We start from the raw sequence: 72,089 nt of genomic DNA, 5'->3' as shown, positions 1-72,089 counted from the left end.
CAACACTATCATTGATGCAAGTAATTAGTGAATGAAAGAGGATTTTTATTAGGATTAAGCTAGGTAGATTCACACACGTTAATGTAGTCTAATGACCTCTTAGTCTATAGTCTAATCATCCACGTCAATTAGTGGCACAAGGGACTTTCACCAATGTACGTAACTACACTTGGGGATTACGATAGAGATTAGAAATTCTAATAACCAAATAGCCTATCAGACCAATCCTCATAAGGCTCTGATACCACTTGATGGAGTATAGAGCTATTTTGTAGAAAGCTTTTGCATTAGGGACACCCTAGTAGCAGTTTTCCAACAACTGCCTAGAGTATGTGAGTGTCGGAGGTGTCAGGCATCAATAGATATGCCGAGTCTGGTAAGAACACAGTTTTGTCCTCTGATGAAGAGGCCACATTTGCAAATTGTCTGGGAGCACTTGGAGCCCATATTACCATATGTGTGTGTGTGTGTGTGTGTGTGTGTGCGTGCGCGTGTTTATGATTGAATACCTAACAATAGTTTGATTTCACAAACTGTTAAACTATACAATGGGACTCGACATCGGATATAACATACATACTTAGAGATAACTCAAATTTTACAAGAGAATACTGCTAGAGTCATAGAAAAGCCTGTACATATGGAAAAGTTTAATATTTACAACTGAATCAAATTATATAAGACTCATACAAAGAGCTAATTGGCTCATGCAAGAGGTCAAATGTCACATGCAAAGGTCCCTAGAAAGAGTGGGCTTGCCCTTGATTGTAGGAGATGCTTTTGGTACTACATGCAAAATGCATGAGCTCAAAGGTGCACGTCATTTCATTTAATGTGGTGTTATCTCATGTAATTTGAAAATGCAGGGAGTAAGGGGATGTTCATAGACTAAAACCCATACACAACACACCCCTCAAGCTTAAACACATCTCAAGGAGGCACTCTCCATGGGAACTGCCTCTCATCACCAACACATGATAATATAGAGAATTGTTCTATCATCTTAGTGCCAAATTTAGATCATTCGATCCAAGAAAGGTCAACCTCACCACCAAACACCATTTTTATGCCAAGTTTACAAACCATAAAATTCAACGTATGGGGGAGGGGCTAATAATGAGACCAAAGATGGAGCTACCAACAAAAAACAAGAGAAGATAGAGGAAAGCAAGGAACCTAGATAATAAATCACATAGATGCAAGAAGATCCCAAGAAAGAATCAAACAACATCATAAAAGGATAAAGGCAAAGCTATTCTAGCTTCTGATCTGGAAGACTAGGCAAGACTTAAGGCCAAAATGGATAAAGAGCTGAAAAAGCTACTAGAAAAAGTCATCAAAATGCAACATTAGGTACAAGAAAAGCAAGTGCAGGTTTTCATTGCTGAGTTTTTGGCTCAATTCACAGGAGCCTGACCTTCCATAGCCATCATAAGTAGTGTGGCTGAACAAAGGAAGCTCTCCTCAATGCAAGAATGCACGAGTCCTTAAAAGAAGATCAATAAGAAAAGTTGCGGACCTATGGGGGCAAAGGTAGCCAAAATATTGACAAACCAAATCATACACAAGAGCCAAAGATAATTGCTATAAGTCCAACCCCATCAGCCTCTCAACCGAAACCTCAAAAAACTACGCAATAAATGAAAGACTCTTTAAGCCACAACTCTTGCAAACAAAGAACCAACCAAAGCAAGATGAGCCTCCAAATTTATAACCAAGCCTCAACAACCAAGAATTAGTTGAGGATGCCCATTAAAGCTACAACAAAGAAATGTGGTGTAAAATAAAAAGGTAACATGAAGGGGGCAAGAAGATGGAGCGAGAGCAATAAAAAAGGAGGTACCTTTAATCCTAAGGAGTGACCTAATGGCCAAAAATATGTTTCTACATTGTATTGATTGCTTATGTAGAGAACTCATATGCTAAGCCAATGGGCTCATGTACTTGTGATGAACACAATATAGTCTGTACCGTCTCATAGTATTCATCTTCTTACTTTGTTTGTTATTTGTTGTGAAGTACTTTATGACTCCTTTTATCCTTTGTCCTTGTCTTTGAGTGCTTTACATTCTCATTTGACTATTGAGGAGTAAGGCACATATTGAATTTGCTAGCTATATTGTTAAAGTTTTTTAGGTTGAAGAATAGGGAAATGGAAGACTAAGAAAATGAAAGGGACTTAAGCAGGTAGACACAAGAGTAGGTTAGAGGCATTCAAGAAGTGTGGCCATATACATGTGGTAGTGATGTGTGTGAACACAACTTAGGATCGCCGGGGCATTTTAGTGCATTGTACATACGTCCATCATTCTAGGGCTATTTATCTTTCCATTGCACACTAAGTAAAACACTCTCTGTTGTGTGCCTTGAGCTTCCTTCGTCTTCTCCAAGCTGTGTGTGTTTTTCTGTAACCCTAATTCCAACAATTAGTATCAAAGCAACTTGCGTCCTCTCTGGCTTAATCGCCAACAACTCCAACACACGCCTGCTCACTTTCTCCGATTTCAGTGAACTTTGGCGAGCATTCACAGGTGGAAAAATATTTTGAGAGAACTCGAAGAGCTTAGTCTACTTAGATTTCAGATTCGGGCTCATTTCGGCCTCTGTTTCCTCTACAGCACGTGTTGTTTCCGCTTCGTTTCTCCTCTTTTCAGGCAGTTTTCACATCAGGTGCATGCATTCGCCATGGCTGACAATAAGAAAAGTTGAGGACCTATGGGGGCAAAGGTAGCCAAAATCTTGACAAACCAAATCATACACAAGAGCCAAAGATAATTTCTATAAGTCCAACCCCATCAGCCTCTCAACCGAAACCTCAAAAAACTACGCAATAAATGAAAGACTCTTTAACCCACAACTATTGCAAACAAAGAACCAACCAAAGCAAGATGAGCCTCCAAATGTATAACCAAGCCTCAACAACCAAGAATTAGTTGAAGATGCCTATTAAAGCTACAACAAAGAAATGTGGTGTAAAGTAAAAAGGTAACATGTAGGGGGCAAGAAGATGGAGCGAGAGCAATAAAAAAGGAGGTACCCTTAATCCTAAGGAGTGACCTAATGGCCAAAAATATGTTTCTCCATTGTATGGATTGCTTATGTAGAGAACTCATATGCTAAGCCAAGCCAATGGGCTCATGTACTTGTGATGAACACAATATAGTCTGTACCGTCGCATAGTATTCATCTTCTTACTTTCTTTGTTATTTGTTTTGAAGTACTTTATGACTCCTTTTATCCTTTGTCCTTGTCTTTGAGTGCTTTACATTCTCATTTGACTATGGATTAATTGTGTACACTTGGCATGAATCGCTGAAGTCTTTCTCGTTTCTTTCTTGTACACAACTAGCTGTCAATATTTGGTGATCCTATTGAGGAGTAAGGTACATATTGAATTTGCTAGCTATATTCTTAAAGTTTTTTAGGTTGAAGACTAGGGAAATGGTAGACTAAGAAAATGAAAGGGACTTAAGCAGGTAGAGACACAAGAGTAGGTTAGAGGCATTCAAGAAGTGTGGCCATATACATGTGGTAGTGATGTGTGTGAACACAACTTAGGATCGCCGGGACATTTTAGTGCATTGTACATACGTCCATCATTCTAGGGCTATCTATCTTTCCATTGCACACTAAGTAAAACACTCTCTGTTGTGTGCCTTGAGATTCCTTCATCTTCTCCAAGCTGTGTGCGTTTTCCTGTAACCCTAATTCCAACAATTGGTATCAGAGCAAGTTGCGTCCTCTCTGGCTTAATCGCCAAACAACTCCAGCACACACCTGCTCACTTTGTCCGATTTCAGTGAGCTTTGGTGAGCATTCACAGGTGGAAAAATATTTTGAGAGAACTCGAAGAGCTTAGTCTACTCAGATTTCAGTTTCGGGCTCATTTTGCCCTCCGTTTCCACTATAGCACGTGCTGTTCCCGCTTCGTTTCTCCTCTTTCCAGGCAGTTTTCACATCAGGTGCATGCATTCGCCATGGCTGACAACAACACATGTGTTCAAGATGTTTGTTGTTGAGGACAAGTTATTTGTTGCAAGATGTTTGCTATTGAGGACAAGTTGGATGGGGACAATTACCCTTTGTGGGCTTACATGATGCAAAATGTTTTTGTGTCAAAAGGTGTCTAGAATATTATTGTGCTTACTACTGTAAATGGTAGTTCTTTTACACTTGTTGATGCACTTTATGTACCTGGGATCAAGAAGAATCTTTTGTCTATATTTGCACTTGCTAGACTTGGACTTGTAGTCAAGTTTGTGGATGACGGATGTACATTACATGATCTCAGTTTTGGTGATAAAATTGTTGCATCTGGCATTTTATGTCGTGGGTTGTATAATCTCACTTTGTGACAAATGTGGGCAAAATTTTGCAAATGCAGTTGTGGATTCAAAGGCTATTTCAAATGCAAAACTTTGGCATGCACATTTTGGACATCTGAATTTTTCCAATTTGCTGCGTTTGCAAAAATCTGATATGGTTGCTTCTTTGTCGCCTCTTGAAGCCCATGTCAAACATGTTTGTAAAGGCATTATTTTGGGTAAGATGTAGTGGTCAAAGTTTCCAAAGGATGGTTCAATTAGAACCACATGCACGTTGCAGCTTGTGCATAGTGATGTTTGTGGGCCCATGCAAACTCTGTCCTTGGGCAATTACCTTTACTTTGTGACTTTCATTGATGATTACTCCAAGCATGCATGGCTAAAAATATTTATGTGCTTCAAACAATTTTTGTGAAGTTCAAAGTATTTATGTGCTTCAAACAATTTTTGGCTATGGCTAAAAATGTCTCGATATGTACTATGGGCACCCTCCATTCTGATGGAGGGGGGGAGTATATGTCTCATGAATTTAATGCATTTTTAGCTAGTCGTGGGATAAAATACCAATGTACAGTGCCTTATACGCCTCAGCAAAATGGTGTTGCTGAGAGGAAAAATAGGTCACTTACGGAAATGGCACGATGTATGGTCAAAAGTCAAGCTTTGCCCCATTCGTTTTGGCTTGAGGCCATCATGTGTGCCACTTATGTACTTGACAGGTGTCCTACAAAAGGTTTGCAGTCTATTACAAGGTCTTTTATGTATGCAACACAAGGTCGGATATTCAGTTTGCAGTCTCATAGGTAAGCAGATTTATGCATAGCCTAGGGTCTAAGCATTGGCAAGCTGTCAAGAGGATTTTTCCCTACTTGAGTGGCAATTTACATCTTGGCTTATTTTATCCCAAGGGGGGATCATTGCCACCAGACTTACATGCTTTTTTGGACTCAAATTGGGTTGATTGTTTTGACACGCGAGTGTCCACGAGTGGTTTTTGTTTCATGCTTGGCAGTTTATGTATATCATGGTTGAGCAAGAAGCAATCTACTATGGCCACTTCTAGTTGTGAGGCTGAGTACATGACAGTCTTCATAGCTACGAATGAGTGTGTATGGCTCAGACGCCTTATGGTTGATTTGGCTGTTGGACAGGACACTGCCAACACTATCTACACTGACAGTCAGAGTGCATTGGTAGTTGCGAGGAACCCAATTTTTCATGCCGCACAAAGCATGTGCATTACCACTATGTGCCAACACATGACAACCTTGCAGATCTTTTCATAAAGGCATTGTCTCATGAGAAGTTCAAAGCTTTTTGCAAAGCTTTGGGCTCACCCCCCTTTGTGGATTGATCATGTCCTCAGGGCATGGCACTTCCCTTTACTCTATGTGCTAGCTCTAGTTCACCGCATCACTCCCACAGGGGATTTTTTACCATATACATGTGGTAGTGATGTGTGTGAAGACACTTAGGACCACAGGGCATTTTTTCCCTCTCTAGGAGGTTTTTCCCCGTGAATTGTATATACGTCCATCATTCTAGGGCTATCTATCTTTCCATTGCACACTAAGTAAAACTCTCTCTGTTGTGTGCCTTGAGCTTCCTTTGTCTTCTCCAAGATATGTGTGTTTTCTTGTAACCCTAATTCCAACAAGAAGCACATCCTGGAGACTATCAAAGGAGGAGGAAGAGCCACATCATGTACAAAAACTAGAGGGGGGAAGTGGGGAGGCAAAATCCTCAAATTTTGGGTTTCATGACATATTGACAAGGAGACAAGGAAGATGAATGGACTTAAAGGTACAGATTCTAGAGTTGGAGGGTCAAATAATTGTGATGCCAAGGTACATGTTCAGTTCTTTGAACATTGGCAAGGTTGAGGAACATCGACAAAGAAGACTCTCATGATCTTCTGCAAATTTTGTTGGGAAAATCTCAAAGGTGGTATTATAGGCACCCACCTCAAAACCTAGCTACATATAAGAGTTTGTTAAAAGCTCTCCTCATTAGTTTTAAGGATAAGAAAACTAAAGAAGATCTATTAATTGAGCTGGGCAACATAAAACAGAAGAAACAAAAAGTCAAAAAAAACTAATTGAAAGATGTGGAAGGACAAATGGCAACACCACCAAACGACAATATCCTGAGGAATTTTCTTTTGAACAAAACTTCAGTCAAGGGGTTATAGAAGCAAAATTTTTGAACCCCACAAAGAGTTTTGAATTTTTTCTAAAAAGGGCTCTCATATTACAAAACAGAGGAAAGAAGAGTGGCTTAGACACCTCATATAGTTAAAGAAAGTAGCTCATGGCTGAAAGCATGGCTTGGTGGTATAAAAAGGACTGTCCTTGACACAACATAGGCTTGGTGGTTCATGTGTAAAAATAGATGACCGTTTAGTTGAATTGGGGAGGGTTTCTTTGTTTTTCAAGGCGTTCCTATAGGCCACTCTCGAGAACAGGTGGGGGTGATGGCGGGACCAGAGGGGGTTATGGTTCTAACACCTCTCTCTCTCTCTCTCTCTCTCTCTCTCTCTCTCTCTCTCTCTCTCTCTCTCACACACACACACACACACACACACACACACACACACACACACACACATAGATTTTTGCATCTTGCACCTTGACTTCTCCATAGCCATCAAAGTTGTTGTGTTCTCTCTCTCTCTCTCTCTCTCTCTCTCTCTCTCTCTCTCTTCGTGGCGTAAGATAGCCACATTGAGCAAGTAGCAAGGTCTAGGAAGCTTTATAGCCATGGCAAGCAAGCTCCATAGCCATTTTCAGCTCTCTCTCTCTCTCTCTCTCTCTCTCTCTCTCTCTCTCTCTCTCTCTCTCTCTCTCTCTCTCTCTCTCTCTCGCTCCTTGCCAATGGACAATACTGCATGAGATTACTACTTGGGTGATCCATAGCTACTCCCTTTTGATGATCTGGAAGGTAGTCTAAGCACGGATGAAAAAATACAAAGCCATCTCATTAGCACTTCCATTCAAAGAGGTCTCTCTAATCAAGATTTTCTTTGTAACTATTGGGCTACAAAGGAACGCAAACAGAGAAGCAAAGAAATACATCCTTCTTTAGCTCTTGGATTACCAAAGGGGCTGAGACAAGGAAGAATATTTGCACAATGGTGGGACGATGTTGGTGTAAGAAAACATTAGGACTATCAAGGAATGAACAGAAGGAAATATTCTAGTAACTCTTTAGCAATGTTAAAGAGACCATTTTATTGGGTGTGTGCAACACTTTGACTCAAATTAATGTCTCACACTCATCAAGTGAGGTTATTGTCAAGAGAACCTCTTTGACAATGATCTTGAACGATAGTACATGTGTCACCTTAGTAAAACAATCTATAATTGCTAGTGTCTTGGGTATTCATCGAAGAAATATGGTTGCTTCAAGTTCAAAGCTGGAGACTAAAGATGAGGGTGAAGTGTTTCCATTGAGTACATGTAAGAGACAATTTCCTCGAGGAACCATTATCACCAATGAAACAAGGGATTTGGTGTATTCCTTTTGGACATCAGAGACCAGAGTTTCACCTAACAAGAAGGACATATGCAAAAAGAGAATTGGAAGGAAAAGTTCCTTCAAACATCTTGTGCATCTACTCGATGACTCTTAGGTACCAACAACTCTTAGCAATTGTAATTTGTTTGGTAATACTTAAGGCTAATTTGGTTAAGAAAATACCAAATTTGGTAGTTTTCTATATGGTAGTTGGTGTGTACAATACCTTACAAGGGTTATATATAGTACCAATGCATTCCTATGTAGTTCCAAAGATATCCTATGTAGAAGCAAAGTCCCTGTGCAGTACCAAATTTGGTGTTTAAATGTATACTAGTAATTCCAAAGCCTATGTATAGGCTTTGGAATTACTATTCCAAAGCCTATATATAGCCTATCTATCTATAGAGAACCAAAGCCTCTGTATAGTACCTTTTCCTTCCCTAGAGGTGCCAAAGCCAATCTATAGAGTACCAAAGCCTCACTCTATTTTACCAAAGCCGAATTTTGTAGTACCAAAGTCTTTGTGCAGTACCAAACCTACTCCCTTTATAGGACCAAAGCATTCTTGTTTATCAGCAAAGCATTTGCAAAGTACCCATATGGATAATCTTTTGCATGGAGTTCTACTATGAGTCAAAAGCAGACAGACATTACCAAATCTGAATTTCTATTATATGGCATTGGTCCTCCACAGCACCAAAGGTCTTTGTATAGTATCCAAGCCACTATAAACCACAAGATTTGGTGCTCTCCTGCATGCCAATGGTTGTACATAGTACCAAAGCCTAAAGACAGTACCAAAAACTATCCAATTTGGTACTCTCTTGCATGCCGATGGTTGTACATAGTACCAAAAGACTAAAGATAGTACCAAATATGAAAATAGTCTCATATAGTGCCAAAGGTTGCAATAGTACACAAGCATCTTTGAACTACCCAATTTGGTACTCTCTTGCATGCCTATGGTTGTACATAGTGCCAAAAGCCTAAAGATAGTACCAAAAACAATCCAATTTGGTACTCTCTTGCATGCTAATGATTGAACATAGTACTAAAAGCATAAAGACATTACCAAATATGGAAGTAGTTTGTTATAGTACCAAAGGTTGCATGAATAGTATCCAAGCATATTTGAACTACCCAATTTGGTACTCTCTTGCATGCCAATGGTTGTACATAGTATCAAAAGTCTAAAGACAATACCAAATATGGAAGAACCCACTCTGTTGTATATTGGTTGTATATTGTACCAAATAAGGTAGAAATGAATCATTTTGGTTACCCAACATGACATTTTGGTACTCTGGATTTTTAAAGTTTGGTAGACTACCAAATATGGTTCTACAGTATCATATTTGGTACTATCTAGAGCCAGTTTTGGCACTACTACATGAGTGGCATTTTACCATATGCATAAAGTTGGAATTTTCTAACCCTTCTTTGTTTTGGTGCCATAGGTTGAGCTATACTAAAGATTCAAGAAGGTTCACCCTACAGTGGGAGTGTCTCTTAGATGCTTTGAGGCATTAAAGCCATACTTTGTTCGGAAGCTGAAAGAGAAGTATAATTGTTGTGTGTATCCCATGTGCAGATGCTCTATTTCAAAGAGGCTTTTTAATCAGATCGACAAAACAAGTTTTGGCATCACGGTAAAATTCACCTTTGCACTTGCTACATATGTTGTAGAAGTGATGATAGAGGAGAGTGTTTTGCAAACCAAGCAGTATGTCAGCACATCACTGGTATGTGGGAATCCTAGGTGTTTACTATTAATCCACACATCCAAGTCTTGAATGGGGTTCTCATCATAATCATCCATGTTATGATTTAGAGGGACCAATTGGCCACCCACATGATGCCACCAAGGGTAAATGATGATTAGATGAAGTTTTGGGTATGGCCATATATTTATAAGTAATGGAGCCAGTTTGCACTTTGATCACAATTTTCTATGTGCAAAGGAAGATTGGAGCTCTTGGTATAAAGGTGAAGTTCCTTGTGCATATGAACATGTTGGACTAATTCTAGAAAGGCTAAAATCCTTCCCTCTTCCTTCCCAGCATGACAAGAATTGATTGTTTAAAGAAGCCCTCCTTCTCTTGCTTAACTGCATGATTATCCAAATGCACTTGGATATTGGATAATGGGATCCACCTATTGTGTTTTTTTGGTGTGCTATAAGTGGTGATGGATTCAATAAAACTGCTAGGCCATTTCAACTAGGTGGATTCCATTGTTTGAAGACTACGACACACAATTAAGAGAGGAAAAGAGGATAGCAAGAAGGGGAGGAAAGATAAGGGAGATTGGAATATGAGAGAAAAGAAGGCTGTTGAAGGTGCCACAGGAAGCGTGCACGAGTGCAAGTGCAAGATCAGAAGAGAGAGAGAGAGAGAGAGAGAGAGAGAGAGAGAGAGAGAGAGACCTATTGTTGGGTGGAGCGCACATCAATGTTATCCTGTTGTTTGCAGATCCTTATTCATTTTGTATTAAAGAATAATTGTATATGTGGTTAAGTTAGTAGATGAGTTAATAGTAAGTGGGATGTCCGGCCAGTTGGCCTGAATCCCAACAAACTCCCACTTGAAGGCCAACGCAACCCAAGTGACCTGGTATGTACAACCGTGAAGCAATCTAGTGGCTTCAACCTATACCCATCAACTCACTACAATGTGTAAACAGCTCTAAAGCTACGCCTTTTGTCAAAGCATCTGCTGGGTTGTCGTTGTCAGTGTGTACCTTGACCAAATCAGTGAGATTTTTGGCCAGAAATCTCTCACGAGATGATACCTAACTTCAATGTGTTTTGATTTGGAGTGAAACATGGGATTCCTTGCCAGTGCAAGAGCACTCTGACTATCATAATATATCACTGGAGTCTCATCGATGCCAAGATTTCTGACCAAGCAAGATAACCATACAGCCTCTTTACTTGCATCCGACAACGCAACGTACTCTGCTTCCGTAGTGGAAGACGACGTACAATCTTGAATACATGACCTCCAAGATATTGTTGCTCCAACAAATATGAAGACATATCTAGATGTCCATCTCCTATTGTTGACACAACCCGTATAGTCTGCATCCGCATAACCCACGATGGATGCATCACTGTTCTTGAAGCGTAAACAACTGTCGATCGTACCTTTGAGGTACCTAAGAATGTGCTTCACTTCTTTCCAATGCTTGCTGCCAGGATTTGCCATATATTGGCTCATCACTCCCACTACAAAAGAAATGTCTGGCCTTGTGGCCCCATAGCATACATGAGACTGCCCATTGCCGAAGAATATGGTACCTTAGCCATTTTTGCTCGCTCAGCATCAAATTTGGGTGCATCTTCCTTGCTGAGTTTCAAGAATGCCTACATTGGGGTACTCAATGCTTTCCCCCCTGCATATTGAAACGCTACAAAACTTTCTCAATGTATGTTTCCTGAGATAACTCAAGAATACGACGTTTGTGATCTCTTTTGATTCGCATGCCAAGAAAGTGTATAGCAACCCCCAAATCTTGCATTGCAAAATTGTTGCTAAGTGTTTTCTTCAAGTTGGAAATCTACGCAATGGATTTCCTAGCTATGATTATGTCATCAACATACAAAACTAGAATGATCATTGAGCCATCATCTAACTTTCTCGTGTACAAGTAGTGATCCTGTTCGCTCCTTTTATACCCTTGAGACCTCATACATACATCAAATTTATGATACCACTGCCTTGAACCCTGCTTTAAGCCATAAAGTGCCTTTTTGAGCTTACATACTAGCTCCTCATGAGATGCAGTCTCCTAAACAAACCCTTCAAGCTGCTACATGTAAACATCCTCATCTAGATCCCCGTGAAGAAATGTTGTCTTCACATCCATTTGGACAAGTTCCATGTCTTCAATTGCTACAAGACCAAGTATGGTTCTAAGCGTTGTCATCTTGAACACAGGCGAGAAGATTTCATCAAAATCGACTCGCTTTCGCTGTTTGAACCCTTTGGCTACAAGTCTAGCCTTGTACTTTGGATTTGGATCACCTGAGGTAAACTTCTTTTTCTAAACCCATTTTCAAGGTAAAGCTTTCGCATCATTTGATAGTTCTACCAAGTCCCAAGTGTCATTAGCCAGAATTGAGTTATACTCAGATTCCATAGCCTACTCCCACTTTACCACCTCATCCATCATTATGGCTTCTTGGTAGTAGCTTGGCTCACCGCAATCGGTCAACATGATGTAATGAAGATCTGGCTCGAAACGCGCAGGTGGGCAAGAGACTCTAGTAGACCATCTCACTCCTTGACCATTGCTATCCGCTCCCTCTGGAACATTGCTAGTGGAAGGTGCATCACTAGCCCGCTGAGTTGATTTCATTGTCTCTGAGGAAACATCCTCAAAAGTGATTTTCCGAACCTCTATTTCCTTGATAGGTTGTTTATGCATCTTTGACTCATTGAAGATCACATCTAAACTACAGATGACTCGACGAGATTTCGGGTGCCATAGACGATATCCCATCTCTCCATTTGCACATATCCAATGAAAATACATTTGTGTGACTTTGTGTCAGGACAAGGGCAAGGCCGGACTAGACAAGGGCAAGTCCGGGCTAGGCAGTGTGGAAAGGGAGTCCAACTAGGGCAAAGGGATAGGAGCCATGCTATATAGTGGGTGGTTGGGAGGTGGACTCCTAGGTTCTAGTTCCCCTTGTCTAACATTAGTATCAAGAGCAAGGTTCCTATTTTTGGGAAGGGACACGGGTGGTGTTGGAGATCCACACAAAGCTTTGCATGTTTTTTGCATGTCGGGGTCAAGAAGACTGTGGAGCTCACCCCCTCTGAAGAGGACGACGAGGAGGATTGGGTGGGCAACCCCTCTTGCAAGGAGAAGCGGCCACAACCCGACCTGCACCGAATCTCGCCCTCTTGGGCTTGACGGCATCGCGCGACCCCTCTGAGCATTTCACGTGCCTGTGGTAGGCGCTCTCGACCACCACACAAGGCGTGGTGAGAAAAAGCTCCCCCCTCGTGCTACCTGCGGGCCGCCATCGTTGTGTTGAGCTTTGTTTTTCACACCCGGTGGGCGCCCAACCCTTTGGGGTTAGTGTCTACACGATTTTTTTCCCAACCAAGGGACGGTACCCACAGCAGGGTACCCCCCCTCCCTCTTGTGAAGCTTCGGGCAAGGCTTGCCATACCGACAGAGCCAAGCAAGGGCAAGGTCGAGAAAATACCAATCAAAATTTCATGTTCTTCTGCGTATACTGCATGTAATTTTTTCAAAACTTCATTCAAGTCGTCTTCAAGTTATCCAAAATACAAAGATCAGTGCAGTACGGGTGCACTCAAGGCAAGCACACCTACACTATTGGATTGTTTTCTTGGAACCGGGAGCAAGATTACATCCTCAGTAGCAATTGGAGCACGAACGAAATGAGCAAGGCTAATTACCAGTATCAACGGGATTCTTTATCGGTATTTATCGGTTGCGGTACATCGGGTATTTTTCTTGCTATTCCTTGCACTGCACTGTGCCGCCATGGATTCAGATATCAATATGACTTTTGATTTCGAGAAAAATATGCCTGATCCTGCCCATGATGGCTCGCGGACGGATGCTCTCATGGAGAGTGCCCGCGATGCTACGGCAGGTGACGACACTCATGAATTGCTCGACATTCGGAAATTTCGTGCACTTCAGACACGCATATCAGTCATGGAAGGAAATTTTGAATCTTTAATGAAAACGTCACCAAATTATCCACATTAGTAATCCAATTAATGCAATAGCAGTCCAAGGGTCCTGCTGACACGCACATGCATGAGCAAGTTGCTACACAGGGGCAAGGCCCTTCTAATCAGGGACAAGGTCCATCTGCTGATACTTTGCACACTCTCACTGCAAAATACGTGGATGAGTTGTTGAAAAACAACAAACCACCGACCTTTAAGGGAGAAGACCGAGACCGCAATAAGGATGCAATGAATATCTTTCTCAGCAAGTGGGATGGAATTCGCGCATTACGGCGTACCCCGGATGCAATCAGAGCACTGCAAACGAGCTTAACTCTGGAAGGCAAGGCCTACAAATGGTGGATGTCTCTCAAGGAGAAGAATATCATACCACAGAGTTGGGCAGCTTTTGAAGCTATGTTTTGCAAAGAATTTTTGCCTACAAATGAGGCAGATTGGAATTGGACGTCTTGGGACACGTATTCCATGTGCCAATACCCATCATTACTTGAATATATATCTCACTATCGGGATGTTATCCTCAAGTTGGAAGGACTCGATAACTTTCAGCAAGTACGGGGGTTTATACGTGGTCTGACACCAGAGCTTAAGAAGCACGTCAAGACCCAAGACCCTAAAACACTTGAGGAAGCCAGAGTGAAAGCACATATTCACGATGATCTAGATGAAAAAAAATCACATCATAATCACGTGCCTGCTAATACACATGGTAATACATGCACACCGTATGGGCACAATAAAAGGAAATTTATAGTAGCCAATTCAGAAGCATCTAAAAAACCCAAGGGGTCCAGAGGTCCTCTTTCTCCTGAGGACTTTGATAAAGCTAAGAAAGAGAAATTATGTTTTCAATGTTTAGGAAGCGGTCATGGCAAAAAGGATTGTCCCAAGGGGAAATCTACTGCTCATGGCAAGGAGAAAGCAGTGCACACGGTGCAGCTGCTGCCTCTTGAGTCTTCCTCACGATTCTCTACAGTGGAAGTAGCACACACCGAGGTGGTGCATGAATGCTCCCACAGCTTCCATGTGGCAACAGACCTTTAGACCACATGAGTTGGTACGTATGCACGGATCTCTGCAAGGGCACAAGGTGCACATCTTGGTAGATGACGGTGCTACTCACAATTTTATCAATTACGGATCGGTGAAAAAACTCAAATTGCCTCAAACTCTGATTACCCACCACTACAAGGTAGCAATGATGAATGGACATGATACCGAAATCTGGGATACTCAAGTCTGAGCTGTTCCGTTGGAAGTACAAGGCTACTCCACATCCTTGGATTTTCAAGTTATGAATATGGAGAGGACAGACGTGGTCCTTGGTAGGGAATGGCTGCATAGCCTAGGACCATCACTAAAGTGTAGCTATGAGCACAACAGCTTGATGTTCGAATCCCATGGCGCACAAGTGTTGTTGTTAGGAGAGAAGGATGTATCTTATTCACCATTGATATGTACAGCTGAGCTTATGCATCTCATTTCTGATAATGAAATAGATCAAGTTTTCTTGTGTTACTCATTGTCTCATTTTTTCTCTAACATTGAATCTGTTGAACATTCCTCAATGCCGCATACTCTTCTCCCATCTCTTTCACCAATGGCTACTTCCAAACAAGCAAAAGTTGCTATTAAGTTACAAAAATGATTAAAGGAATTTCAAGATGTTTTTCCTAATGATTTGCCACCAGGATTACCCCCGACACGATTGGTGCAACATAGCATCGATGTGGTTGCAGTTAGTAAACCTGTCAGTAAACCGCCCTACCGTATGAGTTACTCTGAAGCTGCTGAGGTGGAATGCTTGCTGACTACCTTAGCAGAGGGTTTATCCAACCCAGTTCTTCACCATGGGCTTCTCCTATCCTATTAGTGAAGAAAAAAGACGGCAGTATGCGCATGTGCGTAGACTACCGTGGCTTAAATGCGATTACTGTTAAGAACAAGTACCCATTACCACGCGTGGATGAGTTGTTCGACAAATTCACTCATGCTCGTATTTTTACAAAAATAGACTTGCGGTCAGGTTATCACCAAGTCCGTATTCGACTTGCTAATATACCCAAAACTGCATTCCGAACAAGGTTCGGAAACTACGAGTTTTTGCTGATGCCCTTTGGGTTAACCACTACGCCCGCAACATTCATGACACTTATGGATAGTGTCTTGAAGCCGTTTGGGCAAATTTATCATTGTTTTTCTCAATGACACTCTAGTGTGCAGTGCTTCTGAAGAAAAACACTTACAACATCTAAGACAGGTGCTCGAATTGTTACGAACAAATAAATTATATGCCAAGGAATCTAAGTGTGATTTTTTGAAAGAAGAAATTCACTATCTTGGGCATGTTATTTCAGCTAATGGGCTATATATGGATCAATCCAAAGTGAATAAAAAATTAGCTACAGCACCCATATTAGCTATTGTAGATCCTTTAAAACCATTCGTTTTGGAAACGGATGCCAGTGACCGTGCTATTGGAGTAGTCCTGTTACAAGACGGACGGCCAATTGTATTTCAAAGCAAGAAGCTTGATGCAGCTCATCAGAACTACTCTACTTATGAGCGCGAACTCTATGCAATAGTGTCTGCCTTAAAAACATGGCAGCATTATTTGTATGGTGCTCAGTTTGAGATCATGTTTGACCATGAAAGCATTAAATCGTTTACACAACAAATGGATTTGAAGGGTCGAAAAGAGGTGGGCCAAGATTCTTTAGGAATATGACGCCAAGCTCCGGTATCGTAAAGGACGATACAATGTGGTGGCTGACGCTCTAAGTCGTATGCCGGAGATCAATTCTCTCTTGTTCACGGACTTCGTAGTGAATTGGTAGTGTAACGTTAACCTCCACACATAGTTCTCCTCTATCGAGTGATGAACTACAGCGATGGAAGCATTTCACCATCAACAATGGGTATGTTGGAATTAGGGTTGCAGAGAAACACACACAGCTTGGAGAAGACAAAGGAAGCTCAAGGCACACAATAGAGAGTGTGTTACTTAGTGTGCAATGGAAAGATAGATAGCCCTAGAGTGATGGGTGTATATAAAATGCACGGGGGAAAAAACCTCCTAAACAAGGAAAAATGCCCCGGCGGTCCTAGTGTGTTCACACACATCACTCCACATGTATATGGTAACAAATCCCCCCTGGAGTGATGCGGTGAACGAGAGCTGGCACATGAGTAAAGGGAAGTGCCATGCCCTGAGGACAGGATCAGTCCACAAAGGGGAGTAAGCCCAAAGCTTTGCGGAAAGCTTCAAGCTTCTCACGAGACAATGCCTTTGTGAAAAGATCTGCAAGGTTGTCCTGTGTTGGCACATAATCCAAGCTGATCTCTCCTGCTGAGAGCCTCTCCCTGACATAGTGGTAATGCACCTCAATGTGCTTTGTGCGAGCATGAAAAACTGGGTTCCTCGCAACTGCCAATGCGCTCTGACTGTCAGTGTAGATAGGCAATGTCCTGTCCAACACCCAAATCAGCCACCATAAGGCGTCTGAGCCATACACACTCAACCGTAGCTGTGAAGACTGCCATGTACTCAGCCTCACAACTCGAAGTGGCCACAGTAGGTTGCTTCTTGCTCAACCATGATATACATGAACTGCCAAGCATGAAACAAAAACCACTCATGGACACTCGCGTGTCAAAACAACCAGCCCAATCTGAGTCCGAAAAAGCATGTAAGTCTGGCGGCAATGATCCCCCCTTGGGATAAAACAAGCCAAGATGTAAAGTGCCACTAAGGTAGCGGAAAATCCTCTTGACAGCCTGCCAATGCTTAGACCCTGGGCTATGCATAAATCTGCTGACCTGTGAGACTGCAAACTGAATATCCGGCCTCGTGTTGCATACATAAATGAGGCAGCCAACCGCAGTTTGGTAAAGAGTGACATCAGCAGGATCACTAGCATCATGTAGACTCAACTTCAAACCTGTTTCCATAGGAGTGGCAATAGGTTTGCAATCTTCAAGTCCAAACTTACATAGCAATCTCTCTATGTAACTTTTCTGACACAAGGCAATACCACCATCACACTGCTTAAACTGTATACCCAAATAATGATGCAATAGCCCCAAATCTTTCATCTTGAAAGTAGCATTCAAATCAGCCTTAAATTCAGCAATATGTCTCTCATTTGGTCCAGTGATCAGCAAATCATCAACATAAAGAACCACAATGAGAAGTACATCACCCTCACACTTTACATACAATGTGCTTTCTGTTGGACTGTTACGAAAGCCTTGTTTGACCAAATGAGTGTCAGCTTTCTCATACCAAGCACGAGAAGATTGCTTCAACCCATACAAAGCCTTGTTACATTTGCACACTTTGTCCTCTTGTCCTTTTATGACAAAACCGCGAGGCTACGTTACATAAACTTCCTCAAATATGTCACCATTCAAGAAAGCAGTAACAATGTCTGATTGATGTACATCCCGACCAAAATGAGCTGCCAATGCACATAGAAAACTCAATGTAGTCATACGACAAGTGGGAGCAAAAGTCTCTTCATAATCTATGCCTTTTTGCTGTGCATAACCCTTTGCAACAAGTCGAGCCTTATGGCGATCGATCTCACCATCTGGCTTGCGTTTCAACTTGTAAACCCACTTTGTACCAATGGCCTTTTTGCCAGGAGGCAAATCACATAAAGTCCATGTGTCATTTTCTATAAGTGCATCATATTTTGATTGCATGGCAGCCATCCAATTTTCTGAATTTTGTGCTTCATCAAAAGTCAGAGGCTCCTCAACATCATGTAAGCTAGACACAGCCAAAGCATAACAATCTGATGCATAAGATGCTTGGCGAGAGCCTGAACGAGTATGACTAGACAAAGGTGCATCCAATTTACTGTCACGCAAAGTGTGCACCAGCCATTTTGGCATACCTCTAGCCTGCTCATTTTCAGCCCTTTCCTCATCAAGTACATCATGTACATCTGTATCAGTAATAGGCTGATCTAAAACATTTTCAGAAACCCCCATAGGTTGTACATTTGCCTCATTGGAACTTACATTCGTATTTCCACCACTGAAAAGAGGCAACAAAGTGTCATAAATGTCCTGTGAGCTTACATTATTGTCTCTGGTACATGACAGCAAGGGCTGAATAGAATCTTCCACAAACACTACATCCCGTGAAACTAGAATACGTTTTGTTTGCGGATGATGCAACTTGTAACTTTTGCTTTCAGCACTATAACCAACAAAAATACATTTGACAGCCTTATCATCCAATTTTCTGCGTTGCACTTGTGGCACCAAAGCATATGCCAAACAACCAAAAACACGCATGTGCTCAATAGAAGGCTTTCTATCATGCCATGCTTCATATGGAGTAATAGACTGCAAAGCTTTCGTAGGACACCTGTTAAGTACATAAGTGGCACACATGATGGCCTCAAGCCAAAAAGAATGCGGTAAAGCTTGACTTTTGACCATACATCGTGCCATTTCCGTCAGTGACCTGTTTTTCCTCTCAGCAACACCATTTTGCTGAGGTGTGTAAGGCACTGTACATTGGTGTTTTATCCCACGACTAGCCAGAAATGCATTAAATTCATGAGACATATACTCCCCCCCTCGATCGGAACGGAGGGTGCCCATAGTACATTTCGAGACATTTTCATCCATAGCCAGAAATTGTTTCAAGCACATAAAAACTTCGGACTTCTCTTTAAGTGGAAATACCCATGCATGCCTGGAGTAATCATCAATGAAAGTCACGAAGTACAGGTATTTGCCCAAGGACGGAGTTTGCATGGGCCCACAAACATCACTATGCACAAGCTGCAACCTGCATGTGGCCCGAACTGAACCATCCTTTGGAAACTTAGAATGCTGCATCTTATCCAAAATACAGCCTTCACAAACATGTTTGACAGGTGCTTCAAGAGGTGGCAAAGAAGCAACCATATCAGATTTCTGCAAACGCAGCAAACTGGCAAAATTCAGATGACCAAAACGTGCATGCCAAAGTTTTGCATCTGAAATAGCCCTTGAATCTGCAACAGCATTTGAAAAATTTTGTCCACACTTGTCATACAAAGTGAGATTATATAGCCCACGGCACAAAAGGCCAGATGCAACAATTTCATCACCAAAACTGAGATCATGAATTGTAAATCTGTCATCCACAAATTTGACTACAAGTCCAAGTCTAGCAAGTGCGGATACAGACAAGAGATTCTTCTTGATCCTAGGTACATAAAGTGCATCAACAAGTGTGAAGGAACTCCCATTAGCAGCAGTGACCACAATCTTTCCAACTCCCTGAACTGGATAAGAGGCGTTGTTGGCACAAGTGACTGAATTCCCATGAGGGACAGACTCGAGAGAGGTAAACAATTCACGATGTGAGGTAATGTGCTTTGTAGCACCACTGTCAAAATACCACACATGTGAATCTGCAGCAACTGACAAGCATGCATCATGGACATCAGGATTGTAAGTGCACTCTGCGCTAAAAGCCCATTCTGCATCAACATCAGCATTACAGTCTCCTTTCACAGAAGACTCAACAATGGCTGCATTTGTAGTGGAACCAACATTTGCAGTGGAACCACCCTCTTTCTTCTTAGCCTCTTTGGCCTTCAACTTAGGACACGACTTGATCAAGTGATCATTGGCTTTACAATAATGGCAACGCATCTTCTTTTTTCCCTTATCACCAGAATTGCCAGACGAAGTACTGCCAGCAGAAGCATTAGGAACAGATTTTTTGCCACTCGCAGCAGAACCATAAGAAGTGGCTGCATTACTGTTACCACCCTTTCTTTGAGAAGCAATAAAAGTATGTTCAACTGCACGCTGCCTAGTCCTATTTTTTCTAGAAAGTGACTCTTGCAACAGCAATGTGCATAATGCATCAAACTTGACAACTTCAGGATTTCCTTGGGTCATAAGTCTCCAAGTACTAGCGAAAGTCTGGTAGGAATCTGGTAAGGCATCAAGAACAGTCTGCACAAGGGAACTGTCTGAAATGACTTCACCTGCAGAAATAAGCTGCTCATTGATATCCTTGACACTAGCAAGGAAAGTGTCCATATCATCTTCCTCATGCATAATCTTTGACTCCAGCTCTTTACACAGCAAAGAAATTTTAGCCTCATTGCGGCTTGCATAAAGACCTGCTAAAATATCCCAAGCCTGTTTTGCAGATTTTGCTGAACGGATGTGAGGAACAATGGTGAGCTTCACAGACAACGCAATCAATGCATGAGCCTGCGCATCCTTAACATCCCAACGAGCTTGTTCTGCCGTAGGCAAAACAACTCTGATAGCTGCAATCCTTGCAGCAGGACCTGCAACATCCTCAACATCGCCTACATCCTCAGAACCAGGACGTACATCAATGCCCTGCACAATGTTCCAAACACCCTTTGACACAAGAACATGTTGCATCATATAAGCCCACATAGGGTAGTTGTCCCCATCCAACTTGTCCTCAGCAGCAAACATCTTGAACACATCTGTGTTGTTGTTGTCAGCCATGGTAAATGTTGCACCTCATGTGAAAACTGCTCGAAAATAGGAGAAACGAAGCGGGAACAACCTGTGCTATATAGCACAAACCGTAGAAGACTATAAGGCACCTGTTATGCAGAAAATGGCACTGACAAAAATTTTGCACAAAATGACGAAATAGCCTGTGCAGTACTGCCTATAGTGGAAACGGAGGCCAAAATGAGCCCAAATCAAAATTCTGAGCAAACAAAGCTCTTAGAGCTATCCCAAAAATTTTGTCGACCTGCGAACGCTCGCCAAAGCTCACTGAAATCGGAGAAAGTGAGCAGGCGTGTGCTGGAGCAGCTGGCGACTAAGCTCGGGAGGACGTGACCTGCTATGATACCAATTGTTGGAATTAGGGTTGCAGAGAAACACACACAGCTTGGAGAAGACGAAGGAAGCTCAAGGCACACAATAGAGAGTGTGTTACTTAGTGTGCAATGGAAAGATAGATAGCCCTAGAGTGATGGGCGTATATACAATGCACGGGGGGAAAAACCTCCTAAAGAGGGAAAAAATGCCCCAGCGGTCCTAGTGTGTTCACACACATCACTACCACATGTATATGGTAACAGGGTACCTACTCCATAAGGGGAGAGTTTGTGTACTGACGGACACAGACATTCGACGCCAAATTCTTTATGAATGTCATAATAGTCCAAGTGCAAGGCACTCGGGTATTATAGAAAGACTTATGCTCTCGTACGACGACAGTTTTACCGGCCAGGTTTACATGGCTTTGTTCAAGCTTATGTGTTGCATTGCCGAAAATGTCAAGTTAACAAAGTAGAGCGCCTAAAAGCAAGAGGACTCTTACATCTTTTGGAGATTCCCAATGGAAAATGGGAAAGTATCTCTATGGACTTTATTGTGGGTTTACCAACCACTGTACGAGGTTATGACTCGGTATGTGTGGTCGTAGACCGGTTGACTAAATTATGTAAGTTTATTCCAACCAAATCAACGGTTAAGACTCCATAACTAGCCAAGTTATTTGTGGACAATCTATACAAGCTGTATGGTTTGCCAAGTAACATTGTCAATGATTGTGATCCTAAGTTTAACAATCATTTTTGGAGGGTTGTGTTCAAACGATTGGGTACACAACTAAATCTCAGTACAACCGATCATCGAGAAACAGATGGTCAGATTGAATGAGTTAACCAAGTGCTAGAGGATATGCTAAGAGCATACGTTAGCAAGAAACAATCAGATTGGGAAGAATATTTACCTATTCTCAAGTTTGCCTACAATAGTGCTAAGCATGTCACAACTGGATTTAGTCCTTTCATGCTCATGTATGGGTTTCAACCTAGGTCACCTGTTACGGTGGGGTTGGCAACCGAAAGCTCCAACAGGTTAAGGATTTTCTCCAAGACCACATGGATATGTTGAAACTTGCTTGTCAGAATGTCCGACAAGAGTAGGATCAATATAAGAAGTACGCTGATGAGAAACGTCGGCAAGTTACCTTTGAGGAAGGGGAGGAAGTCGTGTGCCAGAACATTCAGAAAGTCTGAAAACTGGGCCAACACCTAAATTATCTCTACGATATTGTGGGCCTTTTAAAATACTCAAGCGAGTAGGTGATCATGCCTACAAATTATTACTACTTGCACATTCTCGTATTCATCCGGTGTTTCATGTAAGTTGTTTATGTAAGTGGTTACATGGGGACGACAATGTCATTGACTAGCAGATTTTGGTTGATTTCGTTGAACCTCCTACCTTATCGCATGAACCTGAACGCATTCTTGACTATCATGATTTACGTACGCGTCATCATGTACTTCAACAAGCTTTAATCAAGTGGAAAGATCGACCTGAGGAAGGTGCCACTTGGGAAAACATTAGTGCTCTTAAGAAGAAGTTCCCCACTTTTGTTTTCAAGGACGAAAACTCTTCTTTAAGGGGGAGTAATGTCAGGACAACGGCAAGGCCGGACTAGACAAGAGCAAGGCCGGGTTAGGCAGTGTGGAAAGGGAGTCCAACTAGGGCAAAGGGCTAGGAGCCATGCTATATAGTGGGTGGTTGGGAGGTGGAATCCTAGGTTCTAGTTCCTCTTGTCTAACACTTTGGCTCTAACTTATGTCGAAGTTGTTTAGGTACGTGTGCATAAGCTTCACAACCAAAAACACATAGATGGTCATAGTGGGGCTTACATTTAGACCATAACTCTTTTGAAATCTCATAATTCAATGGCGTACTAGATGAACGATTTATTATGTGCACTGCTATCAAGACAGCTTCTGCCCAAAAGCCTTGTGTGAGATTTGCCATAGAAAGCATGGCTGTGACTCTTTCTTGAATCGTACGATTCATGCTCTCAACAACTCCATTCTGAGCTGGTGTGTATGGTGTAGTAAACTGCCTTTTAATCCCCCTTTTTAGCACATAAATTGTCAAACTCCTTGGAGCCATACTCTCCACCATTGTCAGTCCGCAACCTCTTGAGTTTCTTGCTGAGACTGATTCTCAACGCGTGCCAAAAATTTATGGAACACAGGAAGAACTGATCCTTATGTTTCAAAGGATATGCCCACACCTTTCGAGTAGAGTCATCTATGAATGTCACAAAATAGCTGCCCCCCCTAGAGATTTGGTTGACATAGGACCACAAACATCACTATGTACTAAATCTAGAGGTTCAGCTCGCTTTTGACCCAATGGTAAGTGGATGAACCTAATCTGTTTGACATAGATACAATGTTCACAAATAGGAAATTCAACATAAGACAAGACAGGTAAGTAGCCAAAACGAATCAGAGTTCTCATTCCTTTTTGGCTAATATGACCTAGCTGGCAATGCCACAACTCAGTAAATGGTAGCTCTTGGCTATAGATATGTAATCATGACCAACATCTGACACATGCATGGAATACAAGGTACCATGCTTCTGACCTCTGAGTACAACAAGATTACCTTTGCGTACTATCCACGAACCATTGCCAAATATGGTGTTGTAGCCCAAATCATCAAGCTGACCAACAGAAAACAAGCTCTTAATCAACTTGGGCACATGTCTAACATTACATAAAGTAAAGTGTGTGCCATTCCTTAGATGCAATTTGACGTTTCCGACACCCAAAATGTCTAGTTCATAAGCATCACCAAGTCTCACTTTGCCACAAGAGTGAGAATAAGTAGAGAACCACTCTCTATGTGGTGTCACATCATGGAAACTCGCACCAGAATCTATTATCCAATTATGTCCATACTATGCATCTTCTATAACAAGAGCCTCGACAGGTAGATCTGCTGTGAAGACCAATACGTCAGAGGTAAGTGGCATAATAACCGCTCAAAGAGTCTCTACAATAAGAGCATTTGAAGACTCTAGCACATCGATATCTTCTAACTTTGTTGTGCCCTTGTTTGAATCATCAAACTTAGAAGTGTCACTGGATTGTTTATCCTTCTTGCTTTGCTGCCATTTCCTGCAATCCTTCTTCACATGCCCTTTTTTATGGCAGTGATAGCACTCAACATTACGCATAGAACCCCGAGACTTACTGCATGAGCCCCTTTGTTCCTTGCTTTTGGCACGACTTTGAGTGCGACCCCTCTGTCTATCACTAGCAACATACGCATCACCATCCTTCTTGCCTTCGAGAGATTTCCTGCGAATCTCCTCGGTAAACACACTCCCAAGGACATCATTGTAATCTAGACCAGTCCCAGGTGCTGAGTTGCTAATCGCAATACAGAACGTATCCCAAGACGAGGGTAAACTGCATAGCAAGAAGATACATTTGAGATGGAGTTCTTTACTATGAGAATATACTATGTGTCACTAAAGCTCTACATGAGAAAGCAATGCAAGAGAGACATATTTGTATTGGCCATTATTGAAAAAGGAAATTATGGATATTTTACACAGTGTATGATGTGCCAAAAAGTGAAATATGATAGATGTAAGAAACTAGGTTTATTGTTGCCACTGCCACTACCTGAGGCACCATAGGAGATTTGGTCTACCCAAGTCTCTACATGGCAACAATAGTATTTGGACAATAGTAGACAGGTTGAGCAAACAAACATATTTTATATATGTCAAGAAGACTATCAAGCCTCATCCTATGGCTAATTTTTTATGCTTTCAATCGCAACAAATACCTACCAACCGTGAGTCTCCATTCGTCGAGATTATTGGAGAAAAATCTAAGGTTCCTCTTATCTTGAGAACACATAAGGAGATCTTGGTTGTTGATGAGTATGCGCATGATTTGTAGAGTGCATTTCAAAAGGCTAAAAATGACAAAAGTTACTCTCAGCATAAATAAAGCTAGCTGCAGATGAGCATCGCCGTGCTCTTACATTCAATGATGATGACTGGGTTTTGCTCAAGTTTCCAAAGGCTCAATTGCAACACGCAGCATGTAAGAATATGCAAGGTGAGAAAATTGGACATCAAAAACTCTATACCAACCTAGCTCGGCATGACTATGGATCATTTAAGATTCTATGCAATACCAAATGAATCCAAAATAGCCCTCTCTTCGCGGACGAGGACCATGGTACACCCAGTAAGGAGAAGAACACTAGGGGCTCTTGGGACACATCGTGGAAATTATTTTATTCATACTTTGCTTATAAACAACAATAACTGCTCTTGTTTTATTCAAAGTCCTACTTTCACGTATTTGGCGTAGCGAATGGGATTTTTTTGCAACATCAGTAATAATTGATAATTACTTTGGTGGCTAATTTTTCTCTGCATGTGCATGCGTTTGAAGGGCACCAAAGCCGTAAAAACTAGCCTCAATCATTCTCTCTCTGGAGCCGTAAAAATTAGCCTCAATCTCTCTCTCTCTCTCTCTCTCTCTCTCTCTCTCTCTCTCTCTCACGCACGCACACATGCACACACGCACACACACACACACACACACATTCGAAATTGGGATCACCAACACTAAACAATGTTTGTGATTTTAGCGGCCACTACTTAGAAAATATGGGACTTTGAGGTCAATATTGAAGAAGGGAAATGTGGATAGGGGTGGAAGGAGGGGATTGGACGAGAGGGATGAAGGAGAGAATTCACAAAAAATTCCTGTGATATCTCCTTAGCCAATGTGGATCAGCAGGTGAGTTTGAACGGGCCAGTCGCGAGCAGTCGAGCACTTTGAAGGAAGCAGAGAGAAGGAGAGGGGGCCCGAGAGGGAGAAGCTCGTGTTTGTTTGCAGAAATGGCTGCCATGCAGGCGACATTGGGCGTTTCCTGCCCTTCTTCGTCTCTATGGAAGTCGTCTTTCTTGGGGAGCGCCTCTCGTCTTTCTCGGGTGGCCTCTGCTATTGCCCCTTCCCCTGTCCGTGCCTTCAAGGTCGAGGCAAAGAAAGGCGAATGGCTTCCCGGTCTGGCATCCCCTGCTTACCTAGACGGAAAGTAGGCCTCTCTCTCTCTCTCTCTCTCTCTCTCTCTCTCTCTCTCTCTCTCGCGCGCGCGCGCGCACAGACACACGCATGTCACACACACACACACACACACACACACAAGGCGATGTAGGCTTACGATGCACATGTAATGCAAGTGGAATAGCCGAGGCTATTGAGGTCTCCCGACCAGTGCGGGAGTGAGCGCGTGTCTGTGTATGCAGACTCTGCATTAATGTGAAGATTAAATAATGAAGTTTTTCTGTGTTTGTTGAGGCATGCCCGTAAGCAGACCTTACACTCATACTTTGGTAGAAAACAAGCTTTACATGCCTTCAAAGCTTTACTGACTTGCGATCTGTCCTCCGTTGACCAGCCTTGCTGGTGACAATGGCTTCGACCCCCTTGGCTTGGCTGAGGATCCTGCCAACCTTAAATGGTATGTGCAAGCAGAGCTTCAAAATGGAAGATGGGCAATGCTTGGAGTAGCTGGCATGTTGATCCCCGACCTCTTGACAAAGATTGGTATCATCAATGTTCCTGCATGGTATGATGCGGGCAAGGTCGAGTACTTCGCCCCCGCCTCCACTCTCTTTGTGATCGAATTCATCTTGTTCCACTATGTGGAGGTGAGAAGATGGCAAGACATCAAGTACCCTGGCAGTGTGAATGCCGATCCGTTCAACCCTAAGCTTACTCTGCCCCCTGGCGAGGTTGGATACCCTGGAGGCATCTTCAACCCCTTCAATTTCCCTACTTCTCTGGAATACAAGGAGAAGGAGATTGCAAATGGTAGGTGACATCTTGTAAGAGCGCCTGCAGTTGCTTGTGCCATGTATGTATGTGGATGTGTAATGGTACTTGTACGCATATTGTGTGTAAGTATATTGGTGCTTGCATGGTGTTTGTATGTGCATGCGTATGTTTGGTGCACTAATGTACGTATGTGCATGTGTGTTTTGTCTGGGTATATGTAATATACTTGGTGGTGTATGTAACAGAACTACATGCGTGCCTTCATTCGTACTGAGGAACATGTGTATCTATGAACGTGTTTTATCCTATCTGATTATCGTTGTTCATTACTTGCAGGCCGGCTTGCTATGCTGGCCTTCCTCGGCTTTGTGATCCAGCACAACATTACAGGAAAGAGCCCTGTTGACAACCTGTTTACTCATCTAGCTGACCCATGGCATAACACCATTATTCAGACCTTGCAAGGCTTGTAAATGTAGCTATGCATTGTCCTTTGATCAATGTGCTTCATGTAATTGATCTCTTGGAGTTGTAGATTATACTGTTTCGTTTTTGGGACTTTCTTGACCCTTGAGCAGTCTGCTGATTGTATTGAGTGAAATTCTACTGATGAGCTGTGATTGCTCTTGTCAACAATTGTGAAAAAATGAACAGCAGGTACATTTTCCCTTAGGTATGAGTAAAGGAACTGCATAGAGGAATTATATGGTGGTGAAAATCATGTGTGCAAATTAGAATGATAGAGGAATAAGAAAGCAAGGCGTACGTGCAGAACGTTGAATCTTTCCTGATATGATACAATGAACAAATGACCGGTGTTTTTGAGGTATTTTCATTTTATTTGGTGGGAGATAATGAAATTATGCACAGAAGTCTTTTGAGCTTAAGAATTGTGCAGAATTGCAAGTCAGTGACCTGATGATGTAACCCGAAGGGATGAAAAATAAAACTAAAAGGGTTTCCTTGCAGGCCGTGACAACTGCTTACATACATGAATGCATACGTATGATAACTCTTTACAGCAAAAAAAGCGATTTAAGTAGTTTTGTTCATATTGGAGACTGATCATGTTAAGGTCAGAAAATGTTGTGGAAGTTAAAGCATGTTAATGTTGTCTAATTATTGTGATTCCATTTTCTGGAATTTAGAAAGCATGTTAAAATTTTCTAAAGATTGTGATTCATTTCATTCTATGGTCAGAATTGTATTCTCATTGACATTCTTTTCATCCTTTGTAAAGTTAAGAGCCAAATCTGAGTGTGATTAATGTTAACATGATAGTTTGTCATGTAGATGTGATATTGCCCATGGGCATAGGATGTAGGCTTTAAGCATGCTAATCCTGGGTAATCTGCTAGTAGTGCGCACATACATGAATGTGAATGTACATACGATGGTGCCTGGCTATTCAGATTGGAAATTGGAGTGTTAAAGGTAAGAAGCGATTATCTGTGAAACATGGAGTTTTGTTCTCATTGTCATTCTGGTTCATCTCTTTTATAATGTTATCTATGGTTCTCCTGTGGTGTGTACTTGGTAGAGCTTAATCCAACTGTGAGTATTGGTAATTAACATTTTGTCATGTATATGTGGCATGCCCATTTGTGTATTTTGAGTGTTGGAATTATGCCTATCTGTGTAACTAGATCTCTACATAGATTCCAATAGTGAACTTATATCTCCTTGTATACGCCCGTGTTAGGGAGGTTGTGACCAAATTTGATTTTTGGATAGAGGGATATAAAATACTTTTTAATTTTGCTAAATCAGAAATGGAAACATGCCATTTGTCAGGTAAGCCCTTTGCTATCTTTCATCTTTAATAAATGAAGAATACACTTATTTCTAACATAATATGGCGGAAGGGGGAGCCCTTTACACGTCGCAATCTGCGTCTTGAAGGCTAAAGTCCTAAACGAGAAAAGCAACTAACATATTATGGCGGAAGGGGGAGTCCTTTACACGTGGCAGATTGTGACTTGAAGGCTAAAATCCTAAACGAAAAAAAGCTCTTTTGCATGCGATAAAGGAGAGAAGGAGAGAGAGGCTGCCGAAGGTGGCTGGCCGTACTAGTCATTTAAATCTAATTTGGGTCCATTTTTCTCTTCAGTTTAGAGAGACAATTTGTATGACAGTTTTATTACAAACTAGCAAATCGGTGAGAAGAATCATGACTAGGGAATTGGCCAGAAAGAATATGCCTTGTCGAGGAGAAGCTATGAAACCTTCGATCATTCAAGAGACTCAAATACCTCCCTAAAAGGAAGCAACACTTAGTTAAGAACACCTATGATATCAATGGTCAGGTAATGTCACCAATATACTTTCTAAGAGAAGAAGGATTTTAATGTATGTTTGAATCATAACTCTCATAGAAAGCATTCTTGAACCCAAATAATTACTTCAGAAAACATTGCTCGCGACAAGGATATGTTTATTTAACTATGTCATCAATAGGAATTCTGTGAATGCGATGAAATTAACAACGATGGCATGGGATGTATGTGTTATATTGACAGAATCAAGCTATTGCAATGAAGCATCTTTCACCTTTTCAGTGTCTCTTAGTTTGAAAGAGTCTAATCTACAAAACAATGTTTACATTAGTGGTGGTTGATAACGTTGTCATCAACCATAGTTTGAAGGATAGTCCTTGGTACATAGGCCTTAGTATTCATAAGCCCACAAACATAGCTTTGGCTCATTTCTACCGACTAATACGATGGGAGCCATCTCGAGAGCTATATGGGATTGATTGGACATGCCTCGTTGGATGCACACCTCCACAATGCATGTTCGCTTGCATCCCAATTCGGGGATGTAACATTGAACAATGCTCATCACATTATTCATCTCTTTAATTGCAACAATTATGTTTTGTGAGAGGGTACATATAGCTAGGATTCTTTTGTAGGAGGCAATTGTTAGGCAATGCTTTGATGGATCCTTTGGGCTTGTGAATCCTTTTCATGGCAAGGGAAGTTGACAACAAGAAACAAAATGGCCACTAGTGTACTTTTTCCGAAATCTTGGGCAGGTTTCAAGCACATATCTTGAAGAAAACTTGTTAGTTCACACATTTTAGTGTAAAAATTGGCAATTTTTGCCAATTTTGGCCAATCCCTTGAAGAAAGGATTGACCTTCTTTTGGAACAAAAGTGCCTCTTTAGTATCAAATTTCAAAGCTTTGCAATAGCAACTTGCACAAAATTCTAAAAAATCAATAGTAGTCTTTAAAAATGCCCCTTTCGAAAGACAAATCGAAACATATCTTAAATGCTAGATTTGCATTGAATAGCAAAATCCCCCCTCAAAATAATTTTTTGTTAGGTGCACGTAGACCAGTACATTTACGCTAATGTGACTGTGACATTCCTAATGGTCCGTAGACCGTAGTGGGTACCAATGCTTGAAAAAAACGTAATGAAACTTCGCATTGAAGATGTGTGGGTAAATCGTTCCTAATGGTCTCTAGTAGTGCCAATGCTTGAAAAGCAACCTAGGTCTAGTGTAATCCCACCAAAAAACCTACTAAATTTAGAGACATTTAGTGTAAAAAGCTGCAATTATAGACAATTTACCTCTAGGTTTTAGAGAGGAACGAAAAAATAGGAAAAAACAACATTGTATTTTCTTCCTAATGGTCTGTAGTAGTGCTAATGCTTGAAAAGCAACCTAGGTCTAGTGTAATCCCACTGAAAAACCTACTAAATTTAGAGACATGTAGTGTAAAAAGCTGCAATTATAGACAATTTACCTCTAAACTTTTTCATGTGTAGGTTTTAGAGAGGAACGAAACAATAGGAAAGAACAACATTGTATTTTCTTCAAGGCTTGAGAGGGCTAAAAAGAGAGAAGAACATCCCAAAAAATCTTTTGTCCGAACCCGGACTCGAACCGGAGACCTCTAGTGTGTGAGACTAGCGTGATAACCAACTACACTATCCGGACAAGGCAGGGGCGTTGCGAGAATCGAACTCGCGGCCTCTCGCACCCAAAGCGAGAATCATACCACTAGACCAAACGCCCCTTGCTGCATCGTCGTCGGGAATAAATATTAAACTCCATAGCTTATTTCGTCACTGCAGTTGGCTGCGTCTGTTGGCGGCAGCTTTCATGTTGACAATTAGGTCTCTGTCTCTCTCTCTCTGCGATGAGAGGTATACGAAGTTATAAGGCAACGCCGTCTATATATATATATATATATATATATATATATATATGATAGATGCACCCACGTGGCTATCTTAACTCCACGGAGCCAAGTTAAGCTTTGGGTTGATGATGAAACCAAATCACTAACTAGAGTGCTACATTAGCCGCATTTATAGTGAATTGAATTGAGTCCTAGGTGAGAGAAAACAAGAACCTAGAAGAGAAAAGTTTTTGGAGAGAGAGAGAGACCACAAATCCTATTACCTTAAGGTGGCATGGTCCTGTGTTTACAACCAACGATCTCAATTTTGATATGTCTAAATATATCCTTAACTTTTAAATTGTATTAATTCTCCGATTCAATCTTGGTTTATTTTGTGCGTTCTTGTCATTTGTGTAAGTGTGGTTGTGTCATTTGAAGATTCAACAAGAGTAATATCCCTAGAGAAGAAAGTAGAGAGAGAGAGAGAGAGAGAGAGAGAGAGAGAGAGAGAGAGAGAGAGAAAGTGTCAATTGTTGTAACGAACATGATGATGTTGGCTAAAGCTTTGTGAATGAGTTTGCCGACATAATGCTTATCTGCCCCTATTGGTTTATCTTGCAATCTCATCGTGGATTCTCCAACTGAGTGGGGGCACACATCTATGTAGCTCTGAAGCTGACTCTAAAGCTCATTAAGGGGCCCTGGGTGATCCAAGCTATTGTTAGGGTCAAGGAGCAGAAATGACCCTTTGCCACGTCCATCAATTGGGAAGGGGCTGGCAAGGAACTGCAAGGGAATTTTAGCCGTGAAGCTGCATGTCGGTCTAGAGCCAGCAAATCGACAAAGCAAAAATTCATGTGAAAAAATTGACCTTTTTGTGTGATTTTCCGCCCAATTCCAAGGTGGGTGGAGATTTGCAAGCTAATAATAGAACCAAAGCAAGATGGTGTAGCAATGCTTAGAAGCATACAATCTATATTCAACGACATAATCAATTCTGTCGTTTGAAAAACTCAGCATCTTGCGTAGATCCACATGCCTTCAAGATGCATGCGTAGGCGATGGAGAAAGGCCGTCGGTTCGCATTTGCTGAAAACAGATTAGAGCTTTTTGGCCTTGCCTCTGTGGGTCATATCTTTCAATCAATGCATTCCAATGGTCCACCCTCAAGATAGGAAGCTCCTTGAGCACTTGCGTAGAGCCACATGCCTTCAAGATGTAAGCATAGCCTTCAAGACGAAAGTACAGGTGATTGAATTTGGAGAGATACACTTGCTTGCATACATTGAAAACAACCTAGAGCTTTCTGGCCCTGCTCTTGTTGCACACATCCCACAATCAGTGCATTCCAAGAGGGAAGCTTCTCAAGCACTTTTTGTGTTTTTTCAAGCGCACCACATTTGGCATACATATCGACCAAGACATTGCCAAGCACGACATCCATTTTCAATAGCCTCTACCTAAGAATATAATTGTGAATTTTTGTAGCCGCATGCCTTCAAGATGCACGTGTAGGTGATTGCATTTTAAGAGAGGCCCTCGCTTCAAATCTGCTAGAGCTGTTTGGCCTTGCTCTTGTTGCACATCCAGGAATCAGATGCCATTTTGGATTGGAAGCTCCTCAAGCACTACCACATTTGGCATACATCCAAGTCAGTGCCAAGCACGATATCTTTTTACAACAGTCTCTGACTAACAATATAATTATGAATTTTTGTACCCCCTACTCGCTACTACTGGCTCGCGTGTAGTTTCATTACTGCACCAGATTCCTTGAAATCCCGTCGTTTGCTCCTAAAGACCTTGCGTGTACCTTTAAAAGGCTTGAAGGGATTTGATCCCGAGCCTCCAAAAGATTTAACCCATTAGGTGCTCCCGTAACCATGCCACTGATGGACGTCGTTGAAGTTAGATGGGATTCGGCTATTTAAATAAAAAGGAAGCTGGACTTCTGTCCATCCCCGCTTTTGACTATTACTTCATCTTCGTCGTCGCCTTTGTCTCCGGTTTCTTCCTTGCCTTTGCCCCGTGCTTCGTTGCCCTTCCTCTTCATTTTTTTCTGGTTTCAATGCCTTCGCCCCTTCAACCCCTGATTACCCTTGCAGCAGTCTACAAAGCCTTGCTCGCTATTGTTGTTGCACTAGGTCGACACACGACACACACACACACACAACCTGTGTTCTCGTGAGAGAGAGAGAGAGAGAGAGAGAGAGAGAGAGAGAGAATCTTATGCGAATTTGTTTTTTAGAATTGGGTAAACCCTAGTGCATAGAGCCGCCCGATAGAAAGTGTGCCACGTGGGTTACTGAGAGGCCAGGAATGCGATTTTGGCGAGAGAGAGAGAGAGAGAGAGAGAGAGAGAGAGAGAGAATCTTATGTGAATTTGTTTTTTAGAATTGGGTAAGCCCTAGTGCATAGAGCAGCCCGATAGAAAGTGTGCCACGTGGGTTACTGAGAGGCCAGGAATGTGATTTTGGCTTCTACGCTAACGAAGTAAATACTCCCACACCAGGATAGTTTACATGTATACATCATGTTTTTCGTCTTCGTAGTGGGTCCCCCAAAACTTCAAAAGTGTTCAAGCAAACCCCATTTGCACTACACGATAAGACCGAGCACCTTGCACATGTTCTTCAAGTGTGGGTAAGTGTTTGGCCTGCCCCAAAGGGGTGAGGCCTTAGTGATGCCTCCCCTTTTTGCTAATTGAAAAAGAGGAGTTAGCTTTTTAGAAAACCACAAATTTTGATTGGATACAAGAGATAGAAGGTAGTCATTACGATAAGGCCAAGCACCTTGCACGTGTTCTTCAAGTATGTGGGCAAGTGTTTGGCTTGCCCCAAAGGGGTGAGGCCTTAGTGATGCCTCCCCTTTTTGTTAATGAAGAAAGAGAAGTTATTTTTTTAGAAAACCACAAATTTTGATTGGCTACAAGAGATAGAAGGTAGTCATTACAAAGACAAGCAAATATATCCACATCGGCATTGAATCATGGAAACAGTCGAGACAATTGTGACATGTCGTCTACAACAAGGTATGGCAGTTATTGTATCGTTCTCCAATGCTCTTTCCAAGTGCCCAATACCTCCCAGACTTCTGCATGTACATAGATTCAATTGATCACTGGAGAGAGCTGGAGAGAGAGAGAGAGAGAGAGAGAGAGAGAGAGAGAGAGAGAGAGAGAGAGAGAGAGAGAGAGAACTAAACCAACTAATTGGTGGGCAATGAAATAGATGATAATACAATTGGGGCTAGATGTTGCCTATATACTAGCTTGGGGGCCTTTAGTACCCCCCTTAGCAAACTGCCCTACCCTTGACAAATAAGTAAAATAATTCCTAAAGCCAAAATAAATATTGGGCCATTAACTTGAGATGCTATAACTTTAACAAGTCCTACATTTTGAAGGGATTTTAGCATAAGCAAGTTGACGATTGATGCTAGAAGATGTTGGGAAAAAGTCGGTCTTTATGTATTCCCGTCTTGTTAGATGTATTAAAATTCCAATGACACCTATGCAAGGTGCTAAGAGATTGTACATGATCTCACCCAAGGTCTTGGAATCTGTACGCAACCTCCATACATCAACATGCCATGGGAGATGTAATTTCAAAAGTTTCTCTCGGATATTTATAAGATCACACAATAGGAATCATCCTTTCTTTAGATATGTGTCAATCTACCACCACTATTAGACATTCTTGTTAGTGTCTTAGAGATGCCATTATTTGGCAACATTCAACACAAGAATAACAGAGTTAATGATTCATAGCAATAAGTAGATGGCTACATGTACTCTATTTCTGATAGACTTTGAAGGAAAATAGCTATTTAATAGCTACATAATAATAGTTTTTGATGGTTAATACCAACCCAATAGTTGTCTACTAATGGCTTATTTGATAGCTATGAAAGAACAAAATTGTCTATAAATAAGTTTATAATTGTCTACATAATAATAGTTTTTGATGGTTAATACCAACCCAATAGTTGTCTACTAATGGCTTATTTGATAGCTATGAAAGAACAAAATTGTCTATAAATAAGTTTATAATACCTATTGGGAAGGTACTTCTAGCTATTATCTTATGATAGATGTCAAATAACTATTAACTAATTTTTATATAATAGATATCCAAAAGTTTTTTATATAATAATTACAACTAGAAAATAGAGATGTGTGAACCAATGGTCTAATAGCTATCTAAAGTTATTCAATAGCTATCAGGTAGCATGAAAATAGTAATTTGATAGCTACATAATAATAGTTTCTGATGGTTAATACCAACCCAATAGTTGTCTACTAATGACTTATTTGATAGCTATGAAAGAACAAAATTGTATATAAATAGGTTTATAATACCTATTGGGAAGGTACTTCTAGCTATTATCTTATGATAGATGTCAAATAGCTATCAACTAATTTTTAATAGATGTCCAAAAGTCTTTTATATAATAATTACAACTAGAAAATAGAGATGTGTGAACCAATGGTCTAATAGCTATCTAAAAATTATCTAATATCTATTGTAAATCTATGAGTGAATCAAATTATTATACAAAGCTATATTGTAGCTATTCAAAAGTGTTACCATATACATGTGGTAGTGATGTGTGTGAACACACTAGGACCGCCGGGGCATTTTTTCCCTCTTTAGGAGGTTTTTCCCCCCGAGCATTGTATATGCGCACATCACTCTAGGGCTATCTATCTTTCCATTGCATACTAAGAAACACACTCTCTATTGTGTGCCTTGAGCTTCCTTTGTCTTCTCCAAGCTGTGTGCGTTTCTGTAGACGGCTGAGACAGTTTCACTAGGTGGGAACCGGCTCCTATGAGACAGGCAGTGAATTGATCAGTAATTACTACGGTAATTACCATAGTAAACCCAAGGCATATAAATAGGGCCCATTACATTGTAATCGGGTTGGCATTTGTTGGCACTTGTACTCGAATTGGCAATCATTGGCAGTTGTTGTCGGCTGTACTCTGTTCATTCTTTTGTTCATAAGCCACATCATCCTCATTGTAATCCTTCACCTGTAATTCCAGTTACAACAGTGCAGTATATTCCAATTATACCTACTCTGTACTCAGTTACTCTGAATTTGAATTTGAATTTGAATCTGAATGTGAATATCATTCTCAGTACTTAGTCTGGTTCTTATTCTAGTAGATACATTCCAGTTCAGTTTCTGTTCCTTTGTCCAGTCTACTGTGTGAACTAATACATCACTAGCAGCTGAAAGCTTCTAACACTGGAATTAGCTATCTCAAGAGATCAGCTCCAATTCCATTTTGGCGATCACGGTGGCTAGAGCTGAAGCTCGTTGACTAGAACACTCTTCTCCCAGTTAGAAGTTCTCAACTACAACAATGGCACCCAAAACCAGTCGTGGCTGGAAATCAACCATCCGTGTTGATCCTATTCCTGAGGAGTCGGGACTGACACTGAAGCTCATGAGGAGCATAGTCAGGCTGATGAGACAGAGGACTCACAGCATTCCAGTCACTCTCGACGCACACGGGCAGAAAGGGAAGCACAAAAGGCCAAAAGTTCTCGGTCCAGACAGGGGGATGAGGGTACCAAAGTTAGTAAATGCAGTCACCACACTTCCAGTAGACAGGCTAGAGAGGACACTGACACAGAGACAGAAACAGATATTGATTGGGATGCAGATACTGACAACTGTAAGAAGAATCCAAAGTGAAGTCGCGGAGCGGAGCGTGGGTCGACTCTCTCTCTCTCACACACACACAGTGAGCTTACACAGTACAGTACGCAGAGATCTGTTAGAAGGGTTATCTCCCAAATCCTTAGTATTCACAAAGAATATGTTAGTATATACAAAGAGTTAGAGGTAAGTGAGTTAGGCGGGCGGGCGGCCATATCCGCATAAGAGGCCACTTGGGCTTTAATCCCAACAACCTCCCACTTAAAGTCCAATGTGGCACTTTAAGTAACTGTAAATCTATGAACATAAATGTACAAAGATTTACATGGCTGCCATCTATCCAATGCCCAATAACTCACGACAATGCACAAAGCCCTCTCCTGGAAGTCCCTTTGTGAGTAGATCAGCAGGATTGTCCTTGGTGTGGATCTTCAGCAGTTGTATCTGCTTGTCTTCAAGTACTTCCCTAATGAAGTGATACTTCACATCAATATGCTTAGTCTTCGAATGGAACACTGGATTCTTTGCCAATTGTATAGCACTTTGACTATCACAATATAACTCTGGCATATCTGCATTGATTCCCAAGTCTGCAACCAATCTACCAAGCCAAATAGCTTCTTTGCATGCCTCATTTGCTGCAACATACTCAGCTTCTGTAGTAGACTGCGTAACACAATCTTGTAATCGAGATCGCCATGATATGGCACCTCCAGCCAATGTAAAGACATAGCCTGATGTAGATCTCCTCTTATCCAAGTCTCCTGCATAATCTGAGTCAGTGTATCCTCTGACACTCAAATCCTGACTACCATAGCATATGCGCATACTCTTTGTATGTTTTAAGTATCTCATGATACCTTTCACTGCCTCCCAATGTTTCTTGCCGGGATTTGACATATATCTGCTAACCACTCCCACTGCAAATGCAATGTCCGGACGTGTAGCAATCATTGCATACATCAAACTACCCACTGCAGACGCATATGGAATCTTATCCATTTCAGCCTTTTCTTCCTCAGACACAGGACAATCTTGTTTGCTAAGTTTCACATATGGTGGCAATGGAACACTCAATGCCTTTCCCTTCTCCATATTGAAACGTTGCAAAACCTTGTCAATATACTCTGTTTGAGATAACCAAATCAACTTCTTTGATCTGTCTCTCTCAATGCGCATACCAAGTATATGACTTGCCTCACCCATGTCTTTCATGTCAAACGATTTTGCCATCTTTGACTTCAAAGCTGAAATTTCTTCCAAGTGTTTGCCGGCAATCAACATGTCATCCACATACAAAATAAGGATCAGCCAACTGCCATCCTTAGCCTTCTTTGTATATAGACAGTGATCGAACTCACTACGTTTGTAGCCTTGAGAAAGCATAAACTGGTGGAACTTATGGTACCATGCCCTCGGTGATTGTTTTAAGCCATAAAGACTCTTTAACAACTGGCATACCAAATGTTCCATGCCTTTCTCAACAAACCCTTCTGGCTGCTGCATGTAAATTTCCACATCTAAATCACCATGCAAGAACGCTGTCTTGACATCCATTTGGTGCAACACCAAATCCAATATAGCAACCAATGCAAGAAAGCATCTCAATGTAGTCATCTTGACCACTGGAGAGAAGACTTCATCAAAGTCAATGCCTTGTTCTTGCTTAAAGCCCTTGGCAACAAGCCTTGCTTTGTACTTTGGCTGACTATCATGAGCGGTGATCTTATACCTGTAAACCCATTTACAAGGTAGAGCCTTTTTGCCCTGTGGTAATTTAACCAACTTCCATGTCTGGTTTTTATGCAGAGCTGTCATCTCTGACTGCATGGCCAACTGCCATTTTTTCGAGTCAACCACTTGTAATGCTTCCTTGTAACAAGATGGTTCTCCGCAATCTGTGAGCATGACATAATTTAGAGATGGCACATAACGATCAGGTGGTTTGGAGACACGCTCAGAACGTCTCACCACAACTGATTCTGCCTCTCTAGCCACTATAGGCTGTTCCTGAGCCTGACCATGCTGTCTTGATGTGCTAGCACTAGGTCCATCTTCCCTGAAGACAACTCTTCTGATCTCCTCTGTCTTCTCTGGCTTAGCGTGAAACTTGGCTTCATTGAAATGCACATCATTGCTACGAATAAGCTTTCTGGACTCAGGATCCCAAAGCCGGTAACCCATCTCGCCCGATTCTCCGTAGCCAAGAAATATACACTTCTTGCTCTTTGGTTCTAACTTATTTCTGAACTCCTTAGGAATATGGCTATAAGCTTCACAACCAAAGACTCTGAGATGCTTATACGAAGGTGCCTTGCCTGTCCATAGCATCTCGGCCACTGCACTCTTATCCAGAACCCTACTAGGAGACCTATTGATCAAATGGACTGCTGTAGCCACTGCTTCCGCCCAAAATCCATTAGGCAACTCAGCATTTGACAACATGCTTCTGACCTTCTCTTGTATGGTCCTATTCATACGTTCTGCAACCCCATTCTGTGAAGGATTATATGGTGCAGTAAGTTCCCGCTTAATCCCTTTTGCTTCACAAAAGTCTTGAAAAGCTTTGGAAACGTACTCTCCACCATTGTCAGTTCTCAAGCACTTCAGCTTCTGACCACTCTGATTCTCCACCAGCTGCAAGAATGTCTTAAAGACCTTGAGCACCTCATCCTTGTGCTTCAAGAAGTAAACCCATACTTTGCGAGAATAGTCATCTATGAATGTACAAAAGTACGCTGCTCCCCCTAGTGACAAACTAGGCATTGGTCCGCATAGGTCACTGTGTACAAGAGCTAACCGTTCGTCCCTACGATTCCTCTTTGATCTGTGCGGTTCCTGTGTTTGCTTACCATAAACACAATGCTCACAAAACTCGAAATCTTGAAATGAAAAGCCAGGCAAATAACCATAATGAGAAAGTATTTCCATTCCTCTTTTTGACATATGTCCCAACCTACGATGCCACAGTGACACACTTGGCTGCTCAATCACATTAATTACATGGTTTTTAACCTCTGAAACATGTAAAGTGTACAGAGTTCCTGACTTGCTGCCATGTGCTACAGTCATCGAACCTTTGGAGATCTTCCAAGCGCTGTTCCCAAAAACTGTCACATAACCCGCATCATCCAACTTCCCTGTACTAATCAAGCTCTTTCGGATTGCTGGAACATGTCTGACATTCTTGAGCCATAAAGAAGAGCCATTCTGAAACTTCAACTGCACATCTCCCACTCCAAGTATGTCACAAACCTGCTCATTGCCAAGTCTGACATAGTCTTTAGTAGCCACATATGATGTAAACCACTCTTTGTGCGGAGAAACATGTAAAGATGCCCCTGAGTCGATAATCCAATCACTCATAGCATGTCCATCCTCTGCAGTCAAGAAAACAGAATCAAGATTGCTTGTAAGGAAGATGTCACCAGCTGCTATACCAGAATCACTGTCTGAACCAGATCCTGTGACATTCACCTCTTCAATCTTCACTGAACTCTTCTTTTCATCTTGCTCAGAACTCTTTGTTTTGCCTTTTTCTTGTTTCCAGTTCGTACAGTCTCGCTTCATGTGACCCTTCTTGCCACAATGGTAGCATTCTATGTCATCCTTTGACTTCGAATCACGAGACTTACTTCGGTTTTGTGCCTTCTTACCCTTCTTCTCTTTAAACTGTTGTCTCCCTCGAACAACCAAAGCGCTATTGCCTTTGCCTTTGTCAATGTTCTTCCTGTTCACTTCCTCTGTGAGCAAGATGCCTTCTACATTGGCACTTGTAAGACCTTCTGGCACGACAGAATTACTTAACGCTGTACGAAAAGTATCCCAACTGTCTGGCAAAGTGATTAAGAGAAACATAGCCTTCACTGAATCTGGAAAGACTATCTCTTGTGCTGTTAACTGGCTGAAAATTGAGTGAAATTCATTCAGATGATTTGACATGGCTGTCCCTTCCTTCATCTTCAAATCCACCAATTTCTTGAGCCAGTAAATCTGAGAAGCAGCACTTTGTTTCTCGTACATATCACATAGCTTTTGCCATACGCCATACGCTGTAGTCTCTTCTGCTACGTTGAAGTAAACATTTTCTGCCAGTGTCAGCGTGATTGTGGAACAAGCTAACTCGTCAAGCTCTTCCCACTCATCTTGAGCCATAAATTCTGGTCTCTCCCCTTTGAGCTTCAGTGGCTTCACTTGTTTTTTCTGCACCAAAACCTGCCAAATCTGCTTCTTCCAGAATGGAAAGTTTGTGCCATCCAGCTTCTTTATGTTGTAAAGAGTCTCACTTTGAGAAGATGCCATATCTGCCAAACTGTTTACTCCTGAGAAAAATCCGGCAGAGTTTCCCCTGTAAACTGGCCTCTGTACACAGTAAACAAGCTATAATCAACAAGCTGAACACCTCTCCTCAGGAACTGTCAGTATTTTTGAAAATTTTTGACAGAGTCTCCCCTGTAAACTGAGCTCTGGGAACCAAAAGATAGCTCAAGAAACAATCATAAATAGCTGACCAATGACAAATCTAAAAAATCCCTGTAATATGCTGTCCTGTAAGCATACACTGTCTCCTCTCTGGGCGATGACAGAACCTGTATCTGTCTCAAGACTGAACCCTGAACAATGCCTCAACGGCCTGACGCATAAGATGCAATCCAGTGTCTACACAAAGTCATACATCCTAAGGGATAAAAGTCGCCGAAGAGGATGCGTGTAGAGGGGAACTCCAGCAACCTAATCCACCTCACACTGGGTAACCCAGCCCCCAGTGCTTGGCTTCATAAAACCTCACACACGACCCTCTCAGATGGCTCAGCAAACTGCCCAGAACTAGCATACATCCTATAATAGACCAATCACTGTCCTATGACCGCTGCGGCGGTCTGTCTGCTAGCGTGACTCACAACTAGCAGACCCACAATCACAGTACATCAATCTGCAATACATGCCAGTGGTGTCAAGCCGTCGTATGGCCACACCTCCCCTGGAACCTGGCAAGCACAAGAAGTAGCAATGCAGACTGCAATATATATATCTGATGATATATATGTGTACCTGGTCTATAGATGATGCTCTGAAGACGAATAAGTGATGTATGTCGATGTCGATATTGATGTCGACCACCTCCTGCTTGCCAATCTACACAAGACGGATTTCTTTGCGGCTGAAATCTATCTTCTGCTGTAGTGCTCAGAACGAAATTCTGAGGGCATAAACGGCTTCGAAAGGGGGGTAAAACCCCAGGTTGCCTGATGGAAACGCTCCCGGAATGCCGAGTGTGAATTTTCGAACTCCGGATCCAGAATCTGCCGGAAAAGTGCGCGCGCGCGCGATTGCGCAAATCCGCACTGAACCAAGGCTCTGATACCAATTGAAGTCGCGGAGCGGAGCGTGGGTCGACTCTCTCTCTCTCACACACACACAGTGAGCTTACACAGTACAGTACGCAGAGATCTGTTAGAAGGGTTATCTCCCAAATCCTTAGTATTCACAAAGAATATGTTAGTATATACAAAGAGTTAGAGGTAAGTGAGTTAGGCGGGCGGCCGGCCATATCCGCATAAGAGGCCACTTGGGCTTTAATCCCAACACAAAGCGCCGTTCAGACTCTAAGAAGAGAAGTGGCAGGCCCAGTGGTAATCGGAATAATTACACATCCTCACTAAAAATCTCTTTTCCAGTAGTCAAAGGGGGCAAGAAGATGATCCGGATGTTCACATCCAGGCTTTTGAGCAGTATGCAGAGCTAAAGAATATTGATGAGGATGATTGGGGGGAATACTTTCCGCAAACCTTGAAGGAGGCAGCGAGAAAGTGGTACTACCATTACCTCGCTTGTCAGCTTAGATCCTATAACAAACTACTTAAAGCCTTCAGATTGGAGTATTCCGATAACAGAGGTGATGAAGATATTCTTTGTGAACTGGATAAGATTAAGCAGAGGAATCTGTCAGTCCGAAGCTATGTGGAGAAAATCAAGGAGCTGACAAGGCAAGAAGCTTAGAGAGCAGGAATGGCTTTAGTAGCAAGAAGCTTAGAGAGCAGGAGGTACCAACACCAACAAAGAAATTCGAACTAGCGGTAAAAATCACAGAGGATTTAGCCAAGAAGCTGCCAGAGTAGCCAGAAAGTTCTGAAGCCCGAGTCATTCAGAAGATACCAGCCCAATCTACTGAGAAAGATCAGTCAAAGCCTGACATACCTGAGACCATGCTGGCTGCGGTACAAGGAATGATTGGAGAATTGGGAGTTGATAGAAGAACTGGAAGCACTGCAAGGGAGGAATGGCATTGTGAAGATACGACCAGTTCTTTGAGCTTCGACAATGTTAACCCTCACGGCTCACAGACACCCTATCACCTACGAGATGGACATTGTAACCTACGGTGGACATTGTATTATTTATTTGGTAGAGTCAGGTACCGGGCTTGTCGGTCCAATAGGAAAAGGGTAAGAGTGATCGCCGATGAGAGGCGCACTCTAACTGGGACATTCAAGGGATTAGTTGGCTAAGCATGGGCACCCAAGTGTGAATGGGGTGAGCTCATATAAAAGCCAACTAAACCTAAAATTCACTTATTCTCTCATTTGTGCAATAGAAGAGTGCTCTTGCTCCATCTCCATCTCCATCTTCTTCTTCTTCACCTCCTTGTGTGTGTGTGTGTATGTGTGTGAGAGAGAGAGAGAGAGAGAGAGAGAGAGAGAGAGAGAGAGAGAGAGAGAGAGAGAGAGAGAGAGAGAGCGATCGAGCATTGCGGCGGCATGACGGCGGTGAAGCGGTTGAGCGTGACGTAGCGGCGTCTCCTTCTTCTTCGCGGCGAGGAATCCTCCACGGCAGGAGCATAGAGGAGTGGTGAGTGACACACCATTGCCCTCTTTTGAGCTTACTAGTTAAGCTAGGTATGTGCTTGGAGCCGTCTGTGGCTCGCACACAGTGTTAGGCAAGGCCCTTGCTTCGACAGTGCGACAAGGAGCGCACATTTTTGACACCGCTGCCGGGGATTCGCCCTGCACTAAGCCCAAGAGGCACTTTGTGCTTCTCCTATGAGTTGTTTGTAGTAGGAAAGAAGAGGAAGAGGAAGAGGAAGAGGAATGAGTTATTTTTCTGCAAGTTGTTAATTTCTGTATTGTCTGCAAGTTTTGTGATTTCTGCATAATGGTGTGTTTTCTGTTTGCACACAGTCTTTGCACAATTAGTAGTCGTTAGCTTGTTCGTAGTGAATGAATTAGTAGGAAGGCAGTTAGCAATTTCTGTTTGCACACAGTATGTACACGGTTTTCTGTCAAGGTTTGCCTGCACACAGTCTTTGCACAGTAAGGTAGTGAGAGAGGAAGTAGGTGGACAGTTAGCAGAGTGGTTAACAAATTAGTTAGTGGTTAGTAGCACTGTTAGTAAGTAGATAAGGTAGTGAGCTGTCTGTGAGCTGTTGACAGAGAGGTTAGGTAGGAGCTGACAGTGTGTGTGGCCAAGAAAGGGTCACCTAAACCGCGCAGGGTCGTCGCCTCAAAAAAAAAAAAAAAACCAAATTTAAGCGTGAGTGACTGGGGGGCAACACTAAAATTTTGATCGGGATCGGGATCATTTGCCCAAGCCCAAGCCCAGGCCCAGGCCTAGGCTTCAATCCTCAGTCTTATGATATATACTAGACTCACTCTTATATATATACCCTACCCCCTCAAGAGGGAATGAGAGCATGTGGGGCAAGTCCTCCACTCTCCTCCCTTCTCTTCCCACTTGCACCCTTAGACTTTCTAATTTGGGCCTAGTTCCCTACTAGAAATTGACGATTTTAGGGATTCCGAGGGCATAAAGTGACCAAACGGAGGGCTGTAAAGCACGGCACGTCCCTCTGACCGAGACGCTTGTTTTGAGCTATCATACGTTCTATTCTATGGCTGGGTGAGAAAAAAAGGACCAAAAAATAAAAAAATAAATTTTTTTAAAGAAAAGACTTGGGTTGCAAAACACCCAAAAATACTAGGTGAGCAGCCTTCACGGGCACTCACTGATACTTCTAGGGGATCGAAGTCATATGAACCTACGCTCTGGACGAGTGTTAGAGCACGAGCATATTGGTAGTGCCTCCATTTACGCGGGCACCCATTATTCCTCCACCCTAGGTTCTGGACCTTTGGCTGGGACTCAAGGTAGCGCGACCCAAGATCCTCATATTGCGTCTAGTGATTCTTCCTCTGACTACGAAGTCATGGAGGGGTATCCTACACCAAACCCTGATAGTTCAAGTCAAGACATGCATGCCATGGGCCCACGGCCCGGGTCCAGCGTGTTTAGCCGCTTAAAAGAGACCCTTAGTAGAGCTACTCGCTCCGAACATGCGGTTAATGAAATAAATGAAGGGAGTGGTGAAGTAAATTCGTCATTCATGCCTAAAATAGACCCTATGCTTCTTGAGAGTGTGCATGTGAATGTTCCATCCACTGCACCTCCTGATCCTTTAGGACTATCTCCCTCTGAGGTTTTACTACCCGATGGTAGGAGTCTTGCCGAAGTACAAGAGATCGAACGCTATATGCAAGCAACAAGGGAGAGGGAAATTGAGAACCTACGAAGGCTAGAACAAAGTCGAGCCCTGAAAGCAAAGGATCCTATGACAACAATCATGCCAGCCGAGCAACCGAGTGTTCCCAAGGTAGCAGTCACGGAGGGGCAAGCAATGGGGAGCAATAATGCTTCCACTTCGAGGGAAACCTCCAGCACGCCAGGCCTAGATGGGATATTCCTAAACGAAAATTGGGAGTATGACCTACAAGCAGAAGCTTTAACTGATCGTTACACAGGACACACCTATCATGTGGGTTGGTTAGATGTTCTACAATCCACATCGGGTGCTACTAGCATAGATGAGCAACAACAGAAAGTCTGTGATGTCCTCCATAGGATTGTCGAGTTAGAAAGACAGAACACAGGGATCAACATGCCTTCAACAGGCCTAATGAGATTCTTGGATACGGGAAAGGCCAACCAACCAACCCTATCACAAATGGAGACTCCCTCAGTGAGCCCCATTGATCCTCCATATGTTGTTTCGCCAGGAGCCTCAGTACAATCTGAGCCCACAAGTGGCAGCTTTACCTTCCCAGATCTAGCTCATCTTTCTCTTAATGACACTAGGGCTACCATGCATATCCCAGTGGTGAGCATGACAAGAAGTACACCATGGAGTTCATTTGTTAATACTGCGCCGATGCCTAGTAGCACAATGCCCCCAACTATACCTACATGTATGTATCAATCATGTGCACCTGTCGTACCTCAGCCTCATGTAGCTCCTACACCTCCGATTATTCCAAGAGCTTACAATCCACAATGGCATTATCCAAGCTCTTATACAAGTGGAGCCATGCCATTTAATAATAACATGCCATATCAGGCACCCTCTATGCCTAGGGCCACGCCTGTAAACTTTGGACCACCGTCTGGTACACCACCATACGAAATATGGGACCCAAGAGCCGCGCGTATGCCAAGGCCAAGGCAACCTCCCATCTCACATGTGGTTCCAGGAGCACATACACCCATTATACCTGCTCAAATAGGAGATTTGGCAGCATTTGCTCAAACTATCGGTCGCTCTATTGCGGAAAACATGCGTAGTGCACCTGATAGAGAGCCTAGGAGCAAGGCAGTTCAAGTAGCTAAGATCACACAAAAATTCAGTGGAGACGGAGATGCTAGAAAGCATATGGAAGTCTTTGAACATGTGTGCGATTCCTTGGAAGAGCATAATGAGCTACATAAGTGTAAGGCTTTGAGTTTGACCCTAAGCAGAAAGTCTGGAGATTGGTATAGAACCGTAAGAGTAGAAGAGAAAACGATCTACTCTACTCTTAGGAGACTATTCTTAAAAGAATACATACGAGAGGGAGTACTTTGGGGTGTAGCCTCTCAGCTCCAGAAAGCCCAACGAGAAGAAGGTGAATCCGTGAGAGACTTCATTAGTCGCCTAAAGAATTTGAATTCTCGATGCAATCCAAACGAGCGATTCAACAACAACCAATTGCTCGATAGATTCATTAGGGGACTACGACATGAAAGTATTTATAATGGCCTAGTCATTAGAGGTATCACTACTTGGGAAGAAGTCACCATGAATGCAACCCAATTGGAGGATAATTTAATGATTGCAGGAGAAAGAGTGTCTGCCGAGCCGAAGTCTAGTAACTCGCAAGCATCAGGGCATGAGCCAATGAAGATAAAGCCAATCGTGAAAGAGCAAACGATATCTGAGATGACTTTGGCAGATCTCACCAAGGCCATCCAAGAAAGCCTTAGGGGTAATCGTGCTCCACAAAACACTCATATGTATCCAAGAAGGGAGCAACAATGGTGCTCAATTTTCTTGGGCCCACATACTACGAGTGAATGCCCTACTTTCAGAGTAAAGTTTAACGAGACTTGTAACGCGTGTGGTAGGTATGGCCATCAAGCGAAGGATTGCCTAATGCTTAAACGCATCATGGAAAATAGACCACCTATAGCTTGGGCAGACTCACCTCGAGTTCCTGCATTGATGCCTACCCCACCCATGGAGCAACAATTCCCATTACAGCACATGGTCCCTAGAACCCAAAATGTGGTCCAAACCACACCGTTGCCACCTCCAGTGCTAGGACCGCAACCCCCTCATCCAAGAGTTACACCTATGAACCAAATAGGTTGCGAGTCATCTAGTACTTATGTAGATTGTGAAGAGGACATAGACTCTAGTATCACCTATGGAGTCGACATGCTTGAGGAGTGTCCCATGTACTATATGGAAGACCATTGGGGACAAATCAAACCGGTATATCAAGCTACTGTGCTAGCAGCAAGAGGCCAAAACATTGATAGTTTTGCCAAGAGACCACCTCTTCAGTGCTACGAATGTGGTGGACCACATCGAGTAGCTGAGTGCCCCATTAGAATGCAAAAGAATGCCGCACTAATGAAAACAAGTCAAGGGAGTGCATTGGCAATGCCAATACTCACTTGTAATCGTTGCGGCATAGATCATTTGATCGCACAGTGTCCTAACAATCCAAACGCACCGAAAATCACACCATTGAACATAATAGAGATTGTTGATGGGACACCACCAACTATAAACATAGCACCAGTGAATGCACTCACACGGTCGATGCTCCAAAAGCAAAATTACATCCTCGAAGAGAGAGATGCTGCATCCATTGGCCGAGCGAGAAAGAAGAAAACACGAAGAAAGAAATCCCTTAATGCTTCTAGCTCAAAACCTAGTTCAAAGACTAACATAGGGACAGGAGAGGATCCTGTGTATATGAATGACCCTGAGGATGACTAAGATTCGATAGAGACCATGGAGACCAAAATTGTTACTACAAAGGAAAAAGCCAGTGAGGAGGATCACGAGAGGGAATTACGACAAACACCAAAAGAGTATTCAAAGTTAAACCACTCAGTTGCGAACCCCCAAGATAAGCCACGAGAGACAAAAAATGAGGATTGCAAGAGAAAGATTGGAACCTATCCAAACCCAACAGTGGAAATTGAACGAGTCCAAAAACTGAGGGGTTTGGTGGAAGAAACTCAACGAACATTAGAACCTGAACCCAAACATATCCAGATGTCGGACACAGTGTTTCCCACACAAGTTCAACCTCACAAGAACTACAGGCCGTTAGCTATACCCAGTATCATTCGGGAAGAGAGTGAGGGTAGGACATCTGAAAGTGGACACACACCTTTCCTACTAGAGAGAATGTTCAATGAGGGAATGCCCGACCCCCTTGAGGAAGTGGAGATTCCATCTTCACCATTCTCTTGTCAGGGTCCTACGTCCCACAAGATGCCATTAAATGTTTCCAAATTGATGGATTTCATGTCTTCAGAAGTTAGAACCACCATCATGTCCAAACTATATAAAGACCCCGAGCTAGTCTCAGCTCTTCGAGCCTTCCTCAATGGAGAATTACAGGCCGGATTACCACAGTTTGCACATATGAACAAACCTGACTTGGTAATGAATGATGAGGAACATTTAGCACCACCATCTGACCTAGCGGGACATGAATCTGTAATTGAAGTACCCGTTAACAAGTTGGGGCAATACTTTGAAGGTGATGAATCTAATGCTACTCTACCAATCACTACTAAAGGATTAACTGTAAAGGGGGTCCTTGACGGTGGTGCGGGAGTCAGCATGGTGACAAAGAGTTGTTGGGAGTCTATGGGGCGACCTCACCTTGAAGCCACAAGTGTAGTGGTAAAAATGGCTAATGGATCTATTGTTACGCCTATTGGAATGCTAAAGGATCTCAGAATCAAGGTCTGGGGACACAAGGTAAGGCAGACTTTCATTGTTATGGATTTTCCCAAGCATCCTATGTCATTTGAGATGATCTTAGGGCGTCCATTCATGAGGGAAGCAAAAATGGTGCATGACTGGTCCAAAAACCACGTCTACTTACAGTTCTAAGACTCTGTCATTCGAGTTGATCTTTTAAGTGGTCGAACGCATCCTCTAGGAAATAAATTCATCATTGATAATCGATCAGACACAACAATTCACTCAGCTCCATTACAGTATTGTTACACGTGTAACGAAGACACAGATATTGGGGAGAACTCTCCTTATATGGATATCCTACCCGGAATGGCTGAGTCAGACAATGTCGATTGGGTACACCTAGCGGCAACTATAGATACATGGGGAGCTAGAGGAACAACCTGGGTAACACCAGATGGGGAAGAGATACCACACATTGCACCAGTAAACATGTTAGGTGTAGCGCATGTAACATCCAATGATAAGAAAGAGGCACACCTACCTGAGAGTGAAACCGATGATTCCTCAAAGGCTTCAGGCCAATACACATCAGAAACGGAATCTCAGGGAGAAATGGATTCAGAACCTGAGGAAACATCGAGTGAACCAAGTATAGAAACTGAACACTCAAGGCCTAGTACGACCATCTATGGTAATTTATATGAGAGTGAAGAAGATACAAGCGAAGACCTATCAGGCGAGTCGAGTTCAAACATTTACCAAAATCAAAACCTTAACAAGAAACAAAGGTCATATAAGAGACGACGATATCGAGCAAATGTGAGAGCTAGGATAAACAAGGAAAGATCTATTGCAGAATGGCTTAGCTATCTAGGGGCATGTGATGCTCATCGAAAGCTAGTAGACAATTGGGGTGAACATCTCCAGAGTGTCATGTGGTGCAGCCCGCGACCCATTGACCTCGCTCAATTGGAGGTTACAAAGCCGAAATTGAGTCGAACTATAAGAAGACGTCAAAACCGAGAGTTAGCACAACAACAAAAGGAGGCAGAACTAAAAGAAGGGTCTCCGTCAAGACAAGAGCCTGCTGACTTACATACGGCTCCTGAACATTTTAAATCTTATACCACGGGGGAGCGAAAGGTTGTGTATGCCAAAGCCCAACGAATACCTACCAATGGAAGCAGTGGAGTCTATGATGGTCCAGCGGTAGTTAAAGAGATAGAATTAGCAGAACCAGGTGAGGAGTCTAAACCAGTCTTTATTGCTCAAGACCTTACCGAAACTGAAGAGGCTGTACTTAAGGAGCTCCTCAAGGAATACAAGGATATCTTTGCTTGGACACATCATGACATGAAGGGCGTTCCACCTTCTGTGGTGCAACATACAATTCCCATGATCAACACTGCTAAACCCGTCCAACAACGACCCTATCCAATGAATCCTAAGTACGCCAAAATTGTACAAGAGGAGATTGAAAAACTTATCCAATGTGGATTCATATACCCTATTGAGCACTCAGAATGGGTTTCTCCAATAGTCATTGTGCCAAAAAAGAATGGGAAACTAAGAGTGTGCGTGGACCTCAAGAAAGTTAATGCAGCCACTAGGAGAGATCATTATCCCTTGCCATATTCAGAACATGTGCTTGAAAGAGTTGCGGGCAAGGAAGCTTATAGCTTTTTAGATGGGTACTCTGGTTACAATCAAATCACAATTGCATTAGAGGACCAAGCTAAAACTGCTTTTATCATAGAGTTTGTAATGTTTGCATTTCGTGTTATGGCTTTTGGCTTAACAAATGCCCCGGCTACATTTCAACGATTAATAAACACTGTGTTTAAAGAATTTCTAAGGGAGTTTTGTGAAGCTTTCCTAGACGACCTTTGTGTTTATTCTTCTTGGGAGAAGCATTTGTTATATCTACGAAAAATATTTGAAAGGTGCAGATTTTATCGCATCTCATTGAACCCTTTCAAATGCCAATTTTGGGTTAAGCATGGAGTCATTCTAGGGCATATAGTGTCCAAGAACGGGATATCCACAGATGAGAGTAAGATTAAAGCCATTGCCGATTTGCCACCACCTACTAACTATAAAGAAGTTCAAAGATTTATGGGCCATGTTGGTTATTATCGAAGGTTTATTTTAAACTTTGTCGAGATAGCGCGTCCATTGTACAAGCTTCTTATCGAGTTTCACTCGACGGAAGAATGTCATCAATCTTATGAGTTATTAAAGAAGGCCCTAACAAGTGCTCCAATCCTGCAAACACCTGATTGGAATGTACCTTTTCATGTGCATATTGATGCATCAAACTTTGCTATTGGGTGTGTTCTAACTCAACCAGGAGAACATAAATTGGACTACCCTATTAGCTTTGCAAGTCGCCAATTAAATGATGCCGAGATGAACTACACTACTACAGAGCGCGAAGGTCTAGCTATGATTTACGCAGTAAAGAAATTTCGCTATTACCTTCTTGCTACCAAGTTTTTGTTTTATGTTGATCATCAAGCATTGCTATATTTGGTAAACAAGCCGTGTTCCACAGGTCGAATTACATGATGGTTGTTAATTCTTCTTGAGTTTGACTTCACCGTTGTTGTGAGGCCTGGGAGAAAACATGTCATGCCGGATCATTTATCTCGTATCCCTAATGGCGAAGCTCCTACAGGGGTGGATGATGAATTGCATGATACTCCTTTGTTCATTGTTGAAACAATGCCTGAATGGAGTGAAAAGATTGTTAACTTCTTAGTTAATGGTTTTCCACCTAAAGAGTTGCGAAAAGATATAGCTCGAAAATTAATCAAGGAATGTGAACCCTATTGCTTACTGGCGGGAATTCTCTATAAGAGAGGAAAAGATGATGTTCTTAGACGCTGTGCCTGCGAGGATGAGTATTTATATATTCTACAAGAGGCACACATGGGCGTAGCTAGTGGTCACTTTTCAGGAAAGTTGACTGCCCGAAAGATCTTACAGTCAGTCTATTGGTGGCCCACTCTGTTTAAGGATGCATCACTTTTTGCAAAGGGATGTGATGAATGCCAACGCTTCAAGAAGCCACAAAGAAGTGATAGGATGCCTCTACATCCCATCAAGGTAACCCAACCATTTGAAAAGTGGGGCTTAGACTTTGTAGGACCGATTAGTCCGGCTGCACGTAACACGCAATCACGATATATCATTGTGGCTACCGACTATGTAACCAAATGGGCTGAAGCAAAAGCAACACGAAAGGCGGATGCAAAAACAACAGCTAAGTTCCTCTTTGAGAACATTATCACACGTTTTGGATGCCTCTTTGAACTTGTGAGTGACAATGGAACTCATTTTATAAATGAAGTAATAAAAGAACTCACATCAAACTTCATGATATCTCACCACAAGTCTACACCCTATTATCCCCAAGCAAATGGCCAAGCTAAGAGTACCAACAAAACTCTCATCTCCATTTTGACAAAGACACTCGAGGCTCATCGCACTGATTGGGACCTAAAGCTTACATCAGCTTTATGGGCTTATCGTACTGCGTATAAAGTTGCTATTGATTGCACACCGTTTAAGATGGTGTATGGACAAGAAGCAGTTATGCCATGGGAGTTTGTCATTCCTAGTCTTCGAGTAGCTTCTCAAGAAGGTTGGGATGGTAACCCCTTAGTTGAGCGATTATATATCCTGGAAAGGCTAGATGAAGAGAGGCAATTAGCTGTGCGAAATGCTCTAGTGGAGAAGGATAGGAGAAAGAAGTGGTTTGATAGCCATTTCAAGGATAAAGACATCAAGGTTGGTGATAAAGTTCTTATGTACGGGGTACGTAATGAAAAGAAGAAATTGAAATACGCTGGTAAGGGACCATATCGAGTGTGTGAAATTACCCCGCAAGGTACCATTCGTGTGGAGACTCTAGATGGAGTTGAAACCATTAGATTCCTTAATGGGAGTAAATTCAAAAGATATTATGATCCTCTAAGCCAGGAAGAGTTGCAAGCTATCCATCAAAAGAAGGCTACCAAGGAACAAGCAGAGCTTAGAAAAATCCAAGCAAGAGTTGAGGCTCGAGAACGACAAAAACGTCTTAGACGCCAACGAGAGGCTAATCTGGGAATCACGCAAGCATTTTTCGAGGACACAGATGACGACTCATTAGAATCTGAGCCACCGCTACGATACCCAATTGAGCTAAATAGCCCCTATGGGAAAGTACTATACAATGCCTTATTAGATACGGGAGCTAAACACAATTTGTTGTCCTATGGAGTTTGGTGTCAATTAGGGAAACCGACCCTATCCCCGAGTACGATGCAAGTCAAGGGCATTAATAAAAAGAAAATTGCTATTCTTGGAGTCCTTCAGACCCCTGTTGTCTATGACAATGTAAGCATAGTGCAGAGGTTTCTAGTCATGCCCGCGGGAGCTATGGAAGGCAACGTAAACCTGGGATGCACGTGGATGTTGGCAACCAAATGCACTATTGATTGGGATACTGGTAGTGTCACGACGCGACCACCAACTCTTACCCCTATCATTCAAGAAAAGTCACCTATGTTGCAAACTCTAGCAAAGTTGAAGGATAGCCAACATTCACAAGCCAAGGTGGTTAACTCGTCTTTGCCGACTACCCATGAACCTAGCACTTCAACACTTGTAGTTGCAACAAGCAGTAATATTTCAAGTACTCAACCTGCACGACCTAAGAGTACATATCAATGGGTCCCCAAGGTCTTACTTCCAACTACCTCAACCCTCCCATCCATTCCAAGAAAAAATTCCCCTGGAAAACCAAGAGCACGCCCTAGGAGAGTCAAGACCAAATCACGATGGATTCCAAAACAACTATTAGAAGCCCAAGGCTACTATGATGGAAATGAGCAAATTTGGGTACCTAAACGTAAAATGTGTCCTTCCCTATCGACAACAAACCCATATGAGTCAAACAGTGTAACGCTAAAGCCAATGGCAGACCGTGGGAAGGGAAAGATCACAGAATGCTACACACCTAGTCCAGAGCTAGTTTGGGCTCCAAGGCAAAGCCAATTTATTCCACCTAGCTCAGGAAGGGGGGAGCTCCATGAAGCTTCTAGCTCCTCATGTAATACATCCATAGAGGTAAAAGCTTCTACACAGCCTCCATCTATAGTAGTGGACCTCCATGAAGCTACAAAAGAATCCACACCTCTCAGTGTTCAAGAATCACCTGATGAACCACTTCAAGTTCGATCCTGGGAGAGTACCTTACCACCCTTGCAACTTGACGAGGCACCTAGGGCAATAGAAAACTACTGGCAAAAATCCTCACCTATTACCAACTGGAACAATTGGTTTCAAAGGGTGACGACATCATTTCAAACGATATGATCTACCCAAGGAAGGGGGGAGTGTTTGTGGACATCCATCAGTCACTTGCTTCCCTCTCAACCTTTCTCCCTGACCTCTTAATCTTCGATCTTAGGGAATGTATATATAAAGCCTTATACTCACAAAAACAAGATAAAAAAGTAAAAGAGCAAGATCCATAACACAAATCATAAAAATAAATTATGCACAAGAACACGACCCTTGTAATATTTGCACTCTAACCATCATCTATTTGCGTGTACAGATATGGCTAGTACGCTAGAGTCATCCACTCCTGCCTTGGGTGAGAGGTACCCTCGTTACTTTTCACAAATATTTCACATGGTCTTTCCAGTGCTTGCATGTGAATGGGATTTGATAGGTATGCTAGCATGTGAGAGGTTTTGAGGAGTTAGAATGGCTAATACGTCTCTTGACCACGTCTGATCCATACTTAGTAGAGAGCGTTTCTCCCATTGCACAAGCCTACCCTTTTGACCAAGATGACTCTAGGCGTCTAGTGACCTTCTTAGTAAACATGGGCACCTATGATGAAGAAGAAAATTTACAGGACTACACGGATGGCACATATGGTCTCATGGATGATGACTTTGTTTATCTCGACGACGAAGATAGGGGTTTAGCCTTAGGGTTTCCCCCCAACCTCTACAATATCCTATTCCCTTGACTCTCTAGGGAAGTGCAAATAATTAGGTTAGGGTTCCTTATGTTTTTTGTTGTGTTCAATAAGTGTTGGTACCTTTTCCCACTAATGTGCCTCCTGGAGGTATTCCTTTTGTTTCCTAGTGTGTACATGAGCGTGTTGCTATTGATAGGATTTGGACCTTCATGAAATCTTTATCTCGACTCACTCTTCAAATCAAGCGCGACCATCGACACAAACAGGTGTTTCTTGTCCATTAGCATTGCCCCTTATCTTTTTTGCATCTATGATTGTCTGCTTTGATTGTGATTGGTAGGATAATATCCAGCACATTTGCTTAGTAACAAACATTTAATTCAATGTAATTTTTTGTCATAATCACTTGTCTAGGTTTAAAAATCAACCAGTCCGACTAAGCTAGTTTGACCAAGTTAGGTGTTAGAGATCTTCTCTTAATACCATGGGGAATGCCTTCCTAATAATCAATGGTTACTTAGGTTCTTAATCCAATTTAGGCAGCATTGTGTGAAATGTACTAGGGATTTCTAGTGGGCTTGACCCTATTGACCTTTCGCTTAAGTATTATAAAGGGAGTTTACTAGTGTGATGAGCCTGAGGAGGTGTATCAGTGTTATATGACCCCCCAAAGTTACAAAATTAAAATGCTGAAAATGAACAAACAAAAAATCAAAGTGCCACAATGTAAAATCTTAAGCTCGAAGAGAAATCTCAGCTTGATTTGGTACTTCACTCACATGTATTGCCTATGGTACTAGAGCCCTAGAGGTTCCCAGTGTGGGCGCTTTTCCTTGAAAAGCAAAAAACCCAAGGCATACAAAATAAGCACACACATCAAATTGAATCACTGTGAAAACACTTTAGGGGGTCAAAGAAAAGGTAATCAGTCCGGCGATGATTTAATGAGAAATTCCTTTTATCGTAGCTTAACTACAAGGTCCTCTAGGTATAGCCTCTAGTCAGCCCTCGAACATGGAATACTTGGCTCTCGCGATTAAACAACTTAATTAACCAAAGAAAATTAAGAAGCTTACCCATGGTATTAATAGTCGATCTCTAGTACCTTTCGATCGTTAAATTAGCGACCCCAGACTTGTTTAATTTTTTACCTTTACATCTGTTTATGCATTTGATTACATTGCAATTTAATTCTTATTGCTGACAAATTGTTTAAAATTCTGTTACCAATCAATTGTCTGCCTAAAATTGCATATGCTTTTTAATCGCTTATGAAAATGCAATTACTGTGCAATGTTGTTTGATTTTGCAGTGACTAATGAACGCTAAGGACATTCATCTCAAATGCTCTTCCACCTCGACCAACGAGCTTCAACTCAATAGCTTCCGAGGACGGAATCTACATCAGGAAGGGGGGCATGTTAACCCTCACGGCTCACGAACACCCTATCACCTACGAGACGGACGTTGTAACCTACGGTGGACATTGCATTATTTATTTGGTAGAGTCAGGTACCGGGCTTGTCGGTCCAATAGGAAAAGGGTAAGAGTGATCACCGATGAGAGGCGCACTCTAACTGGGACATTCAAGGGATTAGTTGGCTAAGCATGGGCGTCCAAGTGTGAATGGGGTGATCTCATATAAAAGCCAACTAAACCTAAAATTCACTTATTCTCTCATTTGTGCAATAGAAGAGTGCTCTTGCTCCATCTCCATCTCCATCTTCTTCTTCTTCACCTCCTTGTGTGTGTGTGTGTATGTGACACACACACACACACACACACAGAGAGAGAGAGAGAGAGAGAGAGAGAGAGAGAGAGAGAGAGAGAGAGAGAGAGAGAGAGAGAGAGAGAGAGAGAGCGATCGAGCATTGCGGCGGCACGACAGCGGTGAAGTGGTTGAGCGTGACGTAGCGGCGTCTCCTTCTTCTTCGCGGCGAGGAATCCTCCACGGCAGGAGCATAGAGCGGTGAATGACACACCATTGCCCTCTTTTGAGCTTACTAGTTAAGCTAGTTGTGTGCTTGGAGCCGTCTATGGCTCGCACACAGTGTTAGGCAAGGCCCTTGCTTCGACAGAGCGACAAGGAGCGCACAGACAACTAGTCTGATCAGGAGAAGGAAGAAATCCATGTTAAGATCTGTGATAGAATTCAGAAAATTACTGTGGAGTTGGAAGATCAGAAGAACCTTGCCTGAAGTGGCAAACTTCATCAGACAGCACAGGAAAGCTAAAGCGGAGGCCAGAACAGTTGATCTGACGGCTGTCCGAGATGATGAAGTACCGCTCATTCAGGTGGATTACAAGGTTCGGAAGCAATGTGAACCACTTTCAAGTGTCATCTTGGATGGAGGAGCAGGAGTCAATATAATGGGAGTACATCTCCAGTAGAGGATGGGCATCACAAATCTAAAGCCATCACCATTTAAAGTGAGAATGGCAGATCACAGAGTAGTACAAGCTACTGGCAGGTTAATAAGCATCTCAATCCTACAATGAAGGAAAAGGCACACAGGATGTTCCAGAGCTACAAAGACCTATTTTCCTGGGAACACAAGGGGTGGATCCCTAAGTATGCCAGCACAGGATACCGTTGAAGCCAGATGCACGGCCAGTATGACTGCAAAGATATCGAATGAACCCCAACTATGACAAGAAGGTCAAGGAGGAGATTGACAATCTTCTCAAGGCTGGGTTCATCACAGAAGTGGCCAGTAGTGATTGGTTGTTTCCCATAGTAGTAGTTCCCAAGAAGAATGGGAAATTGAGAGTCTGTTGTTGACTATAGGAAACTCAACGCCCAAACTATCAAAGATCCATTCCCATTGCCTTTTACTGACATGTTGCTTGATGAGATTGCAGGATACAAAATGTATAGTTTTATGGACGGTTAAAGTGGCTATAACCAGTTACAGATCGCTCCTGAGGATAGAGCGAAGACCACTTTCATCACCGAGTGGGGAGCTTTCATGTATTTGGTGATGCCTTTCGGCCTATGCAATATACCAGCTACTTTTCAGCGGTGTATGATGGAAATGTTCAATGAGTTTCTTCATCGGTTCCTTGCCATTTTCATGGATGATTTTACTGTATATTTAGATGAGGAACATCACTTACTATTCCTAGAAATGGTTTTCAAACGTTGTCAAGAAAAGCGGATTTGTCTGAATCCATTTAAATCCGTTTTCCTAGTCTGGAAGGGACAACTACTACTGGGACATGTAGTATCCCGTAATGGAATAGAAATGGCCAACGATAAAATCCAGTGTGTTCAGCAAGCCAAAGCACCCAAAAATGCATCTGAGTTAAGCTCTTTCCTGGGTTATATTAACTTCTACAGAAGGTTTGTGCATAAGTTTGCCTCTCAAGCAGTACCATTGTATGAGCTCACAAAGAAGACCAGTAAGTTCAATTGGACTGTTGAGTGTGAAGAAAGCTTTCAGAACCTGAAAAAGGCCATTATCAGTAAACCAGTCCTCAGGCAACCAAGTTGGGATATTATTTTCCATGTACATGTGGATGCTTCGGGACTGGTAATGGGGGCAATTTTGGCTCAGCCAGATGAAAGGACCGATTATCATGTTTATTTTGCCAGTTGCAGATTCAGTCCGGCTGAACAAGGTTATACGACCACTAAACAAGAAGCCCTTGGAATGGTTTTCAGTGCTACAAAGTTCAGGCATTACCTGCTAGGCAAACTATTTCATTTCTATGTGGATCATCAGACTCTTCTGTTCTTGATTAATAAAGTCATTATTCAAGGCAGGCTAATACGGTGGATGATGTTCCTCATGGAGTTTGAATTTCGAATTTTTCATAAGCCTGACAAGAATCACTATGGAGCTGATTTTCTATCCAGAAGTATAGAGGGTTATTCAGAAGCATCCTTGAGAGACGAACTAGTGGTGGATGCTGAATTATTTCAGCTGGAAGCAGGAGAATTGGTTGACTCTGAATGGTATGATGTTTATCAGTTTCTTTCTCAGGGTGCATTCCCAAATGACTGGAAGCAGAACCAGAAGAAGGATTTGGTCATCAAGAGTTTGAAGTTTACCATCATCGGGGGTTCACTCTATCGATGGTATTGATGGTATTCTTCGGCATTGTGTGCCTATGGAAGGGAGAATGCAAGTCATCTCAGAGGCACATAATGGCGAATCTGGTGGAAATTTTTCCAATGAAGTTACCTATAAGAATATTCTGCAAGCTGGTTTATGGTGGCAAACATTAATAGATGATGTTAGAAGTTTTTGCAAAACTTGTGACATATGCCAAAGAATGGGTAGACATGACTCCTTTAATGCCAGTACAACCACTGGGTGTTTTCATGAAATGGGGCTTAGATTTTATGGGACCTTTTAAGAAGGTTACCCCCAGGAAGAACAAGTACATAGTGATGGCTATTTGTTATGTCACTAAGTGGGTTGAAGCTAAGGCTCTTCCTGACAACACAGCCAAATCAACTGCAAGGTTTCTATTTGAGAATATTGTCTGTCGCTATGGATGTCTTGTAGAGATTGTGTCGGACCAAGGGATTAATGACACCATGGAGATTCTACTGGATATGCTTTTAGTCAAGCATCAAAAATCTACCCCTTATTATCCCAGATGCAATGGACAGGCTAAAAGTAGTAACAAGACAATTAAGACTATTCTCACTAAGGTTGTGTAGAAGAAGCCAGACCAGTGGGATTTGAAGCTTGAGACTGCTTTATGGGCGTATATGACAGCTTACAAGGTCACTACTGGGTTGACACCATTCAGAATGGTGTATGGCACTGAAGCTGTTGTTCCTATGGAGTTTGTTATCCCAAGTCTGAGAATGGCCGTGAAATATGGGTTAACCACAATCTGAAAAAGCACCTGGATGAGCTTATGCAGTTAGATGAACTCAGGCAACGGGCTATGCTGAAACAAGAGATTGTTCAGCAACGAAGGAAGTGTTGAGATGTCGAGCTCTACATCTTGAGTTGGCATCCACTACGGGTCTTGGCCGCTTACGACATTTACTCACTGGCGCGTTAGGTGATCGACACGGAGGATCTCTGCCAGTGATTCTACAGCTGGACTACACTTATAGTGCCAGCCTAGTACGCTTCTAGCGAGTTCACACTTAGTGACCGCATGTACATATGTGCTACTTTTCAGCTTTAGAACTTAGGCATTTTGTACTCTCTTTTCTGTGAAGAAGAAGAAGAAGCTTTCCATCTCTGTGTGCTTTGTGCTTGTCTTGTGTAGCTCTCTTGAATCCTCATTCTTTACATGGTATCAGAGCCTGGTGCAGGCAAGAGAGGCTAAGAGAGCAAGAGCATCACAATCCCTTCGTTCGCAATCCACGACCAGATGCCGTCCAAGTTTCTGAACAGGTCTCCAAAGTGCAGTACACAGAGATTTACTGTACAAGTACAGTGGTTGTATGTACGCTTGATTGTGGACACTCGTTGAGTGTAGGAAGCGTTACAGGTACCACGATAGCAGGTTCAACAGATTTGCAGGTTTTTGCAGATTGCAGCTATTTTGTCTTAGTGCTTCAAGATGTCTGACGGTTTCAGTCAGATTGTTACTGAGAAGCTTGAGAAAAATAACTACCCTGCATGGAAGTTCAGAATAACAAATTTCCTAAAAGGAAAAGGTTATTGGGACTATGTAGAAGGAGACAATGAAAAGGAACCAGAGATTCCCGAGGCAAATGCTAACAAAGGAAAGCTTTGAGGGACTGGCAACAAGGTCAGAGCAAAGTGATGTATTGGCTTTCTATGAGCATCACAGATGGCATGATGGGCTATCTACAGGATGCTGAAACCCCCGCCATTGCATGGATAAACTTAGGCAGAGTGTTCAAGGTGAACACCAAGGCCAGGAAGCTTCAACTAAAGTCGGAGATAAATCAGGTTAAGAGGAACAACCTCTCAATCAATGATTATGCCTTGAAGATCAAGAGTATCATTGAGGCTCTTGGATCTATTAAAGTCTCAGTGGAAGATGATGACATTGTCCGTGCATGCTTGGATGGTCTAGGAGATGAGTATGTACATTTTAGGTCTTCCATGAATACAAGAGACGACATCCCCGTGTTCCAAGATTTGATTTCTATGCTTATTCTTGAGGAGAAGAAACTTGACACATCTTCTTCTCATGGTAGGAATAATTCTGAACAAGCCTTCTATTCTAACTCCAACAGAGGTAGAGGTAGAGGTCGTGGTCGAGGCCCAAGGGGTTGCAGGGGCCAATTTCTGGAAGGTCAATCAAATCAAAACAATACAGGTGGCAGGGGAAACCAGTCTCAAGGCAGGGGGAGTCAAAGAGGTCGTGGTGCAGGATCAAGCAGGCAGCAACATACTTGAGATAGCAGAGAATGTTGGACTTGTGGTGAAAGAGGTCACATGTCAGGTGACTGTCCAAAGGGAAAAGCAAGTGGAAAGAGAGAACATGGAAACTATGCGTCTACTAGCAGAGACGCAGATGATAGCAAAAATGAGCGCATGTTTGTTATGCAGCATGTAATGAATACAATGACTGTAGAGAATTCCACCCAAGATGATGTTTGGTATGTGGATTCAGGTGCCTCTAATCACATGACGTCTCGTGGAGAGTGGTTTAGAGATATGCGCAAACCAGATGTGTCAGGCTATGTGCAGACAGGAGATGACACAACTCACCCCATTGCTCATGTCGGGGACATACCTCTAAATACGAAGAGTGGGAAATCAAAGTACTTAGCAGATGTACTTCATGTCCCAAACATTACAAAGAATCTTGTTTCTGTTGGACAAATGGTGGAGCAGGGTTTGCAGGTTCGCTTCAATCCAAATGGCTGTTATGTAGAAGATTTCCAGAATGGCTATAAGCTGATCACAGAGGGAAAATGTGTGGGCAGAATGTTTACGCTGAATGTAGACATGCCTAAGGTAAAAGCTGCATTATTTGCACAGGGCACAGGTGTTGTGGCTGATGTTGACATTTGGCACAAACGCATTGGCCATGTCAATGAGCAGAGATTACGCAGCATGCAATCAAAATAGATTGTAAAAGGTTTGCCCAAATTCAAGGTGGATGGTATGCATAAAGTATGTGCAGCATGCCAGTTTGGAAAACAGTAAAAGGGCTCATTTCCACATGAGCGCAATGTATGTAAAAAGCCACTTGAGGTGGTGCACACAGATGTTTGGGGTCCAACTGATACTGCAAGTATACATGGTTGCAAGTACTATGTCTCTTTCATTGATGACCATACAAGGAAAGTATGGGTCTACTTCATGCGTAACAAAAGTGAAGTGTTTGGTCACTTTCAGGACTTCAAAGTCATGATTGAGAAGGAGACAGATATGCAAATCAATACATTGAGGTCAGATGGAGGGGGAGAGTACTTCTCCAATGATTTTTCAGATTTTCTGCGAATGCATGGTATACGCAGGCAGTTTACATGCAGATATACTCCACAGCAAAATGGGGTCGCAGAAAGGAAAAACAGGCACATTGCAGAGGTTGCACGTGCATTGATGAATGAGAAGAACATGCCTCATCATTTCTGGGCTGAAGCCGTAAATACAGCTGTGTACATTATGAATAGGACACCTACATCTGCGATGCATGATGTAACACCTAAGGAAAAGTTTATAGGTACAAAGCCTGATTTGGTACACTTGAAAGTGTTTGGCTGCATAGCTTATGTGCATGTACCAGATGAGTTGCGTAGGAAATTGGATCCTAAAGCAGAGAAATGTATTCTTGTGGAATATTCCCTTGAACAAAAGGGGTACAGGTGCTACAATCCTACTACACGAGAATTACGAGTGAGCAGAGATGTAGTCTTTGATGAGATGAGCAGCTGGTACAGTAATGCACATGGCACTATTGGGGCTGATGTAAAAGATGATGTGGTTGTACAAAATGTGAGGCCACAGTCACAGGTTTTGAGTGGACCACAAGAGTCCTCTTCTCATGGCTTTGTTGAGAAGCCATGGAATGGTAGACTACGTACGCAGGTTACTCCACCAGCAGGTACAGGGAACGTATCACGAAAAGGAAAGTAAAAGGTTGATGAACCTCCCTTTATGGCTAATGCATCATCAGGTTTTTCACATGTAGACATGGATTTAGATGGTTCTGAACAAAGTCTTGATGAGGAATTTGGAATTCCGGCTGTCAGGACACCTGGTGTAAGGAAAGTACAAGAAGATGCTAGAGGGCAAAGGAGTGACCCAGGACCGCGCAGATCTAATAGAGTCAGAAATCCAGTTCAGAAATTGACTTATGATGGGTATCTAGCGCATCACCAAGCCTACATGGCTAAGGTGATATAGGATGTGGAGCCCACATGTTTTGCGGATGCAGTTGGAAATGTGCATTGGGATGATGCAATGAATGAAGAGATGGCTGCATTGGAAGCAAACGACACATGGGAGTTGGTGCCATTGCCAAGTGGCAAGAAAGCTATTGGCTATAAATGGGTGTATAAAACCAAACATAAGGCTAATGGTAACATTGAGCGTCACAAGGCGAGGCTGGTCGCAAAGGGTTATGCACAGACGTATGGCATAGACTATGAGGAGACCTTTGCTCCAGTAGCAAAGATGACGACTGTGAGAGCTGTCATAGCAGTGGCTGCATCTAGAGGATGGATTATGCATCAAATGGATGTAAAGAATGCCTTCTTGAATGGTGAGTTGCAAGAGGAAGTGTATATGGATTAGCCACCTGGTTATGTCGATCCAGGTTACCCAGATGATGTATGCAGACTTCTCAAAGCTTTGTATGGTTTGAAGCAGGGCTCTAGAGCATGGTATGACAGGATTGCCAAGTATCTTGTCAGTATTGGGTTTAGGAGAGCTCATGCTGATCATTCACTCTATGTACGTGAGAGTGATGTGGGGATTGTGGTCATTACCATATATGTAGATGACCTTATTATTGTGGGTGACAATGCTATGGAGATTGACCATGTGAAGGGTCTTCTCAAACAGGAGTTTGAAATGAAAGATTTGGGCGATTTGCGCTACTTTCTTGGCATTGAGGTGATCAGGACTCCAAAGGGTGTATGGCTGTCACAGAGACAATATGCTTTGGACATGTTGTCAAAGTATGGTATGGCAGATTGTAAGCCAATTTCTATTCCCTTGGATGTGAATGCAAAGCTGAGTGCAGAGAAGGGTGATGTTGTTGAGGATGTCAATATGTACAGGAAGATTGTGGGTAGTCTAATCTACTTGACTATCACGAGGCCAGACTTGAGCTACACAGTAGGCTTGGAGAGTCAGTTCATGCAGCTTCCGAGGAAGCCACATTTGGATGGAGTACAACGCACACTTAGGTATGTGCAAGGGACTCTTGACTACGCATTGTTCTATGCAGCAGATGCACCATTATCATTATATGGGTATACAGATGCAGATTGGGCAGGTAGCATTGTTGATAGGAGATCTACGAGTGGCTTCATGTTCTCTTTTGGGAGTGCTGCTGTTACTTGGAGCAGCAAAAAGCAGCCTACGGTTTCTTTATCGAGCACAGAGGCCGAGTACAGAGGTGCAGCAGTTGCGGCGTGCGAGGTAGCTTGGCTACGCACATTACTTGAGGACTTGGGAGTGCAGGTGGACCAGCAGATTCTCATTCATTGTGACAACCTCAGTAGCATGCAGTTGGCTAGGAACCCAGTGTTCCATGCCAGGACCAAACACATAGAGGTCCATTACCACTACGTTCGAGAGCGAGTGTTGGCGGGCGACATCGACTTGGTCTACGTCAGCACAGAGGAGCAGATAGCGGATATCTTTACCAAGGCCCTCGGAGCTGAGAAGCTTGACGTTTCCGGACTATGCTTGGACTCTGCGACATGCAAAGCTTGAGGGGGAGTGTTGAGATGTCGAGCTCTACATCTTGAGCTGGCATCCACTACGGGTCTTGGCCGCTTACGACATTTACTCACTGGCGCGTTAGGTGACCGACACGGAGGATCTCTGCCAGTGATTCTACAACTGGACTACACTTATAGTGCTAGCCTAGTACGCTTCTAGCGAGTTCACACTTAGTGACCGCATGTATATATGTGCTACTTTTCAGCTTTAGCACTTAGTCATTTTGTACTCTCTTTTCTGTGAAGAAGAAGAAGAAGCTTTCCATCTCTGTGTGCTTTGTGCTTGTCTTGTGTAGCTCTCTTGAATCCTCATTCTTTACAGGAAGCACTGGCATGATCACAGAATTATGGTCCGAGAATTTCAGAAAGAGGATTTGGTGCTCCTCTATCAATCTAGACTGGGTCCTAAGAAGCCAAACCTAAAGATTGCATGGGCAAGACCATTTGAGGTAGACTGGGTTTTCTCCAATGGCACGGTAAGATTGAAAGATTTATTTGGATTACTGCTGCCAGGGGTGTATAATGGCGCAAAGATCAAGCTCTACTATTCCGAAGCTAGAGAGCCTGGCCAGGAACAGGGTACTAGGGAGCTGGGAACTGAAGATCAAGAGATACTAGAATTAGATATTTTTGGGCTTTTTCATGTGCAGCTAGTTCCAGTTTCAGAACCAGTACCAGTGGGACCAAGCCAGATGGGTACCATGACCAGTATCACTGTGATCAAGCCAGACTAGGGACCACCTAGTATCAGTGGGAACACAGTTTTCAATTTTTAAGCGCCCAACAGTCAGATGGCACTTTAGTAGTAATCATTTCAAGGATGGGTAGAAGTCTTGTCCAATGCATGCTTGCCACGACAGTAGCGACGCACAAAAGTCTAGGAACGGCAAGTGGTGGAGCTTTTATGGTGAAAATGCATATAACAGTAAGGAGAGTCGACATTTTTCCTCACAAATATCCTGCGCGATGATTCCCTCCCGTTGTCCATTCGCCATCGCCAAGCTCTGAGGTATCTTCGCTACACCCGTAGATTTTGTCTTCTGAGGAGACAGTGGACTATCGTCTCGCTTTGCCAGCGACACCTGGGTACGGCTTTGAAGCATCAAGTAAGTCTTCCTTTTCCTCACCTGTTTCGTCATCTTCACAGTGTATGGGTAGGAGGAAATGTTCATACAAGATGCAGGAATCTCTCAATGAAACCCAAGCTATTGTCACTGCTGCAAAGTCAAGCCTTCCCCTCATCCCTTACAACAAGATTCAACGTTACATGCTCACTGACCAAGCTATGGCTTTGCTGCAATTGTGGGATTTACGGGTGGTTCTGCAAGCCACAAGAATTTCTTTTGACACTGCCATCATCAAGCAGGTTCTCGACTCTTTCAATGCTGAAGATGGCAGTGCTATGGTGTTTGGCGGATAAGTCAACAATGGCCAAACGAACCAGTCAAAGATGCTATTTACTATTTTTAGTAAATACTAACGAGGCCAGATGATGCGGATGTGAAGTAAAGATGAAGATGAAGCAACACAAGCTACATATGCAGAGAAGAGTCGGAATTAACAACTATCCATGAAGTTACGGTCACAAGTGACGGTCACTTAAGTTTTAGGATTTTCCGACAAATGACCGCAAATGCGGATTGTAATCATGTTTTGGGCTCATTAAGAGTTCCAAGTCGTAAACATTGAGCTATATTTAGATCCTAGGCAGTGCAGATAGCAGATTAAGTGAGTCTGGCCATTTGGGCGCCCGACCTCTTCTAAAAAGTCTAGTGAGTATATAACTCAAAATGCACGATCTGAAAGGGGATTCGGACTCACTTGAGATAAGCTTTGTGAAGAAGGAGATGGCTATGGAGTCCTTGAGCTCTCTACGCGCGCACATGGACGAATCGGCTACATTCCAATAGCTAAACTCTAACCTCTTCTCTCTCATTTGCTCTTGGTGTAATCAATGCCTCGATTAATCAAAGATTAGTGGCTGATTTTGTGATTAATCTCTCTCTTTTTCATGTTTTCCTCTTGATTAAGCATGCTACTAAGTGTGTGTAGGATTGTGTAGAGTGTTGGTGCCCGGTGTGGTCATTCTATGCTAATCTATGCTCATGGTTTGTTTGATTAGAGTTGGATTAGTGGTTGATTAGAGAGTAGTGCGTGATTAAGCTTGTGTGTGAGAGATTAGGCCGAATGGTAGAGTTAGTAGTGTGCTCACTCCTCGTAGCATCATCACACCCGCTCCGTAGCTTTCTTTGTGTGTAGGTCTCACCTCCTAATCCTCCGTTTGGCACGCACAACGCCACTTGTGTGTTTCCATGCCCTAGCCGGATCGTGCTCCTCGGATTGACATTATGTTGATCTTCCCCCTATGCTAGGATGAAGACCCAACATGGGCGCCGCTGCCGGGGATCGATTGCCTAAGCTAGAGGTGCCATTGGTGCGATTAGGAGACACTAATTTCTCTAATTTTTCCTTAATTTTGTTAGTTTTTAGGTTAGGTGTGTTGACTAATTGAGTGGTTTTTAGTGTAATTAGTGCTTGGATTAGCATTGATTATGCTTAGAACATCCCAAAACAATCCACACACATCATTAGTTTTTTATTTTGATCACTAATTTTGACCATCAAGTTCACTAATTTTCACTAATTTTCTCTAACTTTGATGCTAATTTCCTGTTGATTGGTAAGTGTTTTTTGTGCTACACACAAGTAGAAAGCGAGTTGGGTGTATGGACAACATGCCTATGTGATCCACACACTCATATCCTACACCATTTGTGCGCAATTCGTAGCCAAAATCGCTCATTAATCACTAATTTTCACTAATTTCATTCATTAATCATTTGGGCATTTTGCAAAGTGCTGTTTTGTATTGATTATTTGATGCATGTCCATCATGATCATGTGTTTACATTAATGCTAAATGATGCTACACATTGATTTTGTGTTGGTTGTGTGTAGGTGATTTTCGGGATTGACACACACACACACACACACACACATACTAGTGTGTTGGGCACTAACCAAGTGCTTAATCGCCAAGTTTGTGGTCAAATGAGGTGCTGATTTTGATGCTAAATTTCTGTTTTTATGTGCAGATTTGATTGATAAACCATGTGCATATGTAAGATGCAAAATTAGGTGTGATTTATGACCGCTTCGTGTAGGCGAAAGTGGCCAATTTGGGGCTGTTTTTTGTGTCAATTTGCTTGTGAGAAGCATAGGTTGCTTATGGTCGTCAAGAGTTATGGTTATTTTTTCTAATTCCGATATGACGCCGAAATGCTGTCGAAATTCGGTCAAATTCGGTTAATTGTGCTTAAACTCTGATGATTCATGCGATTGCAATTAGCAAGTGATCAATTTCTGTTTTTCGATTGCTCAAATTGCAAATGTTTAGGTCGGTGGGTTGATCTAGAATTTTTGAGAATTTTTTGGTAATTTTTTGGAATTTTTTGGTAAATTTTAGCAATTTTCTGCTAATTTTTACTCAAAAATTGCAAATTATACCTAGAAATTTGACAAATTGGCCTAATTGGACAATTCGTGGAGTGCCAAGGCAATTTTTTTTTAAAAATTTTGTTTGCGTGTTTTTGCTTGATAGTCAAATTTTTTGAGTTTTTTTTAGCTTTTTGTTTGATAGAATTGTTTTTTTTTAATTTATTTCTGTGTGTTTTATTATTTTCCTACGTTTATTTTGATTTGTTTGTGATTTTTGTGAATTTTTGTGTTTTTTCTTATTAATTTTTGTGTTTTTTATAATTTTTTGTCTGCTTTTGATATTTTTGTGCATTGTTATATGTTTAATTTGTGTTTTGGATTAGTTTTGTGTATTTTTTAGATTTATTTGTGTTTCTTTTTGTATTTTTGTATGTGTTTTTGAATTTTTTGTGAGTCTTTTTGATTTCTTATTAGTGTTATTTTGAATTTTTTATGTTTTTTTATATTACTTGTGTGCTTTTTTTAAATTATTTTTGTGTTTTTCTATTATTTATGTGTGTTTTTTTTTAATGTGTATATTTTCTAATTTATTTGAATTTATTTTGATTTATTTGAATTTTTTGATTTTTTTGAGTTTTATTAAAAATAAATAAAAAAAAATTGTCTCACCTGGCTGCCGTTGACCGCGCGCCCACGCCCTCCGTCTGTCCCGCCGGTTCCGTTTTGTCCTGGCCGATGATTGCGCCGACTTGGCCCTCACCTAACTACCCCCTTGGACCCTACACATCATACGCTCTTCCCTTCCCCTCTTCATACGCTTCCCTTTCCCCCTCTTCATACGCTCCCCTTTCCCTCTCTTCATACGCCCTCCCTACCCCTAGACATCATACGCCCCTCCCCCTAGACATCATACGCTCCTCCCTTCCCCCTCACACGCGCGCTCACCCACCCTCACCACCGTGCGGTTCGCTGTCCGCGCTGCCGTTCGCCGCGTCGCCGCCCTGCTGAGCCACTCCCACGCCGTCGCCCACCTGCACACCTGCCGCTGCTGCTGCAACCAATGCGCCGTCCACCCTCGACACCTGCAACCTAGCCTTGCTGCGCCGCCGTGACCCCGCCTGCCCGCTGCTCGCACCACCGCCGCTTCCTCAGCTCGCCACTGTCCGCGTCACCTAGCCGTAACCGCCGCCTGTTGCCGTCGCCAGCCATAGCCCTTGTCGCCGACCACCCGCTGCTGTGCCGCCACCTTGCTCGCTTGTGCACCTACCACACACACACACTTGCACACACACAATCGACGACACACACACACACTTGGGAAAAAAAAAAAAAAAGACAAGAGCCCATTCCCACCACCTCGCCCGCCGTAACACACATTCATACACACACACGGTCACGAACACGAACACTCGTCACAAACACACACACACACATAAACGCACACTCTCAAAAATAAAAATAAAAAAATAAAAAGGAAAATTCAAAGGCTCGTTCTCCCACACGAAACACGCACACGCGCGCACGAACACATACACAATTTTGCACTCGCACAAACGACGCGAATAAAGAGCAAAAAAAATAAAATTAAAACCAAAAAATACAAAGAAAATAAAATAGCCGTTCCCACGAGGCTTCGACAAAACACACACACCCACAAGCACTCATTCACACACAAAACGAAACACACACGCGCGCGCACATACACCAGCACACACGCAGAGAGGTAAAAGCAGAAAATCAAAAGAGCTAAAAGACAGAAAATCGAAAGAGTCAGATACGAAAAACGACAGAGGTAAAAAGCAGAAAAGCGAAAGAGAAAGAGGCAGAAAGCAATAGAAGTGGAAATACATCTGGGCAAAACCAGTAGCAGTGACTGGTAGTGACCGTAACAGGCCGGAAATCAAGTATTTTCGGGTGGAACTTCCCGTGCAATTCATCGAAAGAGCAAAATTGAAGTGAAAAATTGAGTGTACCAGGCAAATTTGCGAACAGATACACTTCAGAAGTTGGATGACCTATGGTCACCCGCGTGGCGGTTTAAGTTAAATTAGACGCCATAAAAGTGCGATCACAGGCAAACCGAGATTGTTTTAATTCAAGTTCAAAAGTGCTTTGCTAATCCAGACTTTTGCAGATTAAGAGCACATTTCATCGCTCAATCGACTGAAATCGAGATTTCACAAAGGCAAATAGTCGTTGCAGAACAGTGGTAAGTAACTTGCCAATTGGACTACATCGTTACAGGTAAATCAGACCGTCGAGATTACAGCGAAGCCTAGCAGGGAACATGGCATTAGGAAAACCACTGGTCACCCGTGGGAGAGGCTAGAGAAAAGAATACAGGTGCTCAACAGATCAGAAACAGGGTTAAAAGCAAAATGGAGCAGCAGATACAACAACCACAAGTAATGGAAATATTGGCAAATCAAAGCAGTGATGATGCAGCTTCTAGCTCATCCATAACAGTCAATTCAGTTGGCGTCAGGTTGGAGTTTATAGGTCATTTCAAAGACTTTCCATGCTACATGGACGATGCAGACAATCGCTATCTAAAATCTAAGCAAAATGCTCTGAAAAGTCCGACAATATAGGTTTTGGAAGTAGAAGAAGCTACCAACATGGCAAATTCGCAAAAGAACTTAATGGAAGATTGTTTGGGATCGGTGTACATGAAGCTCAAACCAGGTAGTGAGCTGGACATAACAAAATTGCACAGGCAAGATCTTCCAGAGGTTAGCAGTTTTCGAGTCACGGTGCACTTGATAAAGTCAAATTACAAAGACAAAAACTGTAGCAGTCTCTATAGAGACATGGAAGGTAGATGGTACAAAGCGGAAACAACTCATCAAGCAACGGAAGAGCCAAATCAATGCTTCATAGCTCATGAAGATGGTTCAAAGTTGGGTTACAAATACGTGTCGACAAGTGGTAATGTTTACCGCTTGATAATGAGCTTACCTTTAGCTTCCAATGCAGATACAGCGGTGGCTCAGAACAGAGAAATCACTCAAGAGACGGGGCTTACTATACTCAATCTGCCAAAAAATGAAGATACAGTCAGCAGGAAAGAATTCCTTGAGGCCATGTGCAAACAACAGTTGCCTTCAACAACTTCGGAAGTCAACAAGCAACCTGAAGCGATAGCTCTCAATTGGATCCACGAAATGAGATGGAAAGATCCAATTTATGTGGATTCTGATTGGCAAAGATGGATTCAAATCACAAGGGCAAGGACATTTAGCGAGTCTGTTCCTCGGACGCTATGGGCAGCGCGCATCGGAGACAAGAGCTACGATATAGATGGAAGATACTATGATATGGATTGTATGGCAGATAAATTCTCACAAGGAGCTGTAGCTTTCATCTTATCACCTGCAACTCCACAAGACCAAATTGAACGACGGACACATGACGAAATGATATCCAACCAGGTAAATCTTAGTCATACTGCCACTATTGCACAAAGTCCATTGCTAGAAGATAAGGAAGTGCAAATTGAAAGCCCTAGGCTTCCAC

General features: G+C 42.5%; 1 protein-coding gene and 2 non-coding genes across 3 annotated transcripts; 1 reads left to right on the top strand and 2 right to left on the bottom strand.

Moving 5' to 3' along the window:
• Positions 1–26,166: 26,166 nt before the first annotated feature.
• On the top strand, positions 26,167–27,790 carry LOC147418946 (chlorophyll a-b binding protein P4, chloroplastic-like). The gene is made up of 3 exons (XM_086505420.1): positions 26,167–26,489; positions 26,853–27,268; positions 27,569–27,790. The coding sequence occupies exons 1-3, from the start codon at positions 26,293–26,295 to the stop codon at positions 27,703–27,705; spliced, it is 750 nt and encodes a 249-aa protein (XP_086361546.1). The 5' UTR covers positions 26,167–26,292; the 3' UTR covers positions 27,706–27,790.
• Positions 27,791–31,109: 3,319 nt separating this feature from the next.
• Positions 31,110–31,183, bottom strand: TRNAV-CAC (transfer RNA valine (anticodon CAC)). Its single transcript has one exon. It is a non-coding gene; the product is annotated as a tRNA-Val (tRNA).
• Positions 31,184–31,189: 6 nt separating this feature from the next.
• On the bottom strand, positions 31,190–31,261 carry TRNAP-UGG (transfer RNA proline (anticodon UGG)). Its single transcript has one exon. It is a non-coding gene; the product is annotated as a tRNA-Pro (tRNA).
• Between the last annotated feature and the right edge of the window lie 40,828 nt (positions 31,262–72,089).

This window comes from Adiantum capillus-veneris, chromosome 29, assembly GCF_014529385.1.
Source record: "Adiantum capillus-veneris isolate H3 chromosome 29, ASM1452938v2, whole genome shotgun sequence".
Lineage (NCBI taxonomy): Eukaryota > Viridiplantae > Streptophyta > Polypodiopsida > Polypodiales > Pteridaceae > Adiantum > Adiantum capillus-veneris.
The sequence above is the reverse complement of the archived record's forward strand: the minus strand, read 5'-3'. Positions and strand labels throughout refer to the sequence as shown.

Excerpts from the sequence above, each read along its gene's own strand:
- LOC147418946 (XM_086505420.1), top strand. The coding sequence starts at position 26,293 with ATGGCTGCCATGCAGGCGACATTGGGCGTTTCCTGCCCTTCTTCGTCT. Across the intron at positions 26,490-26,852 it reads CCTGCTTACCTAGACGGAAA|CCTTGCTGGTGACAATGGCT; the intron begins GTAGGCCTCTCT and ends TCCGTTGACCAG. Across the intron at positions 27,269-27,568 it reads GGAGAAGGAGATTGCAAATG|GCCGGCTTGCTATGCTGGCC; the intron begins GTAGGTGACATC and ends CATTACTTGCAG.